We start from the raw sequence: 60,948 nt of genomic DNA on the forward strand, positions 1-60,948 counted from the left end.
CCCCGAGAGAATGTGTGTTCTATCGTGTGGCCCCCAAGTTCAAATGAAATGAAATGAAATGAAATGAAATGATCTGCATTTATATAGCGCTTTTCAAGTCAATGACTTCCCAAAGCGCTTTACATTGAGTTTGAGGCTTGCCCGTGTACGAATTAAATTTTGGCAAACAGTGGTTTCTAGTGGCCAGTTTTAGATTACTGCTGAAGGTTAACCCAAAACAGGGGTCTCAAACTCAACTGAATCAGGGTCCAGCCGGACTGATGATGGGCCAAATTGGGTTTTCTATACGAGAAAAGCTCTCATAAAAACGTTTCACTCTTCTCAAATATTTTTTTATAAAATGTTATACACAAAATCAGATCTAAAAATGAAAATAAAAAAGCATTGAGAATTAATAAGATAATCAATGAATCAATCAATCAATCAGTAACAAATGATTACGTATTTTACATGGATTCAAACACAGGAAAGAGACAGTGTGTATTGTTTCCCGCTTTAAAGTGTAGCGTAACAGAAAATGAGTACTAAAAACACAAGGAAGAATACAAACTTCAGCGACTCAAAGTGACCAGAAAAGTGAAAAGAAAACAAGAGGGGAAAAAATAAAAGGGAAAAGAAAAAAGCCCTGTAAAAAGGAAAAAAGGAAAGAAACAATAAATAAAGAGAGAGGGGGATAAAAGAAAACAAAAGGTAAATGAAGATTGGAAAGTTGGAAAAATTGGAGTGAAATAAACAGAGGGAGCAAAATAAATCAAAAAGAAAAGATGAAGTGGGAAAGCGAAAATAATCCAAGAAAAAAGATAGACAAGAAGAAGAAGGAATATATAATATATATATATATATATATATATATATATATATATATATATATATATATATATATAATATATATATATAACCTCTAGGAGGAGCTGATCAATAAACTACACACTGCCCCTTTAACTTTCATATTAAAGCTACTAGAGCCCTATTGACACCATAGTTACTCTAAGCATAAGTCAAGCCAAATGATTTCCTCTCAATAATATGTTGTATTAAAACCCACTAGTCCAAAAAACACAAAAATATGATCGAAACAAAACGCTTGAAATATCATTACAAAAAATGTTGCTTAATTTATCTAAGTTTAACTCGGATTAATCCATATATTTTTAAGAAATCATTTTGATTGCTTCTCATTCGAAGTACAGTGTGACTGACTGCAGGCGTTTTATTATGTACTATGACTTAATGAAGCTATAAAAGGCAATTATATCAAACTGCCTCTTAAGTCATTTAGTCATGAATTGAAAAAACTTGAATAAACAGCAAGTATTTTTCCACGATAATAGTCTCACATTCTTATTGTTCAGTTAAAAAAACTGATAGTGAATGAATAACAAAATACAAAACAACTACCAGTAATTAAACTAAAATCCAAGGTGAGTAAAAAGACACTGTGGGAAATAATCGGGCCCTTTAAAACCAAACTAAAGAAAGGGAAATTCAAGAATAAACAGCCTGATACAAAGGCATTAAAGGTGTTTTCACCTTTGAATTCACATCTGAGGGAGTGCCGTCGTGTTTGCCTTGTCAGGTTTCCAGTAAAGTGATAACGTACAAGTTCATTGCATGTCACATACAATACGGGAAGGAATATTTACATTTTCAAGCGGTTGGCCTGGAGAGGGGTGGGCGCCACCAGGCTGTACTGGCCTGAGATATCCATCCATCCATCCATCCATTATCTGCACCGCTTATCCTCAGTAGGGTCACAGGAGTGCTGGAGCCCATCCCAGGTATCTTCGGGCAGTGGGCAGGGGACACCCTGAACTGGTTGCCTGCCAGTCACAGGGCACACAGGGACGGACAATTCGCTCGCTCATTCACACCTCGGGACAATTTGGACCGGTCAATTAACCTGACATGCATGTTTTTGGAATGTGGGAGGAAACCGGAGTGCCCGAAAAAAACCCACGCAAGCACGGGGAAGTACACACAGTAGGTTTGATCTCATGACCTCAGAACTGTACCGCAAACGCACTAACCACTGCACCGCCGTGCTGGCCTAAGACATACCACAGGAAATGATGCCCCCTACAACCATAATGGTTAAGAGATCCAACCAACCAACTAGCCAACCAGCCGACCAATCAACCAAACAAATACAATTACGATTTCAAAATTGTGTCGAAAAGTTTTTTTGTTGACGTGTTATCTAAATAAAACAAATAAAATGCAAAAACCCGCCTTGAATCTTTAAACTTCAAGGGAGTGTCCCACTAGATCAGCTGTGTCAAAGTCATTTTTACCTTGGGCTACAATCAGCGGCTGTCCTCAATGGGCCTCATGTAACTTATAATTAAAGTATAAGTAGTTGTTTTTTCCTGCTTGGCACTGCTGCCTGTCACATCTCCTCAGGTGCCTATATGTCAGCTGCAGGAACCACCAATTATCAACCTTTCGGTTTCATTCATCACTAGAATGTTTCCTGGTGGCGGAGCAGTGACAGGGACGTCTCCGTGCCAAACCCTGCAGCTGATAAATGTTCCCTCCCCTGCGGCTGTTTTCATGGTTTCGGTGTTTTTCACCAGTTCCTTTCCTTCCTCCTCTGCCAAAGCCAGAAGCTGCTTTTCTCAGCCTCTCTGCCAGGTCTTTTTTGCCCTTTTCAATTTCTCTCCTGTCACTCCTGCATCTTTCAGGAGGCGTGTGGTTAACTGCCCCATGGAGCCTCGGGAGCAGACCTCTACCAGATAGATTGCCGCTTTCTATCCAGTTTACCGGCACTCGGCAGCCAGCTCAGAGTACTTGGCTTTCCTGCGCACAAAGGCAGCCTCAATTTCCCCTTCTGATGGCATTGTGGGTTTGATGAGGCGCAACATTCTTCTTGACCACACCACAATGTCCCCCCTCTTTGCTCACAGGGTCCGGCCGGGCACAGCCCGAAGGGATGACGTGGGTCCCTCTTTCCATGTGCTCACCGCCTGTGGGAAGGGCCAAATGTGTCGGGTGCGTAGAGAGCTGGGTAGCAGCCAAAGGAGGGGTCCTTGGCGCGCTGATCGAGTTGGTGTGGGAGGTTGAGAAGTCCTGACTAGATATAGTAAAACTCACCTCCACACGCAGCTTGGGCTCTGGAAAACCTGGACGCCTCCCTCGGGAGTTGTACCGTGCATGTCCCACCGGCAGGAGGCCTCGGGGACAACCCAGGACACGCTGGAGAGACTATGTCTCTAAGCTGGACCGGAAACGCCTCGGGATTCCGTCAGTTGAGCTGGAATAAGTGGCTGGGGATAGGGAGGTCTGGGCTTCCCTGTTAAGACTGCTGCCCCCACGATCCAACCCCAGATAAGCGGAAAATAATGGGTGGAAGGATGTATTACAGTACTACTATCGATGACTACACAAGAGTTGTGTAATGCCAGCTGTCTGAAACAAGTAGTCATGTATTTCTAAAATTTCTGAAGCATAATGATATAAGTTACTAATTTTTTTTTTTAAAAAAAGGGAAACATAATAATACTTCAAATGATCAAAATTATCCCTTGAAGATTACAATGGTATCTTTTTATGGTGTACTGTACTGTCTGCAATGGGGAAATTCAGAAGTGTTTTTTTGACTGATGACTGATTTCTTTGTGAATGAATTGCATTAATGTAAGTGAGGGTTTGATCCTTGCCAATAATAATCATAGTGTCAGCGTGAATTCTTGTCTGTTGTTGATTACTAGGGTTGCTAGTCATACTAATCTTCACTTGCTTTTCAATATGTGTCCTAATTGTAAACCAAAAATTTCTCACCCCTTCACAAATATCTGCCCTGCATGCGCAATGTTCCGAAATGTAGGTTTCTCGTCTGAGCGCCGCCCCGACTGTCGGAAAGCTGCACGACACAATACGGAGACATCTAGAGGTCCGATAATACACACTTGCATTTTGAATGCAATTCAAGGTCTCGAACGGGGGACCTTATAACAGTGATATCAATAAAAGAAGAATAGAACAAACAAGCAATTAATACAAAAATTATATTAAAAAAGCTGTCATGATTACTGATGTGAGTCACCTGTGCAAACTCCTTTGGCGCCAACTGCCTCGGACGCTGATTGGCTCCCTGTTCCTATTTAAACCTACTCCTTTCTGTCACCTGTTGTCAGTCCGTCTGCGAACCTCAGTTTACTCTAGGCAAGCTTTTCGACCCTGACTCACTCCTGTTTTGGCTCCCGTCTGTTTCCCGGCTTTGAACCGTTTTTTGATCTTGACCACGTCTACTCTCCTCTCCTGGCTTTCGACTCGTTGCTGATCCCGACCACGTTTTGTGCTCTCCTGTCCCGGCTACTGACCCGTTTTTTTCCGTTCCCCACACCGCCATCGCTCGCCACGGAAGTGCCCCTTCCGCGTTCAGAGCGACCTGCTTCCCGCGATCACTGGATTGTGTGTGCAATCCTTTCCTTTCTTCCCAATAAAACTGAGTGAAATATAACGCAAGTGGGTCCTGTCTCTGTTCTGGTTCTGACAAAAAGAAAAAAAAGGGGGTGTGTTTGGGGCAGTGGGGGTTATGTGAGGCAGTTTAATATGGATCCGCAAGTCCGAAGAGGTGGGTTTGAGTCCGGATCGGAAGAATTAAAATGTCTTTAGTTTGGTGTAAGATTCATATAGCAGTTTTAACTTTAACTTTGCTATTTTTGTTCGCGTTTTTTCAGTCTCGGAATAACAAAAAATGAAAATTTGTATGAAGAATAGGAAAAAAAAAATCACAATATAAATGAATGTACAAGAAAAAAATGACACAAGTCTTGACAGGGAAAAAAGAACACATTTTATTTTCAAACTAACACCTGCTATTTACACTTTACATTTCATTTACGGGCAATTACAAATATAAAACGTTTACATTTATACAAAATTTGAATATAAGGCCCAAGCGTCAGTCCCTAAAAGCCAGTCATAAACGGTGAGTCATTCTTAAAGAGAATGTCTTACAATTTTTATAACCGCATCTTCAGAAACAGGATCTGCTTGTTTTCAAAACTCCATTCTTCCACTTTGTAAAATTTGTGTGTTCAAAAGTCTCACAGCAGGTAGTTTGTTGTTTTTGGCATAATCCTTCAAATAACAAAACGATTGTGCAACACGAGGTGGAGTTCAAACAGGGACGTAGCATTATTTTCTTGAGTTACCGGTATTCATGATTTCTCAGGAAATATTGTCATGAGAATGAATACATGTGGCTACAAATGCTATTATTTAAATACATTTCGGCATCTGGATCTAAACTCCTTGCTGCATATATGGGTAGGGAGAAGGATATTGCATTAAAAATGAGCATGGAGATATTAAATATTAGGTGTGGTCATTGCAATGATTAAAAAATCCTTAGTCAGCATAAGTAGCTTATAACGTACATGCATTTTACCAATGTGTACTGTAAAATAGACTTCTGCTTCAGGCTTTTCCCTATAGGCTCATGATTATGCATTGCTGTAGTCGGCAACCACCGGAACGCGGACCCGTACCAGGGTGTGGCTTGTTTGGTTTCAGGCTGCACAGGAAAAAAAATTGCTGAATTATTGTTTTTTTTTTTACTGACTTATTTATTTTATTTTACTCTTTACCATTTTTGTACAATGTATTTTATGGAGGAAAAGAAATACAGAGATCCCTCGGTTTTCAGAACCATCTGTGAAAAATGAAAATCTGCTAAGTAGTTTCACACCAATTTTATTTTCACTTACCAACGGAGAATGAAAGAGAGAGAAAGTGAGAGAAAATTGAAACCCAGTCCGTATTATATATTAGTTGATGTTTTTTATTTTATTTTGCAGGGGGCGAGGTGGGTCAGCGTGCTCTGATCCGAGGCCTGTCGACCGAGAGTGACAGCGAGCGAGAAAACGAGAGAAAGAGCGAACCAAGGGGTTTGGCAAATCCATCACTTTGGCGGCGTTAGAAGGGGGAGGCAAACTCTTAGCAAGATGCAGAGGAAAACGGAGCAGGTGTCTGGTCACAATACAGTATGAACGACCCTATGATACGAATTGGCCAATCGGCATCAGAGATCTCATGTCAAGTTGGGCTGGGCGATCATAGTGAATCTCGACTGCGCCCGCTTCCCACTACCCCAACTAGCACAGTAGAGTCAGCATGGCGTGAGTGATTTCGCAAGAGTGGTGCAGTCGGTGGCGGAAGTATTCATTGAGTTGATTTTAATCTTTGTTTCTTTAAATTTAACGGCCAATAGGGTTGAACCTTGACTGCCTGAAACATTTCTCAATGGGGCGGGAAGCATACATTGTTTTTCTTTTATTCTTTTTTTCTTTATGAAACTTTTTTTTCTGCGAAGGAGTGAACCAGCGATAACTGAAGCGTAACATAGCGAGGGATCTCTGTTTTAGAAAACAGTGAATTTTTTAAAATCAGATTTTCTTTAGGAAAACAAGAAGTGGCCCCACCTCACTCTGACCGTAGCTCTGGCGGCCCCCAGGAAAATTGAGTTTGAGACCCCTGCTCTATAGAGGACCATGATATGTGAAAAGAATGCAAATTTTTCGATTTTTAAGTTTTTAAAAAAATAACACACGCTCGTGTTTTTTGCCTGAATGAAGTTTTTCTTACTACTAGGATGCACTAAATAATACAAATTGTCCCTTTAAAAGCACTTAAAAAATTACAAGAACATACCGTAATCATCTAATGCAGGGGTGTCCCACCAGGTCCTCAAGAGCTGCATATCCTGCATGTTTTTGGGGTTTCTCTGCTCAAATACAGGTGAGTTCAATCACCTGGGTCATTATCAAGTTTGCTAGCAAGCTTATAATATGCATCACCAGAGTTGGAGAAGAAAAACCTCCAAAACATAAAGGACATGTGGCTCATGAGGACCGGGTTGGCCACCCCTGATCTAATGCAAAAGAAAACAAGCTTGAAATAAAAAGGTGATCATCAATATCAGGAATATAAAAAAAATAAACACTGTTAAGAGCAATAACACATTCATATTTTAAAGCTAAATTATGAAACCCACCAGTGGGTTGAGATTCCATGATGTTCTGGCTTTTAGGGTCATCTGCTTATATTTGGATATGTTCTTTTTAAATCTTAAACGTTCATCTATAAGCAAAGCATCAACACAAATCACGACACATTCTCACATCAGTCAACTTATAAAAATGCATTTTAGTTAATATCTCAGTTCTCAAATGAATTTTTTTTGGGGTGGGTATTTGTCTACCAAATGACCAGTTCAAAACGGACGTCAGACGAATGTGTGTAACTGAGGAAAACTTGCCCATATTTAATTGCATTTATCGGCACGGTCTTTGTAGATTAATGCACTCAATCCCGGCCCGTTTCAAGTCTTGGATGTTTTTATCCGTCTATGGGCTCCTCCCTTTAAATCAGGGGTCTCCTACGTGGTGCCCTCTGAGGACGACTGAGGTGCCCGCGGACCTGTTCTGAAAAAGGCTCACCAATGCTGGGTCATACAGTTTCTTTCTGAAGTACTTGAAAAGGTTGTGGCACAGCAGCTGAATGATTTTATATCAGGGAATAATCTTTTTGAATCTATGCAATCAGGATTCAGGGCTAATCACTCTACTGAGACAGCCCTGATTAAGGTAACCAATGATCATCTACTGGCAATGGACTGCGGCACTTCATGACTCTTACTGATGCTGGACCTGAGTGCTGCCTTTGACACTGTGGACCATTATATCTTACTAGAAGGGCTGGAAAACATGGATTGGTCTCTCAGGAACCGTCCTCTTATGGTTCAGATCCTACCTCTCAGATAGGACGCACTGTGTTAAATATGGGGAAATGACATCTGAGCCCTTTAGTGTTACCTGTGGTGTTCTTTGAGACTCCTTGTGATGAAGGGCTATACAAATAAACATGACTTGACTTGACATTGTCTAGTAAAAGTTTTTTTTGTAGTTTACTGAGTCTATTTAACCCTATATCAAGCAATTATCCTGGTAATACGATAATAACAACATAGTATTAACATGATAAATTGTCATTTGCCCTAATTAGTAACAAAAAGTAGCTCTCAGATTGAAAAAGGTTGGAGACCTCTGCTTTAAACGGTGGGCTCATTTCTTGGTGGAAAATATTGATTAGATAGCGCTCCGTTGTCCCATTACAGTGGACTTTAAACTGAAGGTTTCATCATAGGCTAGGTCATTTCTGAATGTGCTCATATAGGATCATTCACAGAGGGATAACAGATATTAAAGCTTGTGAAAATATATCAGTTTAACACCATTCGTATTACATTGCTCAAAACCAAATTAAACATTGAGGTAATCTCAGCAATTAACTCTCATAAAAGTTAAATACAATCCTTTTGAATTAGAAAAAAATACAGCAGTTATATAAATACACACTCGTGTTTGAGTACCTTTTCTGTACTTGTGCATGTGAAAATAACGCATTAGCCTTTTCTTAGAGACTTTAAAATGATGTAATTTTACAGTGCCGGTACTGTGATTTAAGGGTAACATGGCTCAAAGATCATCATTGGGTACATGAAATTAAAGGGACACTGTGTAGTATGTGACCAATAGAAGTCGAGGTATTGTGTTGTGCAACTGAAAACAGGGAATATTACAAACTATGGAGACTCAGATTGACCAAACCGCACCCGTTTTCTTATTTGTTTTTGGGGGGCCAGGCTTTTACAAGGTTTTGTTTTTTTGGGGGGGTACGCTTAGCAGCAAGATGGAAGACAATCATGTCAGCTCCCTCTAAATGAGCCTCAAGTCATGTCAAATACAAATTTCTCGACCTATGAATATCCTATTAAAAGTCGCATGCGCAAATTTAACTTTCTTTTTGTACAAGCCGCACTGGATTTTAAGCCGCCGGGTTAAACAGCTATACAAAATGATATTCTTCACATCACGATTAAGACACTTTGTCAATCTTACAATCCTAATTCACTGGAGCAACAGTCAATATAAATTCTAAATATAAATTATAATATAAATTCTTCATTCTGAAAACAATACTCGATGTACTGTACTGACTAAAATTTGGCCTGTAGACACGCAGAGCTATGGGACTGATCTCAAGCTCTCCCATCCTTGGCGCACATGACAAAGTGTTTGAGAGGAGACGCAAGTATTGCTACAAATACATAAATGCTTGGAATCTCTCTAATAAGTAGTGTTGGGTGATTGAATATTTTAGTGTAGCAGCCGTGGAATAATTATTGGGTATATATTCCTTATCGCGCTAAAAACTGTGAGATTGTATTAGGTTGTTATCAGTCCGATAACTGGTGGCCCAAAATTTATCGTGTACCCCTTCTTAGTTAGTAATTAGTGTCGGCATGTATATTGATTTATTATTTATTAGTGGCAATACTTGGTCTCCTCTCTATCACTTTGTCATGTGTGCAAGGGATGGGAGAGCTTAAGATCAGTTGCATCGCTCTGGATGTCTTACAGGCTCTTGATGATTATACCATGATACAATTGTATCGTAAGCCACGGTGTTTAAAATTTAAAAAATAAAAACTAGTGACCTGTAGTCTAAAATTTCCAATATTTTTGAAAAAATGCACGTTTTTGCTCGTAATTCAAATCAATATTGTCGAATAACGAATGAATGATGTTATTTCTAACCACTATAAAGTACAACACAATACACAGTGTTCCTTTAATAGACAGCATAAAGGTGGTCATTCAAAAATAAGTTTAATTTAGTGTTTATAGTTACCTGCACAGCATCCCACTGGGATGGCATATTTACTATTTTGGTGAGTTTGGAAAAATACCTCTAAAAATATCCCCTACCCAGGTTGATGGCCAGTGAGGGTATCTTATTCATCTCCAAATACAAGTATGGCATTTTTCCTTGGCACTTTGATGTTGATCAGCCCGGTCGATGTACTAGTGACCTGCTCCAGCATTGGAGCTTCCCGTGGTCCAGTCGATGATTATGAAGCTCAAGCTCATTATCATGAAGGAGACACCCAAAGCGGCAAAGCAGGCAGCCTAAAAACCAAAGTCAGGGAAATGGCGTCAGAATCCTTCAAACAGGAGGAGTAGTTTGCATTTAATCAGTCACGTTCGATAACACTTTGTTTCATACGCAAGTCTTGAGTACCATAAATTACGGACTACAGACTACACCTAATGAAAATTTAGTGACAAAACTCAATTTTGTCATTGTACGAGCCGCACCAGATTTTAAATCGCAGGCTTAAACAGCCATAAAAATGAACTGATTAACGTCCATGTCTTAAGTTTTAAACCCAGTTTTCAGCTGCGTCTTTTTCCATTCTCTCTTTGATGTACATATACAATGCAGAATATATGTACATATTTTATTTGATTTTATTAAATCCTGTTTTAAAATTATTTTGTAAGCTCTGTACACTGGGTTGCAAATTAAATTGTATTATCATTTTGTGTTCATGAATATAATGACACTCTCTAATCTTGAATCTTAATTTGCCACAGTTCTGTTTTTGGATCATGTGACCATTCAAGATGTGGATTTCAAAGATGAGCACATATTTACTACTGCACCAAAAGAAAATGCAAAAAAGGGCTACGTTGCATAAAATGTGAGCCTTATATTCCTAGACAATAACGCCAGGGCAACAGTTCTGCGTAGAACACTGCCAGTTTCCAACAGAGACGTGTCTTTTTGTGTTTTTGTCTTTTATGGTTGCTGCGGAGAAGCACCAGAGTACATTCCCTTGTTATCGTTCCTTGAGGAATAAAGGAAACTCCAGAGACCTGACATTGATGCCATTGATACGGAAAGAGAAGTGTAGCGTAACTTCCACTGCTGATCAAACAGTGATAATTTGATACAAACTTCCCATTTTGCTCCTATTCTGTATAATATGAATAATGTTGCCAAAACCATCGATTACTGGTAATTTATCTTGAAGAGCATCAGAAATGTTTCCAAATGTGACAGCAGTGTTTTGTTTTTTGTGCGTTGTGGAAAAGAGCAGCCCACCGTTTTCCTCAGTGTACTAGAAAAAAAGGTGTACCGTATTTAAAGCGGCAGTGTTTAAAATGTAGCGAGAAAGTAGTAGTCCAGAACTTTAAGTCATACATAGAAAACATAGAAATAGCATTAACACATAAAATCACCTGGCAGCACGGCGGCGCAGTGGTTAGCGCTTGTGCGGCACAGTTCATGTCATGGGAACCTGTCGTGGGTTCAAATCCAGCTCCAGACTTTCTATGCGGAGTTTGTATGTTCTCCCCGTGCTTGCGTGGGTTTCCGGGCACTCCGGTTTCCTCCCACATTCCAAAAACATGCATTTCAGGTGAATTGGCCGGTCCAGATTGTCCCTAGGTGTGAATGAGCGAATGAGTTGTCTGTCCCCGTGTGCCCTGCGATTGGCTGGCTACCAGTTCAGGGTGTCCCCTGCCCACTGCCCGAAGATGGCTGGGATGGGCTCCAGCCCCCCCGCGACCCTAATGAGGATAAGCGGTACGGCTAATGAGATGAGATGAGATAAAATCACCTGTATAGATATAAAAATCCATTAGTGCTACCGGCTTCCATCAGATGCATCGATACCCTTGAAAAAATTGGTATCGGCGCTGATACCAAAATCTCGTATCGGTTCTCACCCATGGCTACGTTTAATTGGCTCACCAGGATCTTGGGAACGGAGTTCATTGGTTCGCTTTCTTTGGGAACGATGCGAATGTAGAAGACGGCCGGGAAGATGAAAATAAGGCAAGGGGCAGACGTGGCACCTGCAACCAGGGAGGATAAACAATTAGTTTTTTTGTGACACCTGAAATAACAAAAGTGCTACTTATGAAACATTGTCAGTGTTTTTTTTTAAACTTTATAACCCCGGCGGGCCGTCCGATAAGCAAATACGTGTCCGTACAATGTCACCAGTCACTAAAATAACAAATCCCACATATTATTGGAAAGCTGAAACTCTTGGGATTCATCCATTAATTTCAAAATTTACTCATCCAGGAGAACATCACGATCAGTCTGAAACAAGACACCCAAACACTATAAAGCCGTGATAGCTCAACAATAACGGCCACATAATGTCCATTTACAAGTAAACAGACACGTACAATTCTTTCCAATATGGCCGTTAGCCTCAGGCCTTTTGATTGACACCACTCTCGGCCAATAGCAGGCCTTTTCTCATGGTACGGAGCCCGCATTAGCCCATAAGGGCCTGTATTGATGGAACAAACATCGCCTCCTTTGGCATTTCAGCCAGTAGTAACCCATAAAATGAGGATTAAGACATGGTTAGCCAATGCCACCCTTTTACGGCTGAGAACCATGATCTCGGACTGGAAGGTGCTGATCTTCATCCCGGCCGCTTCAATCTCGGCTGCAAATCGCTCCAGTGAGAGCCCTAGTTCACGGCTTAAGGAAGCCAACAGCACCACATCTTCTGCAAATAGCAGAGATGCAATGGTGAGGCTTCCAAACCAGACCTCTACCCGCCAAGGTTGGCCAAGAACTTTTCTCCATAAAAGTTATGAACAGAATAGGTGCAAAGGGCAGCTCTGGCGGAGTCCAACCCTCATTGAAAACAAATCTGGTAATACAGGGGCCGCACAGGCCTGATAAGACTTTGTGTTATTGTTGCTGTTCTTATATCATAACTGCTATTATAATAGTATAACAATTGTTATATAATTGGTGTGTTTAATAGGTAAGATGAAGTGGTAGGGAATTTATGCATTTGCTTCTGACTACCCCTTTTCGAACATATTATGTAATATATTGGTTTTTGAGTTATTGTTTTTGTTCTGTTTTTTTATTTTAATGTTCGAATAAAGTTTTCATTCATTCATTCATAAGACTGTACAATACTCCAACCCTCAAAGGGCTTCACGAGGAACACTGTCGAATGCCGTCCACAAAAAACATGTAGACTGGATAGGCAAACTTCCATGCACCCTTAAGGATCCTACAGAGTGTGTAGAGCTGGACCACTGTTGCATTGCCCAGACGAGAACCACACTGCTGCTCTTGGATCCGGAATTCAACTTCCTGATGGACCCTCCTCTCCTGTACTCCTGAATAGACCTTACCAGGAAGGCTGAGAAATGTGATTCTCCTGTAGTATGAACACAATCCCCGATCCCCCTTCTTGAAAAGGGGGACCACCACCCCAGTCTGCCAGTCCAGAGGTATGTTGAAGAGGCGTGTCAACCATGACGCGCTCACAACATCCAGAGCCTTAATGAACTCCTGGCAGATCTCATCCACCCTTGGGGCCTTGCCACCGAGGAGCTTTTAACAACCTCTTTGACCTCAACCCCAGAGATATGAGAGCCCACCTCAGTCTCATAACAAAAAAAAACTTCTTAAAATAAAATATTTATATAAAAGTTAAAATTTAAAATTAAACTGTGACTACTGTTAAACAAACAAAAATTACATCAGTTGGATAAGTTTAAGCAGCTTAATTCTTATAATATGTATAGATATAACTGGATAATCACATCAATCAATTATTTTGGGATTTAAGTGTTAAGATCCAGCATGAACAAGCTGTCAGACCATTTCTTTCCATGTATATTTTCCTGATTGCACTTGTTTCCTGACCTCTTGATGCCTGTCCTTGACCAACTGTGAACATCCTTTAACTTTAAGTTTGTCAGGATTGTGTTTTTTGTTTGGAATTATCTCTACACCTAACATTTGTGAAGCACTTTTTGTTATCTCCCTTTGCCCCCTAATAAACTAGACCCTCAACGTTGTGTCTGCACCTGTGTTGTAAAAAATAAAAGAAAGCTTATTAACTTGCTATTTCTTGACCAGCCTTTGTAAAATAATTATTTATATAATTTTAAATGTATATATTGCAACATTGTGTTTTTAACCAGCTTCTCTACTTCAATACCACCGACACATGTTTTTGGGTGATCTTTGTTTAAGCCCCTCGCACGTTGGTCACGTTATCGGTGGCTTTAAAAACGTCCTTGGCGGCGAGTAAACGGAAATACTTTCAACTTTCACCCCGAGCCAAAGAACCATGACCTCAATTCTGTGGAAATGCCGGCAAAGTGATGTTGACTCTCTTCTGACTTTTTTTTTTACCGTTTTTTCTGGGTCAACACTCGCTGGTCACGTTTTTAGGTGTTTTTTATGTAGAAGTACTGAAAAGGTGGTGCCGTGTCAAAAAAGACGGGTAAACACAGATTCTAAACAGTCGGAATATGTAATTCATAATACTTATTTTGTCAATACATCTGTATATCTCATCTCATCTCATCTCATTAGCTGCACCGCTTATCCTCAGTAGGGTCGAGGGGCATCTGTATATCATTTTGGCTAATATACAGAGAAGTATTTATTCATTGATCCAGTTATTTTAGTGCTTATAATCTGTGTCATTGTGGAGCTATTTTGCGTCACGTACCGAATCCTGTTTCAAGAACTGGTCACATATTACATCCATTATCTGCAGCACTTATCCTTAGTAAGGTGGCGGGGGTTCAGCCCATCCCAACCATCTTCGGGCAGTGGGCAGGGGACACCCTGAACTGGTTGCCAGCCAGTCGCAGGGCACGCAGAGCCGGACAACCCACTTGCTCATTCACACCTAGGGACAATTTGGACCGGCCAATTAACCTAACAGGGAGAACAAGCAAACTCCACACGGGAAGGCTGCAGTAGCTGGACTTGAACCCTGAAGGTCCGCACCATGGGGCTGCGTGCTAACCACCCACTTATTTCATCCCAACGTTCAAAAAAAAAAAAACAGTTTAAATCAGTTTGGTATTATATTTGTTTTCTTTGAAGTAAATTTGGCCTGCTTTTGCCAAAATCAAAATTAATGGCTGCTGATGGTGCATGAATATTGCCAGCTTCTTTTATTTGATTTTCATGTTATAGAGAGTTTTATTAAAATGAATCTTTTTTTATCCGTTTCACATTTCAGATTACTGACAGGGGCGGCAGTAGCTCAGGAGGTAGAGCGATCCTTTTAGGATTAAGGGATCCCAGTTCGAATCCCGGCTTGTCCGTGTTACATGCCGAAGTGTCCTTGGGTAAGACACTGAACCCCCAATACCCCCAATAAGCAGGTTAGCGCCTTACATGGCTGCACAGATTACGGCCGCTATTGGGAAATGTGAAGCACAATGTAAAGCGCTTTGGGAAGTCATTGACTTGAAAAGGGCTATATAAATGCAGATCATTTCATTTCATTTCATTTCAAATACTGGTTCATTTATCTTCTTGGATTATATATATTTTATTTTTTTTGGCAGGTTCAAATACTAAACTTGATTGTTCGACAAATAATGCAATACATCAATGATTATTATTACTGCAACTGATATTATTATTATTCTGATTATCATAGTCATTATTATAGTAGGTGTTGTTCTTCACAATCACATTATTTCATTAAAAGAAACAAAAAACATTCAAAATGTTTCAATGAAAACATGGGGAAAAGATAATTGTGGTAAAAACAAGAATGAAATATCTATCTATGAAAATATGGGAGGAAAAATATAACTGCAAAATCCAGGCAGGGTGCAAACTCAAATATATGCTGTGGTCACCACTAGATGGCAGACATGTTTTGTTTTTTCTTTTACTACACGAAGTCAACCTTTTTTGTTTTCATGGTAGTTTATTTAAAGGTTTAATGATCATGTTGCCTAAATTGACAGTACAAAGTGTTCTTGTTATTTGTGGCAACCATTGCTAAGGAGGTAATATAGGTTATTCACTTTGATCAACAAGTTTGCTGTTATCTGAGATATTACAATACTTTAACATGTTTTTTATACTATTTTTTTTTTCTGAAAAAAATAACAAAAAGCATTGGCTCAAGAGGTGAAGGGCTCATCTTGGGATCAAGGTCGCAGGTTCTATTCCTGGATCCTCTGTGTTATATGTTGAAGTGCCCTTGAGCAAGACACTAATGCCCCCGATAGCAGGTAGTTGCCTTGCATGGCTGACGCTGCTATCGGTGTGTGAGTGGGTGTGTGAATGGGTGTGTGAATGGGTAAGTGTAAATTATATCGTAAAACGCTTTGGGAGATCTTTATTGACTTTGAAAAGCGCTAAATAAATGCAGACCATTTACATTACATGTATGTTGTTTAATTCATTTATTAAGTCAAGTCAAGTCATATTTATTTGTATAGTCCTTAATCACAAAGAGTCTCAAAGGGCTGCACAGACTATAGCAAACCACAGACAATTATTACACCATCCCCTGCTCTAAACCTACCTGAGGGCAAGGAAAAATTCAAAAAACTTGAGGAAAATGAAGAAACCTTGAGAAGGGACCTCACATGAGGTAATCCCCCGCCAGGATGACCAGGCTGCAATGGTTGTTGCATTAACAAACAGTAAAATATAAAAGAATTAAAGTATAATGTAAAATAAGAAATAAAAAGAAAAGGATGATTTAATTATGTATTATGAATTACTTATTTTTGGGGAACATAATGCAAACACTCAAAATACAGGAAACATAAATTAAAATGTTTAAAAATCGACAAAAAGAAGATAAAATACGAAACAATTTTAACCTTTTTTATACTCAATAAATTCAAAGTCATCAGCAAAGCCCAGCACAACAATGACTTCCACCCTCTTTGTTCCTCTGGAATGGATGGAACGACGGCATCCTCTTTTGGACAGTTGCCAAACGCACCAATTTACCATGCACAATAATGAAATGTATGACATGAAGTTTTGAATGTCATTAAAACATCCAAGGCAATGTATTGAAAGAATAATGTTCTCACCGTACGTAATCATGTCTATTGGAGGGGCATTTTCAAGTACAGAACATTGGCTTTCCAACAAGTTTAGCAACTTCAAACACCGTCATCTAATCCTGGTGGTCTCAGATATGTAAGACCATGCCCATAGAGGCATGATCTGGTAGAGCGTCACTGGTCCACAAAATAATTTTTGGCTGAGCCTTGCTGTTTTTCTCCTACCTGGCTGACTCGTTGACTTGTTAAAAAACTATTTTGACAAATCAAAAGAGAAAAATAGTGTCTCGAAAGAAACTGGATCTCTGTTGGTGGGTAGCTGGTTCCCACTTCGAAGGGACGGTTCACAGAGCCGTTTCATTCGCGAAGGACACGAGTAGATTGCTGTACCACTAATTAGACTTTTCTTTTAGCGCATAAGTAGATACTGTCTTTGTAATCGCTATCCAACCATATGGTTGGCACTATTTTGTGTGGTGACCTAATCCCAAAAGATGTGACTCAACAACATTGGAGAAAATTACAGCGTTGGCGTTCTGCAGCCAGAGTAACGCACCACTTTTGACCGTCAGTAGCAATAATGGCGTTGTAAGAAAAAGTAATTCATTAGATCAACCCGTTACTGAAAATATAACGGCGTAAGTCCCGACACTGACGGTAACTAATTACTGTTTTTCACTAACACGCCCAACAATGGTAGTTTATGAGTTGCAAGTAGTGCTGCGGTGCTTCAATAGTAACGCTAAAATGGCATACTCACCGATGATTCCAAAGATGCCCAGAATATTGGGAGCAAAAATGACGAGCAAGTTGATGAAACTGAGCAGTATCAGGGCGATGGCGATGTGACGCAGCCAGCTGAACGCTTTGGTAGGGAACAACATCTGCTGGATGGCTCTACGCACCTGTGTACACATACATACACATACACGGGGGCAACAAAATCTAGATGACCTTCCTGGGTAGTATCCAAGTGCGAGAAGTGTAAACTTACCGGGAAAAGCACGATGGGGACGGTGAGTGTGACTGCGGTGAGGACGGCAACACGCACGCACAAAATTAACGTGTCGTAGGGATCAATACGGCTGTAAGTGTGAAGCAATTCTGGCTCCACGTTACCTGCAAGTGTCAAATTCAGAGCAGCAGTCAATATTTTTAATAGATGAATACAATCAGCATATCGCAATGGCATGCTTCTGTTCATGAACTGTATCGCTTGTTTAAGGAAAAATGTCTATTCTTTTCCACAGTGCCAAACATTGAATTAAAAATAACTGAGCACCTGCTGACCGTGGTCCTATGTACAATTAGACGTAAGTCGAGCAAGTCGTAAGTAGGATGTTACCTGTATTCAAAACCAAGCCGGGAAGATCAGGTCCAGGGCCGTTGCTAGCCATTTGGGTGCCATAAGCACAAATGCTTTATGGCCAGTGCGCCATATGAGCCGATAAAAAATAATTTGAACCTAGGAGAGTGCGCCCTTTAGAACTGCGCCAAATGGGTGTGGAAATACAGTACAATAGCTTTAACTACCGGCGAGCGACGCATGAGCTTCATCTTGTTTCTTTTTGTTTTTTCTTTTCTCCGCTCCGAACACTTGTTGCCGTTCCAAGGCCATGTTCGCACAGGCGTTTACCAATTGTGAATGAGGCATAATCAAACATACCACTGGTAGGGGAGGGGGGCACCATGAGATTGGAGATAGCCCGGGGCACAAAGCAGATTCACCCCATTTCTAAAGAAATTTTGTTTATGCTGTTTTTGTATTGTTTAGCCATATTAGCACATATTATTAACACTTTTAACACTTTAGACTTTTTTTTCAAGGACCATAATTTCGTTTGGTGCCCTCCTGGGCCCTTGATGCCCTACGCAGTGCGCGTTATGTGCGTTTGCGGGGCTACGGCGCTGATCAGATCCATTGTTTTGATCACAAAATCCATTAACCTGAATTAGCTAAAAAGATCACATTCGTTTTATTTTAAGTTTAAACTTTAGTCAAAATAAGGTGAGAGGACATCAATGGGGTTTGAACTTGGAAGGAGGACCGGGATGAGAGCTCTCAGATAAGAAAATTCCATCTCTTCCTTAATCTCAAGTCAAGTCACATTTATTTGTAAAGCCCTTTCTTGTATAACCCTATTCCCGTTCCAAAACAAATGACGGAAAAAACAAAAAGTTCATGTAATAATAGTACCTTTAATGGTCAATAAGCTGAATTTTGAATGAAGTTTAGAAACACTTCGCTTCAGCCACTTCTGGCATTTTAACAGAATTAACATGCACAGACATGTAAATGATCTGCACTTTTCAGGTCAATGAAGACCTCGCAAAGTGCTTTCCAATGTGCCTCACATTTACCTGTTCATCCACACACTCAAACACCGATAGCGGTGTCAACCTGCTTATCCGGGGCATTAGGGATTCATTGTCTTGGGGACATTTTCGACATATAACATGGAGGAGCTGGGAATCGAACATGCGACCTCTCGATCCCAAGACGAGCGCTTTACCTCCTGAGCTACTGTATTTTTATTAAAACAATAGTTTGTTGCTGACACAATTTTCTGCCATTTTGCTGCTATAGATACTCAAAAACTTGCAGAAATAACAGGAAAAATTATCATTTTTGGCCACTTCTTCTACATTAGTTATTATAGCTTCTAATTATTCTCCTTAGTGCTTTTTAGCACTCATTTTTGGTTGCCCTAGACAATACAGTGGTCAAATAATACAATTTACTTTCATTTCAGCAATTACAATTGAGAAGGGTTTTTGTGACAATGTGTATATCAAAACATGAAACGAATATTTCAGTTTAGAATAATCTGAATTGAAAATAATATTGAGGAAAAAAAAATATATATATATATATATATATATATATATATATATATATATATATATATATATATATTTTGGTTGAAACGAAATTGCAATGAAATGAAAAAGTTCAAATAGTGAGATATATGTATTTCGAAACAACTCACATTATGGACTTTTAACAGAAAAACCTCACCCACTCAACCCAAACAATCAACACATCACTATAGGTGGAAAATCTAAATCTTCCGTAGTAGTTGGTATCCGAAAACTCCAGATGAATTACACAAAAAGGCACAACTCAAAATTATTCAAGTTCACAAAAGAAAATTTGTTTCGGTTAGCTTACACAGTGCTGTTTAAAATAGGTACATAGCCAGTAGGTACAGTCGATTCTCAGAAAACAAACAAGACCTAGCATTCATAAAAGGCAAATAGTTTAAAGGGGTGTCGCAGTGTGGCAACCAATCTCTGAGTTCATCAATTTTGGGGAAGAAAAGAAACAAAAACAGGTGTGAATCCGGTGTGAAACAGGTGGCGCCTATTTAAGGATGATGAAGCCAGCATAGGTTTAACATGCATTTGAGGAAAATGGGTCGTTCGAGACACTGCTACGAGAAAACGGAGTTATTTGATTAAAAAGTCTATCAGAGAGGGAAGAACCTATAATGAGGTGCAAAACATTGTTTGCTGTTCAACTAAAATTATCTCCAAAGCCTTGAAATAGGTAGAAATAACAGAGACACGTAGAACAAAACCGAAGACCACTATTAAAATGGAGCAAAGAATAACCAGAATGGCAAAGGATCAGCCAATGATCAGCTCCGGACGATCAAACACAGACTGGAGTTACATGTAAGTGCTGAAACAGTTAAAAGACGTCTGTGTGCAGCATTTTTTTATTTTTAAGAATCCCACACAAAGTGCCTCTTTTAAAAGAAAGGCATGCGCAGAAGAGGTTACAATTCGCCAAAGAACATATCAACTCGCCTAAAGAAAAATGGGGGAACATTTCGTGTACTGATGATAGTAAAAGTGTCCTTTTTGGGTCCAGGGGCCACAGACCATGTGTGAGAAGACCACCAAACTCTAATTTTAAAAACTTAGTACACATTGAAGACAGTGAAGCATGGTGGCGCAAGTATCATGGTCCGGGCATGTTTCCCCTACCCTGGTGTTGGGTCCATTTATCGCATACCAGTGATCATGGATCAGTTTGTTTATATCAAGATACTTGAAGAAGTTATGTTGACTTATGCTGAAGAGGACATGACCTTGAAATGGGTGTTTCAACAAGACAATGACCACAAACACGCCAGTAGACGAGCAAAGTCTTGGTTCCAAACCAATAAAATTAATGTTATGGAGCGGCCAGCCGAATCGCCAGACCTCAATCCAATCGAGAACTTGAGAATGTAAATGAATTGTGGAATGATGTTAATTATGGAGCGAAATAACAACCAAAAGGTGCCACCAGTTGGTTGACTCTAAGCCACACAGACATGAAGCAGTTGTAAAAATTGTCATGCAACTAAATATTATCCATCTATCCATCTACCTTGGTCACATCCCTCAAGAGGAGTGACCGACAGCAAGACACACACATACAATAACAAAGAAAATAAAAGGGAAATAAATAGTAAAAAAAACACACACAATTTTTTTGGACCATGGCCAACCCAATTGCCCAAACATCCAAACAAGTTAGGCACCTCGGCACCCAAATAGTCATGCTTTCGTCCCTCCAGATGAAATGGGACACCAGAAAGCGGCCAACTAAATACTAAGATTTCTAAATCCTACTTTTTTATGTGAAATACACAATAATTTTGAGTTTGTGCAGTCAACAGCTGACACTTCTATTTTTTTAACACACTTCTTTGAACTATTTGCCCAATTGCATGCAATGAATGATTGGTCTTGTTTGTTTTCTAAGGATTTACTGCACCTACGGGTAACTTGTTTAGCATTTCACAATAAAAAAATCTACTAAAACCTGAGATATTCTGGTAAGTCACATTGTACTGGTATTATTTTGAACAGCACTGTAAATACTGAAAAATGTTTTGAAGAAAATTAAAGAAGTACTGATTGCACATTAGCTGTAATACGAACCTGCGTTTGTAAGAATGAATGGGAGAATTGGGAATGTTTTTTTTATTACTGTATGATAGCCATCTACTATTAAGGAGTGTAATTGACCCTCGGATTTTTTTTTCTTTTTTTAGCATTATTTTGCCAAGGCAAAGCCCTGCGTCCCACTAAAAACGGGTTCGTGACCCAAAAAACACCAATTGAGAAACACTGGTCGACAGTACCTTCACTGTATAGAAATCAAATACAAGCACTCACCATAAAATGTCAAGTAGCCAAAGAGAGCTGCCAGAAAGTACATGGTGTACATGACAAAGATGGAGATGTTGGACACCTTTTGCATCTTCTTTTTATTGGGGCTATATTTTGGAAAGGAAACGCACGCCTAATACATTTTGAAGTCAAATATGAACAAAAGTTTCAGAGATAAACAACTCACTTGCGAAGCTCAGTGTAAATGGGGAGGACCTCGGGGTGGCAAACGAAGGCAAAAGCCAAGATGGGGATGGTGTAAGCAGTCTGCGGAGAAATGATCAAATTAATTGAGAAGTCTATATCGGGAATCTATGGCATAGATGGCCCTTCTCATGAGTGCATTTGGCATGGATACAAATTTTAAATCACGCAAATTTTCTGTATGTGCATACGTACATATGCATACATAGGGAACATATAGGGTACATTTTTAACTACAGTTTACAGTCAAGGTGTCACACCAACAGACCCTGTTTTGGATGTAAATCACTAAATAATCATTTGTATCGAATATCATCAAATAATCCATGTCCCGTTTTAAAACACTTGGTTATAAAAAAAAACACGGAAAAAAACTGTAAACACCCAGAGCAATTTGATTGGATGAGTGGTAGGGATGGGCGAAGCTATGAACACAACGTACTCCCTTTTCCTACTCACTCAGCGCTGTCTGCGCCATAGGTAATTAAGTCGGTATCTGAGATTTGTGACATTTTTACAGAAGAACTTTGCTCGCACCTTGAAACCATTATTTATGAAAAAAATGACAGTCAAAATGAGCTTTAACATTCTTAAAAAACTGCAAGGGGGAAACAAATTTTAAGTGGTTTATCTGTATGGGACACGCATTATTATTATTTCATGGATGTTATCAAATCATCAAACATCACACACTGAAATAAAATGCGCTGAATAATAAGCTTCTCTTTGGAGAGTGGGTTACGGATTTTTGTTGAATTTTGTCTTAAAATATATGGTATGGCTCTCTCCACCCCCCAACAACATCAAAATATCTTGCTTTTATGGCTCTTTGAGTCAAAATGGTTACTAACCCTTGGTCTATATTGTCATTGATAACAACTCTGGACACTGTAAGCAATGAGATTAGACATGGCACTCTGGGATAAACACGTACTAAAGGCTTAAAATAGAAAGATAATATAAAAAATATAGCTGGGTAAATTGACAAAAAAATTTGCAACTGACGGACCGTGCGCGTGGTTCAAATTGGTGTTGTAACGAACAGATTCCCTATTCCCTAATTGGTCTGCTCCCGTCCTCCCAAAAGCATCCAAGTGAACCGTGAATAGCTAAAAAAAACAAATCTCCCTGATAATAAAAAACACGTTCAAATAATAATTAAATGTAAAAAAATACAGTTACAAGATTTTAATAAGATTGTATTAATGAAATAAAATGTGAGTTTATTATGAGCACTTACAATGGAGGGAGTTACGAATGAGTGTGTGTGGTGCGGAGGAAGGGAGGGGCCGTATTCAAGGAGGAGCCATGAAGATTGCTTACCTGACCACTTATGTTTTCCCCGAATTTTCTGTTCTCGTCCGTCCCATTTAAGCTTTAATCCGCATCGTCTTGGTCGCAAGTAACAAACGACAACACCGTCGTAGATTGCTAATATCGTCGTGCTATTCTACATAGACTGTCTTGCTGTGAGTAAACGGGTGCCGTGTTGTGTTTGTAAGGTTTATTGGCGCTTAATAAGGAAAATTTGCAATAATTGATAAGGGGAGCGAAAGGTGGAGGTTGACAGGTATGAGATGAAGAAACTGTGTATGATACGTAAGCAATTACTGTACACTTAAAATTAAAGTCACTGTATCTTCAAGAGGACGTACACACAGAAAACATTTTTATAGCATCTTTTTCTTTTTTGCCTGTAGTAGTTTTCATGTGCAATTGGATGAGCTGATGGCAGTAAGCAGTCCTGTTCGGTGAGCGGTCTCTATTGGTAGCCTCTGGGACTGCTCGTGAGCAGGAATTCTTGTGTTTAAAGGTGCTCATATAAAGAGGTACCACTATAGTATCAAAAGCGTGGATGGGGACTTACCTGTGAGTTCATAGTGACCATGCGCGGCGTGCAAAGGGCTTCGTCCTCTTCGTGAGTCGAGAGGTGATGGCCGCCATGGCTTGAAACGTTCATGCTCGTGGTATGGTTGAGTGAGTTATACTCTACGAACGGGCACGAAATTTGGAACTTCTTATAGATGACCTATCGAGGGTATGGAATGGAAAGCTGTGAGGTTCAAAGAACATTTTTTGCAGTTTAACGGTTGGTGGGGAAAAATAATGATTTTGGTGGGCAAATACAGACGCTCCCTTACTTACGACCATTCGACTTATGAAAAACGGTACATACGAACATGTTTAAAAGGATGGCGAAAAATATCCGGACATTGCTGTAAATTAGATTTTGTATTTTGTGCACCTTTTTCCGAGTACAGGACATTACTGTCGTGCTTCTTTCTGCCGCTATCGCCGTATGAGGTCACCGAGAATCCACCCGGAAGAAAACAAATCTGCTTCCTCTTCCTAGTTTGTGTGTAAACATTCTATACTGTATCTCCAGCGTGCTGAGAACTTTTGCAGTTGAAAAAAGGTCGGAACGCTTTTTTTTTCAGCCACTCTCTACCACGGAGGAGGACCTCTTGAAGCTCATCTTCCAAAAGTAAGTTAAACTTAACTTTATTTATTTTTATACAGCATATTATTTTTGAAATCTTTATTTTTTAGTACAAAACAATACCGGTTACTTATATAAGCCTTTAACATACTTATATACACCTTAAACATACAAAATATAGCACTGAAGCAACTTACGAACAAATTCAACTTACGAACAATCGTCTCAATCGTAAGTCGGGCAGCGTCTGTAGTGTATATTTTCAAGTTATCTCTTAACATTGGTGATTGCTCAATATTAGTGGGGACAAGTTTCCCCTACATCCATGCCAAACCTACGCCCTTGATTCAAATCCATGTTTATTGTAACTGCACATTATACAGTATATGTTTTAGAAAATTTTGCAGGCTTTCAGTAAAGTTTATAATTTTAGGGATAGAATTGCAGGTATATCGCCATTGTCGGAGTGAACAATTACTTTTTGTTTAATACAAATAATTTAGCACAGGGTTGGGCACATATGGCCCGTGAGGCGTTTTGATCCGGCTTGCTCAACGAAAATGCTATGTATGATACTGACATAAATATGTTTTACAGATTTCTTGTCCCAGTGGTTCTAAAATGAAAATCTCTAAAACTGCTTTAAAATAGCCATATACTGAAGAAGTTTGGACCCAAATTATAAAAAAAAAAACATGTACCTAAACAACTATAATTATTTAATTGTCTAGATAATAAAGATCAATATAGCGGTACTTGTAAAATAATTAGAAATTTCACATTTTGAGACCATTTACTGTACTCTACTGTCAAGCAGCGCTCTTATGCAAGACATATGTACAATATGTTTGTATTTGCTACAATTTTCTTTTTCGACTCGATCGTTGCTGGCACTGTTTTCCACTTTTCTTTTCCCTAAACATTAATAACTTTCTTGGGATCCATTATTATGGGCAGACAGAAAGAAATAAAACCAAAAAAATCACATTAAAATGAGATGTGGTCCATCTAAAACTCAATTGGAACGGCACCGATTGACTGAACAAGAACGAGATCGAGTCGGGCATTTTAGCCATCTATTTATTGCTTCTTCTTGGCATTATTCTGCCAAGGCCAAGGACTAACTTTTGGGTCCAGACTCACCCGTTTATAAACACTGCCTGAACCAATTATTAATAAAAAGGTGTTGTTATTGCTTTGGCTCCTTTCTTATCTTCAGCGTCCCTTTGTGTCTATGCGCAAAAACCATCTGTTTCATGAACTCTTGACCAACATTCAAGTAACTGGTCAAGATAATTATTACATTCCATGCAATAAAAAAACACTTCTGAAGTAGACGTAGTTTTTCGATGCCAATGGTCAAATTTAGTGATTAAAAATGGAGGTACTATAGTACTTCATTTATAAATAAATAGATTTATTCTTAAAAGTCAAGTGTGTCAAAACCAATTAGATGAAATTTTACCTTTACAAACATATATACAATGAAAAAGAATTAGCGCGTGTGAATACGAACCACTAAGATTTGATCGGGGTTAAATAATGCAGGGTTTTTTTTTTCACATCATGATGCTGTAATTGTGTATTTTATCCTACTGGCATCCAGTAATAATCATAATACTACAAATGATTTAATGTTTGTTTTTTGTTAAACACAAAGGGGGTAAATAATAACTTTATTCTTTTTTTTAATGTTGGAAAAAGGATGCCAGTTGGTTATTTGGACTATTATACCTCACTGTTGTTTTGACTGTTATACCATGTTTACATCCTTTTAACTATCAGCCAATTATGTTGCTGTTTTTTTATACACCCTTAGTTTAGGCGGATCTGCTTTTGTGACCTGGGCGATTTCATAACAGAAAGGACTCAGGCCTTTCGAAAAGGTTGGAATTTCTTCTCGGAGGTTTGGGTTTTCTCTTCTCATTGCAAGTTCAAAATCCATTGATGTCTTCTCTCCTTGTCTAGGATTAATAAACATATCACTTACATTATTTATTTTGACATATACAAGAAGTTAAAAACATCAATCTTTTTTTTAACCTCCTATGACAAATGTTTAACCCTGTGCAGCCCGCGAGTCAAAACGTTTAACGTGTGCTGGATTTAATTCACATTTTGAAAAGTATTTTACATTTAGTGAATTGATTTAAATCAAGTAGTATCACATTACACCACCGGCACCATAATTTAGACCTGATATCACAGTTGAGCCAAGATTTTTCTTTAAGTTTTCGGATATACTCTTACTACTTACCGCTGTGAGGAAAAAGACCATGCAGCTGAGAGAAAATCCACTGGTATAACCGAGGTACCCTGAATAAAGAGCGAAAGGAGGATATTAATATATAACAGTATTTATAAATATATCCTTCGTTTAAATTAGAATAAAATGAAAATTACATGAAAAACAGCAACACAAAAACTAAAAAATGTAAAAGGATGTGGTCATAGTTGAAATCCTTTCTAATTTGATAGCACAGGACCAAACATGACACAGATAAAAAAAAAATCAATGAACAAATAAAAACACTCTGCACTCAAATAAATTAAATTTTAGCAGTTTTTATATTTGTTTTATGCTGCAGACAATGGCAGTATGAAATGCGTCATGATATGTTCTTCAAATGAGAAGACCGTCTCAAGTGTTATTATTTATCTATTGGTTGATAATTCAGTCCATTTCAGAATCCACGGGTGTAATGGAAGGATTACAACCATTTGATAGTTTCAAGGAATAATAATTCATACCTTAACTTATTCCACACTGCAACTTTATAAAGTCATATCCGTTCTAACTTTAAATTAAACAAGACGGAATATCGAATGTAATCTCACCAAGCTGCTTCATTAGGGCAAGAGGCAGGATGACACTGGCGGAGACCATGATGACCAGGTAGTTGCCGTTCAAGTACCAAAGACTATTCAAGACAGGAAAAAAATAATAATCATACTTTGATCTTTATTATGAATGTACCATATTTTCTGGACTAAGAAGCACACCTAAAACTCCAAATCATAACCCGGTGCGCCTTATAAACTTCGTAACATGGTGGATAAGAAATGATTACAGTATCTATAGATGTATGTTACTACATGTGGTATTCAATTGATAATTATTGCTGGCCCAAATATAAATGCATTGTATGCAACGGGCTGAAGGAGTGAGGGCCCAAACACTTGGTACAGATGACATACGAAAAGCCATTTGAGCTTATTAGAGGTGAGATCGGGCCTTAAAACAAAACAACCCGACCTGGCCTGTGGGTATTTAACCCTGACCCAGCCCGAGCTGGACCAATTAACTTGATTTCTGAGATGGAGTCCGAAGCAAACCAATATTATCATATTTTATTTGTGAAAAAAAGAGGTGATTTTGGCTGACTCCGTCCCCCCTGCCGCACGCCCGCTTCTCTTGGTCTGACGTCGATGCTGCCGAGCACCCCGACGCAGGCTGAACTGCGCAAAATGAGTACGGAATCCATAACACAGATCCTCCACACAGAAAAAAAAACAAAGAACAATGTCAGGGGGATAATGTCAGGGGCTTAAGATCTTACCTCTACATCTTATCATTATCACACTATTTTAACTCACGGTGCCAGAAACACTGACTTGCATCGTACATTCTGATGGTTTTTAAATATCTCTCCACTTCTTCATTTGTGCCTCAATAATGTTGCAAATCCGAAAATAGAAAGTATTATAAAAGCCATTTTTTGTATGTATACATATTAAACCGAGAGGTTATTGATACTTAAGTAGGATAGTGAAAAGACTCTTTTACCTATCAGAATGCATCATCTAAATTAGTGTTTCTAGCACCGGGAATAAAAATAGCGTGATAAGATAAGCTCTAATGCCTTTTCATATCTCATCTGTACAACTGATAGTATAGTAGTCGTGTTTGATTCCTGTTGCAAACGATGTTTTGCAACCGTTTACGATTTTAATCAGTGATACTTATCAACTGATTAATCATTGTATGCCGTAAGTGTGTACAGAGCCAATGGTTATATACAAACACTCATACTGTAATCTCAATTTCATACTCTTTATACTACGGTGTACCTCGTTTATAAAAAACATATGACAAAAGACTATTTTCAGGGGTGCGCCTTATAACCCGTAGCACCTTATAGTGCGTAAAATACTGTAATATCCCCTAATCTGCAACTGCAATGATTCGTTTGATTTCCCACAAGTGGAACTTCAAGTTAGTCGTGCAGTGTTTGCTTGTGTAGCCTCGCTGAAATAGAATCTCACATAGCTGAGGGTTTACTGTGAGAGCGCTTGCAGCTGCACTGAAGGAACCTGCTTAGACCGACGTCTGCAATCTACTGTACGTAACGTGTAAAACACGCACGGCTGTAATCTTATATCCAATGTTGGCATTGCCTCACTTTCACCCCTGTTGCACTTTTGCCTTTTGCTAAATGCGGACGCCATGTGTACACCCTCTCTGTGTTTAACAAGCACTCCATTGATAACATTCAGGGAAGTTAACACCTACAGGATATACTGTATGTACCGTACTCTTTCAATGTTGGTTGACTTCAATGGTCTTCTCATTTCAGCCATAGAAGATGATGGAAGCAAACAATTTTCTTTCTAGTACGTGTTCATGATTAGGGATGTTTAGGGGACTGTAATTAGGGGGGTAGGCGATAAATTGGTATCAATCCGATCCAAGTCAATACAGCATGGTATTGATCCAGACTGATTCGATACAGACTGTCGTTGCTTGGAAAAGACATGATTAAATGATTGAAACCCGAACCGGTTGCCAGCCAGTTGTAGGGTAGAGAGACGAACTTAAAAGCAATAATGTCACAAAAATACAGATACTGCATAACAATGGGCGGAATTAGCTCAGGAGGTAGAGCGCTTGTCTTGGGATCAAGAGCAAGATTGCAGGTTTGATTCCTGGCACATCCGTGTTATATGTCGAAGTGTCACTGAATCCCTAATGCCCCCGATAGCAGGTAGTTTCTGTACATTGCATGGCCGACGCTGCTATCGGTTAGTTAGTGTGTAAAAGGGAAAAGTGTGAAGCACATTGTAAAGCGCTTTGGGGTGTCTTCATTCACTTGAAAAGCGGTATTTAAATGCAGACCATTTTACATTTACAATGTCAACAAGACAATTGAAATACCATCCATTGCACAGTGTCCTTAAAATAATGCCAGTAGTGCAAATAAAGTGTCAAATACTTACAGATACAATAACAAAATGTAATATAACAATGTAAACAAGACAACTAAAATATATTCCATTGCAGAGAATTTAAAAGAAATAAGGTCACTAGTAGTGCAAATAAAGAGTAAACACAACTGGATCAAATTTGAAAGATTGTCCATTATCTGCACCCCTCATCCTCAGTAGGGTTGCAGGGGTGCTGGAGCCCATCCCGGGCAGTGGGCAAGGGACACCCTGAACTGGTTACTTAACTTACTCGCTCATTCACATCTCGGGACAATTCGGACTGGCCAATTAACCTGACATGCATTTTTTTGGAATGTGGGAGGAAACCGGAGTGCCTGGAGGAAACCCACGAAATAAGAACGCGGAGAACATGCAAACTCCACACAGGAGGATTTGATCCCATGACCTCATAACTGTGCCAACGACGCGCAAACCACTCACCCGCCGTGCCGCCATTTGAAAGATTAATGTATATATAACCATACTACCCACCACCAACACTATTTTAGCGATAGTTAAAATGGGAAGACAGTAACGATCCCGAAACAATGGTACCAATCTGATCCAAGTACTCGCCGAGTATCAATAATTGGTTTGATCTGCTCCTAAATAGTATTATTGAAACTGAACACAGGTATCAGTTTGAAGTACTAGTAGTGTTTTTTCGAATGTTTTTTGTTCCAAATTTTGCCACTTCAGGGGCATTTGTTATTGGAGGTGACATAGTTGGCACTGAATCATTTCAGTCCGTCACGGCTGACCTAAATTTGGGTTGCAATGACCCCCGATATTTTCTAATTGTTTTGACATCGTCCTAAAACAGTTTACAGTCAGCAATTTACGGCCCATTGAGGCTGGCGACTAATGGTGCGTTTAATGGAACGAAGGGAAAAATCATTACGAAACTCACCTGGCACGCCAAAGAAAAACAAATAGCATCTCAAGGGAGCAATGACGGGAAAGTGTAAACATCCGTGGCGATCAAGTGCGTGTTTCTTTTGCGCGTCGGTAAATCCTACAATTACCGTTTGTCATATTTCACAACCTCTCGGTAGGTTATTGTAGGACAAATTTTACAGGACATCAAATTTTAGCCAAGTTCAAGTACTTCATATTTTCTGCCGTCACTACTTAACTTTTCTCCTTAACTTTTGTCTTTGATTGGTCTTGGATAAGCGTAAAAAATATACTCCGTTATATCTATGGCAATGCATTGCTTCTTTTAGAAATGTTGAATACTCCGGTTTTGTCCAGACCAATACGGATAGTCCCTGATGCTGTTACCAATGCCAATTACCTTGTTTTAATACATTGCAAAAATGAACTGGCTAAAAATGAGAAATGTATACTTGTTTTGAGAGGCCTAGAAATAAAATGAAGTGAAACATATCTACCAATGTACCAAAACAAGTATGACGACGAGATTTGCAGCTGAAACATAATATATTGACCATGACTCAGAGACTTTGTCATGGTCTCCTTGGCGACCGGTCTGCCCCGCCCCCTGGGCACCAGCTGAAGCAGTTCAACTAATCGCGTGTCTGCTATTTAAGGCTGGATTGTGGGCTTTGCGGGTGCTGGCTCATTATATATATACACATTCTCCGGTCTGTTATGCCTTGTCCTGTTTTAGTTTTAAACATTGTCCGTTCTGTTATGCCTTGTCCTGTTTAGTTGAGTTGGAAGAAACAACTGTTTGTTTTGTCATGTCCCAGAGTTTTGGACAACTTTTATTTTGGTGAATAAAAGTTTTGGATCGTTACGCAATTGAGTTCTCCCTTCCTGCCTCCGTTCCGGTCCGATCACTCCTTCCACTCCACCACGCCTCGTGACAGACTTGTGAACAAAAACAATCTTTCTATCTTTCTACCCTGGTCATATCCCTCGAAAGGGGTGACCGAGAGCACGACAAACACATACAAAAACAAAGAAAATTAAAAAAGGGAAAAAGTAGCAATAATTACACACAAGATTTTTTGGACCATGGCCAACCCATATGCCCAAACAGCCAAACAAGTTAAGCACCTCAGTACCCAAACTGGTCATGCTTTTGTTCCTCCAGATGAAACAGAACACGAGAAAGTGGCCATGTCACTCGGGTCAGGGTGACACAACACACTATTCAGTTCAACAGCAGGGCCCGACAGCTTTCCCTTGTTTACCCCTGCCGCATCATACAGGTGCCCTGCCCATCCCTTAGAACGCATCTAAACATCCCACTATCCTTTTACAAGACCTCTTCACTCATTCATATCACCAACAAGAGCTCTAGCTTCCACTAACAAGAACTGAAGAATGAAAATTCTTAAAACTCAATTAATAATCTTTCAAATTTTACTACATTATTCTCAGGGTTTAGATGGATGGATTTTTAGTGTAGGCTACTTGATACGTAAAATTTCCCCGAAAACAATGAGCAATTATACCAAAAATAAAGAAACTACTCATATTAACCCCTTACCTCCCTCCCACCATTTTTCCTCACATATAACATCAACTGATTGTGTTAAATAAACTAACCGTAATTATCTTTCCCGCCCTACTGTCACAACATACATTTTATTTCACAAAACACAGTAAAATACATGTAAAAAAAAAGTTAAAGTTATTTTTAACATGTGTTTTGTTGCCAATATCAAGAAAACCTGGTTTGAAAATAAGGTACTGTATTATTACGGTTAACTGGTATCAACACTCGCTAATAGATGTATGATTTGTGAGCACTCTGGAGGAGTACAGGTGTTTTATGATTAAACATGGTCTGTCTTTTGTGACGAGAGTGAAACAAGGGTGTATAAACATTGCCATATTTTATATTTCTGTGTGTGTGCAGAAATTTTCCATCATTGACTGACTTTTAAGAGTTGACGGTAAACTTTTAAGGCCGTTTGTCATTTTGACTGGTTCAAAATTGGGCACAGCAGCAGTACGTCCCTAAGAATACTTAAGTGCTTAAAGAGAGAGAGAGAGGTACAGAGATGAAGAAAAACAATAACAGATGGGTAACAACTATTTAAAAAAGCAGCGAGAGAGAAGCCCAGCCTGACCCAAACATAATGATTGGCATTTTTGTGCCAAGTCGGGCTCGGACTGCAGAACTTACTTCTGCTTGCTAATGAATATGGAAAGTAGGATGCGTAAATTTCTAAGAAGTGTAAAATGATGGGTATCTTACATTACAAATTCAGTTTCCAATGTAGATCATTTTATTGAAAGTTTTAAAATACGTGTTTCAATCGTTGTAATCCATTTTGTTAAGAAACTCTCGGATAAGTGAAGAAAACCGTTTTCAAGGGATTGCATGATCACACCGTTGTTATTGAATGTAAACAACATTTTATGTGAGGTTACTCTCTCAAAATACTAACAAAATACTTATTAACAGTTTGTTTCTGTATCCAACTGCAACATGACACTTGATTTGGGGTCAGAGGACTCAAGTACATATTTCAAGTTCAATTTCTCCTTGTGCGGCCAATCACATAAAAATCCACTTAACCTCTCGTGGTGCGTTCGCTCCTTGTACTGCTATGAATACATTTGATATCGCAGTATCTTAATTACTTTTTAAGTGGACGCCAGATTTAGTTCGTCAGACGCAAGTCGTCGCCATCTATTTTAAGAAGAGGGTGCTGCGTTTAAAAACAACAACACCAACAAAACAAGACTCCCTGGTTACTCATTCCATGCTTGCAGCTTGATATGATGTATTATGAAGCGGTAGGATGCACATGTGATAGGCATGCATCTTGCATGAGGGGGCGGGCCAAGGAAAAATGTCCTTACACTGGGAAAGAGGACCACCTGTTGGTGTCACTTGTTTGCATGAAACACATACATTGATTTTGAGCTGTAGTGAACACGACACAAAGACAACAAAGCACACAAAATACTTTGGCATTGTCAAATTGTGATGGTTTAGCTGTGAGGTGAGGTCAACAGCAGCTCTGGTGTGCTCAATATTTTCAATGAAGGCAAAATGTGATTCAAAGACTGGGGCTCTCCTGTCCCATTAAAGCATGGGTGTCTAATGTGGTAAGAACACCTGAACACCCGTGGATAGCTACTGAACAAAAGCTCACCACCAGTGAGTCCTTGTGATTTTTCAAATTTGATTTCTGACTGACATGAGGTTTTAGTGGTTGTCTTACCCTTTAATAATTACAGTTGGGTAATAACAGAGTAAAAACAGTAATAAAATAAGTTTTTTGGGGGAAATCTCTATCAAAATGGTAGCCCTTACACTAATCAGTTACAAAACAGCTCTCAGCTTAAAAAAAGTTGGCAACCCCTGCGTTACAGTGTGTTACCAGGTGCTTTAAATCCATTAAAAATAAGTGTAGTAGGGGAAATTATATACAGACGCTCCCTTACTTAGGACCATTCGACTTACGTAAAAGAATAGATGTCGGGATGTCGAAATTTATTCGGACATTGCTGTGAGATAGATTTCGTATGGTGCACCTTTTTACGAGTAGAGGACAGTACTGTAGTGCTTCTTTCCGTTGCTACCGGCGTGTGGCGCTATAAGAGGTCACCCAGCATCCACCCGGAAGAAAAAAAAATCCGCTTTTTCTTTCTAGTTAGTGTGTTAACATTCTATACTGTCTGTGTCTATTCTATCTCCGGCGCGCTAAAAACTTTGACATTTTTATTGTTTAATATCTCGTGCATCCATTCAATATGGTCGGCGTAAAGTGTAAAGAAGAGGCGAGCTTATTCTTTTGAAATGAAAGGTGAATAAGAAAGCTTGATGTGGTTGAGAAAATGGTCGGAACGCTTATTTTCTGCCACTTTTTTACCACGGAGGAGGAAGCCGCCTTACTCTTAAAGCGCATCTTCCAAAAGTAAGTTAAACTCAACGTTGTATATTTTCATTGAGTATGTTATTTTTTTAAATGTTTATATTTTAGTACAAAACAATACAGGTTACTTATACAAGACTTAAACATACTTATATAAACCTTAAACATACAAAATATAGCACTGAAGCAATATATGAACAAAATCAACTTACGAGCGTTCGTCCGGAACCTATTTCGTTCGTAAGTAGGGCAGCGTCTGTATTTTATGCTTCCGACAATAGGAAAAATATAGGGATGTTCGACACTGAGACAACTCTTGAGTGACTGATGCAGATAACAAAATAATAACAACATTTAATACATAATTTTTCAACACAAAAAGTGTCTTCAACTAACAAATAAAGACTATACCATACTCACCAACACAACCTATCTACACGTTAGACTTCCTCTTTTCCTTTTTGAAAAACGCCCACAGATTTTGCTGAAAGTTTGCCACTTTGGGTTTTAAACAAGCAAGCTTGATCGTTTATTAACATTCTAGAGACGCATTGTGTTCTTTGCGCATGGAATGGATGATAAAACCTACCGCTTTTAACGTCTAAAGGTTGGTATGTATACCATCTTGTGCCTGTGATCTGGTATACAACCAACCACCAGTCATGGGTAAAAACAACCAATAAGAGACAAAGTCTTTGGCTCAGCATTGGTCACCTGCAGAGGTAAGATCTTAAGCCTTGCCCGAACAGAAATTTGGGTCTGTGTTGGGCCTAAAATGTCAATCATTACGTTCAGGTTTGGGCAAGGCTTCTCTCTCACTGACTTTATTTTTTTAATTAAACCCATCATTGATTTTTAATTGGTTGGGCTCGGGCTGGGTCGGGCATTTAATGCCCGCATTCCTGGGTTATATCGGGCTGGGTTTTTTTGGGCCCAATCCTACCTCCTGTGACTTAAGACAATACTTATAACCTCAGTCCTGTAATCAATAAAATGTAAAGCCATCTTCTGACTGTCACTCTTCCTATTCTATGAAACTGTTGCTTTAAGATCTGAAGGAGGTGTCTTGCCCTGAGGTATGTGCCGGTCGACCTTTCTGAACAGACTGTTTGTTTTCACCCTGATACTATAAGGTCTGTTGCAAATCATCTTTGGCATGACCGAGGGTTGATGACACGTCCACACCAATCATCCTGCAGCTATTCGGACAAGCCCCCATCTTGATTGCTCAATCAGAAGCTTGCGTTTTCATCACACCCCTCCAAAACCAGCTGCTAAATCCTTGACCTGGCATGTCGCAAAGTCACGAGTCAAGCGCTATTATTGCGGTTACTCACTCTGAGTTGGGGTCAGCCTTCAAGAAGGCTTGGATGACCAGAGGTAACTCTGATTTCACAATGTACAGGTAGCTGGACATGGCTGCAATAGAAGAAAATACAGATAAACGCACGATTCGGCTCCAATCATGGCATAGTTTACACAATTCACCCACTCACCTCCGATGTTTTGCAGAGTGATAGCAATGCCGGCCGCCATCTTCCCAGGGGTGCCGAAGGCTCTGAAGCCCAACTGCTCGTAAGCACGGATTCCTGAAAACGCAAAACCCTCACTTGTTACCAAGGACCCATCTCGTGAGCCATTCTTGCCACAAGTCTTGAAAAATAACCTTCTCGGACTACATGCTTAAGTTGCTATTAACAGCATTCTCCAAAGAATGTTTGAATAACGGCTCAAATGGTTTATTGGTGATTTCATTGATTTTTACAATAGACAAGCACTCCGGTGCGCAAGCTATTTGAGTCGCAGGCCGCATTGGGTTAGAAAATTTGGCAAAAGGGCCAAGAGGAAAAAGATTATTCATCTGAGAATCTTTGTGATTAAGGGCTATACAAATAAACATGACTTGACTTCTTGACTAGTGACTATATGCATTAAAGAAACATACATGCAGACATTTACAAGTATCTGTTATATTTCCTTCTCAGTCTAAAATGGAAACCATTTAGTCAAATTGGTTTATTCAAATGCTCAGAATGTTGTTGTCCAGATGTAACTACCTACAGTGAACCCAATGAATTGAAAGATACATCAAATAGATACAAGCAATTTTCTACCCAATATGAATTCTGTTTTACCCAAGCTTTTACAGTGTTGTCTTTTTTATTCCTGAAATAAAAATTCTTTACATTGGTCAGGGGATATTTCATTAGAAAGGTTCATAACTATTGGACAAGCACATTCTTACCGACAACGCCGGAGGATTTGAGGAGCAGATGAATAGAATATGATGACAAAGCAGCTACGGCAGTCAGAAGAAATCTGCAACATGATTCAATTCATTTATACATTCATCCATTTTCTGTTCGATTTATTAATAAAATAATGAGAAGGTCTAAGACCGATATTTTTGATGAGGACAATCTACTTTTGTTTGGCGTAAGGAGGACTTGTGTAGTTACTTTGGAAAACTGTCCCTGTACTAGTTTTGTAAATGTTCTACTTTACATAAACTCAATCAGTATGCTCTTAGCGTGCAGGGATTTTGGCTAGTATAGACGATTATGTTTAAAAATGAAGATTGTTTAAATTGACGACATCTGTTTTGAAATCACCCAAAAAATGATATAAGGTTAAGCGCCAAACTGCGGTATTAGCTACTGATCCTAAGGGCGCAGACAATTGTTTTCACAAGTTCTCAAGAGTAGAACATTCATTGTCACTTACGCTATGTTCTATGTCATAATAATGTTATTGTTATACTTGATTGTGACAATTATGGAAGGAGCTAGTGTAAAATTAACAGTTGGTTTAGAGCCTTGTGGCAGATGGGCAAACAATTCTTGCTAGGGACAAAGTCTCTAAAACGCCACTTGATTAACTCCAATTTTTTTTAAATGTATAGTTCCTTGAGCAGTTAAAAATTATTACGAAAGTAACTGCTAGCACCAGTCTAACCCTTATAACATAGTTTGTGAGATATGGGTCAAAACCTTTGCAAAGACTAATGTCAACTATTTTGACATAAATAATTAATGTACATTATGCAAATGTTAAGGGGTTGTCACTAATGGCATTTTGGGTTGTTAGGTGGTGTGACAAGAGGAATTTTTCTTGTTTTCATTTTATGTTTTTATACAGTACTGAGTTGCATTTTATAGAAAACGTATCTACCATGTGCTAAAGAAATACAAAAGTATTCAATCATTTCAATATTTGAGGCAGACATCTCCAAACTAAAACATTACAGCATATTCTGTGTGAATCTCCAGCATGGCATCACTAATGCCTTAAAACATAAAGAGGGTAAAACACATTTATATACAGACGCTCCCCCGCTTAAGAATATTCGTCTCACGAAAAATGGTAGGTACGAACATTTTTTGGGGATGTGAAAAATACTTGGACATTGCTGTAAGTTAGATTTTGGATTGTGCACCTGTTTCCGAGTAGAGGACAGTATCGTAGTGCTTCGGCGTGTGGCGGTGTGAGAGCTCACCCAGCCAAAGAAGAAATCCGCCTTCCTCTTTCTAGTTCGTGTGCAAACATATTATATTGTATCCCCACCGTGCTAAGAACATTGCTATTTGTATTGTTTCATATCTCGTGCATCCATTAAATATGGTTGGTGTAAAATGAAATGAAAGTGGAATATGAAAGCTTGATGCGGTGGAGAAAATGGTTGGATCGCGTTTTTTCGGCCACTTTCTACCACAGAGGAGTAAGTCGCTTAACTCTTGAAGCTCATCTTCCAAAAGTAAGTTAAACTTAACTTTATTTATCTTTATAGAGCATATTATTTTATGAAATGTTTATTTTTTAGTACAAAACAATACAAGTTACTTATACAAGCTTTATACATATTTAAAAAACCTTAAACATAAAAAAATATAGCACAAACAAATTCAACTTACAAACGATCATTCAGAACCTCGTTCGTACGTAGGGCACCATCTGTATTTGACAATTTTCTTGCACTCGGAATAAGCAGTTCATGTTCACATATTAAAATGCCATAATGATGCCATTCAAAAAACAGATATAGAATTACAGCGAACAGAGGCTCACTAAAACTGACAGCCAACACCTCAAAAGAGATTCACATCTCAAAATAAAGCCACCTATATGTACAGTCTCTAGACTCCAGGAAGGCCACAGCCCAAAATAGCCCAACCTGCAATCCTAATGTGGGATCTGGATTTGCTCATTCATGTCCTCTTAGTATATGCAGAGCGCAGCTGTCAGACACGGCCTTGTGTAGCCGCTTGCCAGAGTGTCTGCTCTCCTCTTTCGTTGGAATAGATTAAGATTGTGATGTCCTTCTAAACTGGGTTAGCGCTGAACCTGATGACCTTGACAAAGCTGTAAATTTTCCTCTTCTCACTTTGGATGTGTAATAATCAACCTGTATGTCTTTGCAACCTCAATGTTTGGACTCAGAAATCCAGGCATAATTCAAGTTGATTGAAGGAACATAATAAGATCTACGCTAGGCAATTATCGGTCATTCAAATACTGTGATGAATTTGTCATTTCAAAAATCGTCGATTTGAGTCCAGCTTGTCACTAGGGCGAAATGGTGTGTCCTGAAGTCAGACCATTTGAAAACCACTCATCTAAACGATTCACCCGGATTACACCAAAAATCTGAATTCTGATCTCTCAGTCAAAAATTTAGGTGTCATATTTGACACCGATCTGTCCCTTCAAACACACGTGAAGAACATTACTAGAACAGCTTTCTTCCATCTTGGTAACATTGCTAAAATTCGCCCTATGCTGTCTCAGTCAGATGCGGAGATTATAATTCATGCATTTGTTACTTTCCGTCTCGATTACTGTAATGCACGACTCTCCGGTCTCCCGAAGTCCAAAATCAAGAGCCTTCAGCTGGTACAAAATGCTGCAGCGAGGCTTTTAACTTAGACAAGAAAGTTTGATCACATTACCCTGATTTTAGCTGTGGTGAACATTGTTTTGGTTTTCAAGTGGAGGGGGTCAAGATAAGTTCCAGCTTTTTCCTGTCTGCCCTTTTTTTCTTAAGTTATGTCAATTGTCTACCAAAGCTATTGGTTTTTAAATTATTCTAACCTTGTATGACCAGTGGGGAAAAAATAAAAATGTCAATCAATCAACCAATCAATCAGCGAGACTTCTAACTAAGACAAGAAAGTTTGATCACATTACCCCGATTTTAGCTAACCTGCATTGGCTCCTTAGCTTAAGATGCGATTTCAAGGTTCTGTTGGTAGTACACAAAATCCGGCAAGGATTTGCTCCCTCATATCTTTCAGATTAAATTTCCCCCCATGTTCTGGTCCGGAGCCTTCGCTCTGAAAATGCTGGTCTACTAGTGATCTCAAGAGCCAAGAAGAGATCCGCAGGTTCGAGAGCGTTCTCCATCTGGGCCCTGGTGCTGTGGAATGCTCTTCCTCCTGAGATTCGATCTGCAACCTCAGTGGAAATGTTTAAATCCAAGCTTCTACTTCACTTCTACTCTATAGCATATGAATAACCTATATTTTATGTTGATAATATGTGTATTATTTGCCCTTATGTAGATTTTAGATGAGGGGATGTCATAATGGTCTGTGGTTTCCAATAGCCTTTGATCTTTGCAGCCCTTTGAGACTTCTTGTGATTAAGGGCTATACAAATAAACATGACTTGACTTGACTTGATCTAAGTTGAACTATTACCTGCATGTAGTCACAAATCCATTGTGAAATACCAATCGTAGCATGTGAAAACGTCACCCACCCAGGGATACAAAGAACACTTAAGTCTTGGGAAAACGGACAGATGTGGGTGCACCCTCTGACCAAATAGGAATGGAGAACAGTGAGTCCACTGGTTTATTATGAGAAATTGCATTTTTGTCAATATGTGGGATTCTACAGCCTTGAGAGCTATTCGATAATAAAGCTCTTGTTGTACTGCGATTAAAAAAAACTGTCGGCTTAATCTTCCCATGCTTCAAAAATATGGAAAAAGACAGAATTTCGATGGTAATACTCACAAGAAGAGGAGGATGCCAGTGTTGGCCATGGCGTAAGCCAATCCCAGGATTCCACTTCCCATAATAGCGTTACCCAGGTTAAAGACGGACATACCAAAGGATGTTTTCCCTTCAAACTGATGCGAAAAACAAAGATGTAAAGACAAAAAAAATACAGGAAAGCACATTGTCAGTTATTTTACTCACATCTGTGAATCGAACTGGTTTCTTTCCATCGGTACTGGGCAAAAATTCCTCATTTTCTGTCCCTCCGTCTGGGTCATCAAACCTAATGTAAGACAAACGTGCGAATTACTCTAGTCATGTTGAACACTTGTTGTACTACTTGTTCAAATCAGGGGTGCCCAAACGTTGTCCTCTGAGGGTCTTTAATAAACTGAGAGATCTGAATTCAATATTTTTGCTTGAAGTGTATTATAACAAGTGTACCAAAATCTGTTACTCAATGGACGGCATCTAAATCCAATCCCTAACTTCAGAAACTAAACAAGTAGAATCATATATTAGTCATATATTAATGTATTTATTTTATTAATTAGTTGAGAAAAGAGGTAAGAAAGGGCAGAAAAAAATCCAGCCCAAACCTAACCAATTAAGCAAAGCAAACCTGAAATCTCATATTTTGTTTGTGAGGACTCGGGAGCAGGAGAGGTGATTTTTTTTTTAAATAACAAATTAATGTGTGTCTTTTGTAACGAAATCCAAGTTAAACAAGAATGTAAAAACATTTGCATCTTTTATATTTCTGTGTCTGCAGAAGTTCCATTCAACTGTAAATTTACCATCATTTACGGATTTTTTGAGGGTTGGCGTCTGCCTTTAAGAGCGAGAGAGAGGCTGAGAGACAATGAAGAACAATGACGGGTGGATAATTTAAAAAAGGGCAGTAAAGAACAAGAAGAAGATTGACATTGTAGGCCCGACTCGGCCTGAAATTCGGGACGGGATTGGACTCGAGCTTGGGCTTAAGATCTTGCCTGTAGTTAGGAATCATTGATGTGGTACAGTTAAAATTTTAATACAAAACGCCAAAAATATTTTGCTTGTGAAAATTATCAACATACAACATAGAAATTATAATTGTAAATAGTTAATCTGCATAGTTGAAAATGATGGACAGCACTGCTAAAATCACCATTTTTCAGTCACAAATACAATTTTTATTATTTGATTTTGTCACGGTTGCCAAGGCGCCCATTGGCCCCGCCCGTGTGGCGCCGGCTGCGGCTCATTAACAGATTGGCTTTCCGTCTTTTTAAGCTCATTGCGCGCTCTCTTACTTTGTCAGTCTGTCAACGAACCTGTGCCCCACAAGACGTGGGTTCTGACCCGGTTCTGTTTTCCTGTTGGTATTTCCCGTCCGGTATTGTTCCTGTTTATTTTTGTCATGTTTAATATCAGTTTCCAGTTTCGTTCCAGTCTATTTTTGTCTTGTTTATTATTTTCTCCGGTTTTCATTCCGGCAATTGGAATCGATCTTGTCGGTCTCTGGCTTCCTGTCTTTCCTTGCCAGACCACTGACTAACGTGCATGACTCCCCAATTCCTGTAAAATAAAAGGCTTTTGTGAGAACACCACGCGTTTGGGTCCTGATCCTGTTCTGGTTCTTGACAGATTTGGGGTACAGAAATGAAACTTAACTGTCTGTTCTTAACTCTTTGGTCATAGTTTGGACACCACCGGTTCTGAACATACAATTCATTCAATTCTTAAAGTTCGAACCATCCATACCTGACAGTTTGAGTGCCATCTCTGTGCAAGGATCCACCCATTGAGGCAATCAAATAAACATGCAATAATAAAAACAAAACAAAAAAGCAACAAGCATTAAGTCGACACTCGTCCGAATGGTTACAGAGCTCCTACGCGACGTAGTATACGTGCAGGGTTGCGCAGGCCGTGCTTGCGGGCCCCGAAAAATACTCACTGATCGTCTTCGAGCGACATCTTCATTGGAACATCTACATCGTCCCCGATGTTGTGGCTTTTTCCGTTGGACAAGATGTTCATCTCCGATTCAGCTTGTTCCATCTTGGATGTTGTTGCAAACACTCTCTGGACTGTTGGGCGTCTTCAATAAGGCAACACATGCACACAAACAAAAAACAAAAATGTTTCTGGTCAAAGAAAGTCCTTTTGAGTTTTAAAAGAACACGTTATCCTACATTGATTATAGGTCAGGTCATGTCATGTTTATTGGTATAGCCTGTAAGGGAAATTATGATTTAAATGTGCCTTTTATACTATATCCTATACTCTTATACCCAATATATACTTTTACTTTTTGTCATGATTGCTAACTCTTGTCACCTGGAGCAATCATGTGGGCGCCTTCTGATTGGCTGACGCTTCGTTCTTTAGCGCGCTGCGCCCAGACCTCTCTGTCAGAGTATTACGATTGTAACTCTCCTGATTGCCCGTTTCGTCTAGAACTCTGTTTACCTGTTTCTGCCTGCCTCCGAACCGACCTGCTTCCGTCCCACGCTACGATCTTCTCTCCATCCCCGGTAAACCCGACCTGCTTGTCTTCCGCCCTCCGATTGGCCACCCGATCCGAAGCCTTCTTTCCGGCTCCGCTGCTGACGTCTGACAGCCATTACGTCTCTCGCAAGGCCTGAACGCTATCTTAAATAAAGAACTGTAACGAATGCTCTGAGGTTTCCTGGTCTGTTCTGGTCTCACGACACTTTTATATCTTTAAAAGTGTATATATTTCTATAGTGTCAGGACCAGAACGGAGACAGGACCCACTTGTGTCACGTTTCACTCCGTTTTATTGGGAAGAAAGGAAAGGATAGCACACACGACCCGGTGATCGCTGGTCGCTCTGAACACGGAAGTGGCACTTCAGTGGTGAGCGATGGCGGTGTCGGGAACGGAAAAAACAGGTCAGTAGCCGGGACAGGAGAGAAAAAACGTGGTCGGGATCAGCAACGAGGCGAAAGGCAGGAAAGGAGAAGAGACGTGGTCAAGGTAAAAAAAAAACGGGTCGAAGCCGGGAAACAGACGGGAGCAAAAACAGGAGTGAATCAGGGTCGAAAAGCTTGCCTAGGGTAATCTGAGGTTCGCAGACCGACTGACAACAGGGGGCAGATAGGAGTGGGTTTGAATAGGGACAGAGAGCCAATCGGTAATCATGGCATATAGTATACTCAAAAAGTGTGTAGTTACGTTTTTGAGTTTGTTTCAGGGATAAGGGCCTTCAAGGTCAGAAGAATAAATTCTATGGCACCAAGGGATGTGTCTCTAATTAAAAAGCTACAACTTGGAGGCCACTGGTAAGCTCCCTGTTATCAAAAAATGAACCACTATGGTGCACAGAACTCCTTTTGCTAACCCATCACATAAAGCTATAACTTGAAGGAGACTGGCAATTTTCTCAAGACTCCTATCCATTTTTAAAAAATTCACTGTTGTGATGTATCACATGAATCATTCTGCTTTTGGCAAAGGAATTTGTTAAAAAAGGTACGACCTTTAAGTATATTGTTATGTTAGCTTACCTCCTAGTGGACGTGTTTATTGTTAGGTTAGAGTGCCCTTTAGTGGCCAGCAGTGTATATCACACCATGTAACCGGGAAATTGTCCAATCAGAATGCTCCTACGTGCACGTGGTTTATTCTATCCTCCAATCAAAATCCATTTAACAGTATAAGAAGGGCGCTCACGCTCCAGTCATATGCATGCCAATCTAAGAGTGCTTTTACCTTTGTACAAAATTACATACTCTTGTTGCAATTTTTGTTAGCATGTCTCAGCTTAGCTAACATTGTATCTTTGGAGTTAGCAAGCTAACAGGACTTTTATGTACTTTGTTTTTAGTACGGCCACCGTATAAAGGTAATGGTTAAAGCCATCCTTTGAATGAACAGCAAGAAATACTTTGAAGTGAGGACAGCACAGTAACCATTTTTGAATCAATTAATTAATATTAGTAGTGAAACCAGATGTCATAATGTTTATTTTTTGCGTTGTGAATAAATATCTTAATTTAAATGTATAGATTTATTCTTTATGCAAAACTAACTCATACAGTAGTTTTAATTCCAGGCGCCTTACAGTCCAGTGCGCCTTATGCATGAAAAATATTTCGCAAAAGACTATTTTTTTGGTGTGCTCAAAAAGTGTTCACAAAGTTGTTCGTATCATTGCTTAGCTCTTTATGTTAAAAAAAATATGGTTATTAACATGCTAATATTTACAAATGTAGCTTAGCTTCTTTACTCCAATGAATAGGCAAGTTCAATACAAAATGAACAAATTGCGTACTGTAACCTTCACTGTAAGCGACTGCACTCTATTTAGCAGGACCTTTCGCAACTTCATCTCCTCTCTGTTGGGTAACATAAAAATGTGTCCTCTAGCCAGAATATTGCAGTCGGGCCATAGGCAAACAAATCACGCCGTCAGAGGTCAAGGCCTGTTTGAGGGGTTTTTTTGGTGTTTGCTCTCATGTTTTGCGTACAGACGGCAAATTTTCAGAGGGGGCTTTTAAATAACTGGCAACCGGAGGTGGGGCGGCTGACCAAAACCTTTACTCAAGTAAAAGTACTGTCACTTCAGAATGATAGAAATAAAACATAGTGATCTAAATAATCACCTGAGTAAAAAAGTCCTTGAAAATCTAAAACTACTCAGGTACTAAATATCTGACGCAAAGTCTTATTTATTGTTTTTATAAAACAAATATTCAATCAGATTATGGTCTGCATTTCTGTAGCGCTTTTCAAGTCAATGAAGACCTCCCAAAGCGCTTTACAATGTGCTTCACACTTACCCATTCACACACACTCACACAGCGATAGCAGGGTCAGCCATGCTACCTGCTTATCGGGGGCATGAGGGACTCAGTGTCTTGCCCAAGGACACTTCGACCGGGAATCGAACCTGTGACCTCTTGATCCCAAGACGAGCGCTCTACCTCCTGAGCTAATATGCACAGTCCATTCAATCAACAATAAATGGCAAGACTTTATAATAGTAAGTCTGTTGGGTAGGGTTACTTTAACTGGATTACAGTGGGACCTCGCTACTTCGCAGCTCGACGTTCGGGGCTTCAGAGCTTCGCGGTCTGTAATGTTTTTTTTTTTGTTTTTTTTGAAGGGGCGTCGCTGCTTCGCAGATTTTCACTTTTTGCGGGTGTTTTCGGCGGAACGTCAGTGGATGCGGGATAAGGCGGCCGGCTGGATGGGGCGGGGGAGGGGGGGTTCGGCGGAGGTCTCTCCCGGGCTGCGCGACGGAGCTAGTTCAGCAGACACAGCTTCACCCGGTGCAGATAATAAGATGAGATGAGATTTTTTTTTTTTTTTGAAGGGGCGTCGCTACTTCGCAGATTTTCACTTTTAGCGGGTGGTTTTGGTCGCCATTAACCGGGTCTAAAAAATAATAATTAAAAAACAAAAATATATATATATATTTTTTTTTCTTTTCGAAGGGTCGTCGCAACTTCGCAGATTTTCACTTTAAGCGGGTGGTTTTGGTCGCCCTCAACCGGGTCTAAAAAGAAATAATGAAATTTTTATTTTTTATTTTATTTTTTTTGGAAGGTGCGTCGCTACATCGCAGATTTTCACTTTTAGCAGGTGGTTTTGGTCACCATTAACCGGGTCTAAAAAATAATAATTAAAAAACAAAAAAACAATTTTTTTTTTTTTTTTTTTTTGGAAGGGTCGTCACAACTTCGCAGATTTTCACTTTTTGCGGGTGGTTTTGTTCCCCATTAACTGGGTCTAAATAACAATAATAAAAAAAATAAAAAGAATAAAAAAAATTTTTTTTTTTTTTTTTTTGAAGGTGCACCGCTACTTCGCGGATTTTCACTTATCGCGGGTGGTTTTGGTCCCCATTAACCGCGATAACCGAGGTCTTACTGAACTTTCAATTACTTTTGGATTACTCCAATACCAAATATGCTAATAAAAGACAAAATAAACTAAATATGAATAAAATTATGACTCACAACACGTGGTAAGCTTTCTCTCCTGGCTTTGATCTCTTTGATCTCCGGCAAAACTAACATAAAATGCGACAGAAACAAAATGAAAATAAATCCAAACAGCTTGCCAACATCATTTTTGCCGTTCCATGTATTCTGTTACTCCGCAAGCCTGCACAAAATTTATTAATTGTATTCATATTTAGTTTCTTTTGTCTTTTATTAGCATATTTGGTAATGGAGTAATCCAAAAGTAATTGAAAGTAATCAAGTTAAAGTAACCCTACCCAACCCTGGTACTGAGACAGTTAGGGTGAACCCGCTAAGTCAAATCGAAATAAAAATAAGGAGAACTCTGACAAAATAATGGCGCCTTAGCAGAGACAGACAGACGCCTAATTACAGTACGTGGATGGGATTTAAGTAACGGCTGCTTGCAGACTAATGTAGTGTCGTAATAGTACACATTTTTTTTCTTTAGAAATCTATTTAAGTAAAAGTAAAAAGTATAGTGATTTTAAAAATGCTCCTAGAAGTAAAAAATATCCCAAATCCTACTCAAGTACACGGAGTAAAAGAAACTTGTTACTACCTCCGTTTGCTGGCACACCTTGGAGAAAAAAACAGCTCTGTATTTACCTGTTTCTGCAATGAGGACCACTTATAACTCCTGAAAATTTTACAACACAGTCTCGGGTCGGACTCTATGAAAGTGGGATCATAACACATACACATATGACATTAAATGCTATCTTATCGATAAAAGATGATCTAGAGAGCTATGTCGCAGACGTGTGGGCATTAGGAGTGATTTGCCCTCCCCGTCATGCTTAGAAAATCTTCATGAATATTAAACCCAGTTCAATATTCAAAGTGGAAAATCTTAGTGTGCACTGTGCAACAACCAAACCTGGATTGCGACATTAAACACCGCGTGGGCCAAAAAAAAAGGTAACCAGATGCGACATTCGCTTGAGCCATGCTAAAAACAAAAACAAATAAGAACAATATCCAAGAACAGCAAGTTCCATAAATTAGGTGCCGATACCAGCTTTACTTTGAAGGGACACTGTGTAACGTTGGAACTGTATTGTGGAATGCAACCGACTCTGAGTGCGACAAAGTAACAATAAGAGTACGGAAACTCAAAGTGACCTGACTGCACAATAATTTTTCACATTTTATCGGTAGTTACCAGTAGTAACACAGTTATGACTGTTTTTTTCCTGTTACAAAACGATAATTATCGCCACTGAATAATGCTCTTACATAACGGCGTTATTTTTTTTTTCAGTAACAGGGTGATAAAACCAATTATTTTTTTCCGCCGTTACAACACCGTTATTGTTACTAATGGTCAAAACACGTGCGTTACTTTGAATAAAGCAGTTTCCCGCTTCGAGTTGTTTACGTCACGTTTTTTCAGATGACGTCAACATTCAAACTACCATATAGTTAGATAGCGAATACGAATACAATATTTACTGATATGACGTATCCTGCAACTGACTCGCTCCTGAAAGAAACTGTTCTATGAGCCGGCTCTTGGAAGAGAGAGACCACCAATCAAGAACCTTCAAAATGCTATTTTCCTCTTGTGATTGGTCAAAACTCTATTTTTCAGGAATTTGTTGAGTATAAAAAAAGGTAAAAAATGCTTTGTATTTAATCATTTTCTTTTGGGATTTATACATATTTTAAATCAATCGTCAATCAGTCAGTCTATGAATCAATCAATTTAACAATTAATCAGTCAATCAATAAATCAACCAATCAATCAGTTAATCAATCAATCAATCAATAGATATAAGAAAAGGGGTGGTATTTATTAAGTTTTCTTTGTCCACATCCCTTTCAGGCATTCTGTTATGCATCGAAGCGATATTTACATGTGTACACAAAGAATGTAACTGCCCGAAATAAATAAATAAATAAGTGAAATGTATTCATGATTTTTTTGTAAAATTTATGAAAATTAATCATTCTACTAGTATCTAAAAATGCATGATTATATAATAGTTTATAAATTTGTCCTTATTATTTGAATCATATTGGGTTTTTTTATGATTTGCGTTAATTACCAATAAGAGGTGCTGAATGATACTCGAAACACGAAAATCACAATCAACTGAGATAGGGTCCCCTTTCAAACGTGCCGATTGACTGAAGAGGAAGAAGAGATTGGGCAGAGCATTATTGCCATCTACTGTTAAGGAGTGTAAGCTTAATTTGCGAAGGCAAAAGCCTGTGACCCCATGAAAACGGGTCCCACTTTTAGGCCTCGACTCACTAGTTGAGAAACAATGCTTTAAAAGGTGTATCTCATCTCATCTCATTAGCTGCACCGCTTATCCTCAGTAGGGTCGCGGGGGTGCTGGAGCCCATCCCAGCAATCATCGGGCAGTGGGCGGGGGACACCCTGAACTAGGTGCCAGCCAATCGCAGGGCACACAGGGACAGACAACTCGCTCGTTCATTCACACTTAGGGACAATTTGGACCGGCCAATCCACCTGAAATACATGTTTTGGAATGTGGGAGGAAACATTAGTGCCCGGAGGAAACCCATTCAAGCACGGGGAGAACATACAAACTCCGCACAGTAAGTCCGGTAGCCTGATTTGAACCCACACAGACCTTAGAACTGTGCCGCACACGCGCTAACCACTGCGCCGCCGTGCTGCCCTAAAAGGTGTATAGTTTGGCAAATATTGCAAACACATATTTTAAATATGATAAAAATATACTCATGTTAGAAAAAGAATGACCATTCCAAGAAAAATTGTATGTTCAGGTGGCAGATATATATAATTATAATACTATTTATGATAATAATAAAAGAAAGGTAAATAAATTAAAGAATATTAAAAACACTGTTATCTCAAAGTGTTATACTATTTTTTTCCTCAATATTTGCAGCTTCACATTACAAAAAGTCCAGTGAAAAAAACATTCAGAAAATACAAGGTAAAAAAAGAAAGAAAAATATATATTTTTAATTTTAAGTACTAAAATGAATTTCTGACAGAAATTGTGTTGCTGTACAGCAATAATAAATCCCATTTATTTATAAGCAATTCTGTCACATCATTCAGTAAAGTCAATTGTAATATACATTTAAAACATGACAGTAAAGAATATATAAATCGCCTTCCGCTGCATTGCTATGAATTTCGAAATCTTAGACAATTAATAGGGAACTTTGAATGTCCCCTATCACTCTAAAATGTCCCAGCTATCGGTTTGACGAGGGGGTCGGGGACAAGGAGGTTCATGTGTCCGCTGCGGAACAAGAACAGGCACGAGGTTCACTTTCGAGCGCCTGGCACACTCTCTACCACGTGCCAAGTACAGTGTTTCACTTTAGGGCAGAAAGAAATCCATAGAAGGGGACACCAAAGAGCTGCTCACGGGCACCGAGTAACAAAGACCGGCCTGAGGACCTGTTAACAAATAACTCGGCTTTAATCGGTAATAATTCAGTGTTGGCCCTAAGCAGAGGTGGGTAGAGTAGCCTCAAATTTGACACAAGGTACTGTTACTTTAGAATAATATTACTCAAGCAGAAGTAAAAGTAGTCATCCGAATACTTACTTGACTAAAAGTAAAAACGTACTTGATGATAAAATGACTCAATCACTGAGTAACTGTCGTATTTATTGATTTTTTTAAACAACCAATCCGATCATCAAATTATCGAAGAGCATCCATTCAACAGAGAAAAACATTTAATTTAGAAGTAGAATAAAATAATAAGTGTTTTAACAAACAGTAAAATGAAAATAGTATAAATCAACTAATAATTTAAAGCACATGTAGCACCAAGTAGCACATTTAAAGCCCGAATACTGCAAGCAAATGAAAATGAAATTTGCATTCAGAGTTCCCTGACCGCACACGGGTTTGTTTGCTCTACTGTATCTCCAGCACGCTAAGAACTTTGACATTTTTATTCGTTAATATCTCGTGCATCCATTCAAGATGGTTGATGTAAAGTGCAAAGAAGAGGTGAGCTTTTCATTTTGAAATGAAAGTGGAATAAGAAAGCTCAATGGGGTTGAGAAAATAGTCGGAACACTTTGTTTCGGACACTTTTTACTATGGAGGAGAACCTCTTAAAGTGCATCTTCCAAAAGTAAGTTAGACTCAACTTTATTCATCTTTATAGAGCATATAATTTTATGATTTTTTTATTTTTTTAGTACAACAAGCTAGCCCATGAATTCGAACAAAGGAGACATTGCATATTGTGGCTAGTTTTTGGCACCCTTTTTAAGGGGAACATGCTTTTGATGTGAGGGCCAGGGGTGCTCTTCCTTTTCTGTGTTTTCATAGCCGGTATTGCTAAGCGACATTATCGATCTGTTTCATTCGTAAACAGTTTTTACTCCCCGCAGAAGTTGAATATGGTTATGTGATGAGACTGCTACGTTTGATTGGTTAAACGTGGTAGAGCCTGGCTGATGTCTCCGTCATAATACTGACGCTGCCCTATTTACGAACGAATTCCGGACGATCGTTCGTAAGTTGAATTTGTTCATAGGTTTCTTCAGTGCTATATTTTTGTATGTTTAAAGTTTATTTAAATATGTTTAGGCTTTTATAAATAACCTGTATGGTTTTGGACTAAAAAATAAACATTTCATACAATAATATGCTCTATAAAGTTAAATAAAGTTGAGTTTAACTTACTTTTAGGAGATGCGCTTCAAGAGGTCCTCCTTCGTGGTAAAAAAGTAAAAAAGCGTTCCGAAACGCCTCACTTTTTTTTTACACTTTACACCAACCATATTGAACGGATGCACGAGATATTAAACAATAAAAATGTCAAAGTTCTTAGCGCGCTGGAGATACAGTATAGAATGTTTAAACAAGAACTAGGAGGAGGAAGCCGATTTATTCTTTGACATGGATGCTGGGTGACCTCTCACAGTGCCACGCAATGTCCAGATATTTTTCAACATCTTGAACAAAATGTTTGTACCTACTGTTTTTCGTAACTCGAATGTTCGTAGTAGGGGAGCGTCTGTTTATGACCTTTAGTGGAGACGGACAGACGCGTACTTATTTGGAGAAGATTTAATAGATAACTAAGTAACGACTTCAATGTTGCCTGATGTAGCGCAGTAAAAGTATCATTTTTTTCTTCAAAAATTTACTCAAGTAAAGGAAAAGTATAAGGATTTTAAAGCACTCCTAGAAGTGCAAAATCTCCCAAAACGTACTCAAGACAACTTAACAAAGATTTTACAAAGTCCGTGGGAGAAAAGCTTGTCTGTGATTAAGTATAGTAGTTAATTTGTTTTCTGGTGGAGACTTATATATTAGTTCTGATCATAACATTGGCTGGTCAATCGAGCGTGTGTGTTTGTGATTGAGAGAGAGCATCAAAAGCACACTAAAGTAGAAGGCTGAGCGATTAGCTGTTACCATAACATGTTTGTCAATCTGCCTCTAAAACAGGAGTGTCTACGCTTCAATTCGCGAGCTCCGTTGAAATTAATTTAAGTCATGTTGGTTGTATTGACATTTGGATTAATTTATTGTGGAAAAAGTTTACGTTATGTACCTTAATACGTGCTTTTCCTAAGCCAAATTTTGATTCCTGCACTGATTAGTTACTTGTGTTGAACTTCTAATTTAGTGACTGTAAAAGGTTCTAGAGCAGGGGTCGGGAACCTATGGCTCGCGAGCCATATATGGCTCTTTCTACGAGTATCTGTGGCTCAGAGACAGATTTGATTGCATGCAAAATTTCTCCATCTTGTCCTTGATTCCTCTATCCTATTAAGTTACACGCAAAGCCAAACCGAAACTTAATGACAAATGATTACTTCGCAGTATATATATGGCACGTTTTTCACTACAATTTACAGTCAAGGTGTCACACAAAAAAATGGGGAAAAAAAACTCGTTTTAGCTGTACAACGCTAAAGAATCCTTTATATAAAAGTTCACTATGTAATCTGTGTTCAGTGTTCAGATACCTTATGATGAATCCACAGAACTGTAAATACGCCAAAACACCGGAAGAGAACTTAGTCATTTGATTGGGTGAGTGGGAGGGATGGGTGAAGCTTTACACATCTTGAAAAACCCAAACGTTTTGAAAGACATTGATGAGAAAACACAAAATCATGAAAATATTATTCAACCGAAAACAAAAACAACAACAATTGCGTTTACTATTGCTAGCGACACGGAGCCCATCTGACTGTTGCGAAGACAGTTATTCTTTTTTTGACGTCTTGGAAACTGTTGACCCGACGGGAATGGTATGTGCTTACGATTTTGTTGCCAAGGTCACCTTGCCTCACCTGCATGAGAAAAGACTGTGGGAGAGCTCAACAAGCTTTGGTGGGATGAGATATACACCAGCCAATCCTGGCACGTTGCCAATTCATCTTTTGGTCAGATTTTGGAACAAAACTGCTGTTTAACAAGTCAAGTCATGTTTATTTGTGTCACCCTTAATCAAAAGGAGTCTCAAAGAGCTGCACAGATCACAAATTATTGCAAACTACAGACTAGTATTACACCATCCCCTGATCTCTAACCGACATGAGGGCAAGGAAAAACTCAAAAACCTTAGCAAGAGGAAAATGAAGAAACTTTGAGAAGGGACTGCTCATGAGGTTCTATCTATCTATCTATCTACCTTGGTCATATCCATCAAGAGGGGTGACCGAAAGCAAGACACACACATACAATAACAAAAAAAATAAAAGGGAAATAAATAGCATAAAAAAACACACAAACATTTTTGGACCAAGGCCAACCCAATTGCCCAAACACCCAAACAAAGTTAGTCACCTCGGCACTCAAGTTGGTCATGCTTTCGTCCCTCCAGATGAAACGGGACACCAGAAAGCGGCCATGTCACTCGGGTCAGGGTGACACAACACACTCTTTTGTTCAACAGCAGGGCCCGACAGCTTTCACTGGTTTACCCCTGCCGCATCATACAGGTGCCCAGCCCATCCTTTAGAACGCGTCCACAATCCCACTATCCTTTCACAACACCTCTCCACTCCTTTCTATCACCAACAACTCAGATTCAGATCTACTTTATTGTCATTCTAGTACACGTGTATACAGAACGAAATGTCGATACAGTTTCCTTGAATGTACAGATATAAATAAAATGTTGTATTGAGTTGGAGTATTGAAGTCATGAGGTAATCAAAGAAAAAGTCATTTGTTTTGGGGCGGGGGAATTTGCTATGGTTTCCTAAGAAAAATATATGTATTTGTATCGTATCTATATTAATTGTTTTCTTCTTTTACTATACAGGGTGTCCCAAAATGTATACAGACACTCCCCTACTTACGACCATTCGACTTACAAAACATTTTTTCTGGATTAGCGCTAAATACTTGGACATTGCTGGGGCGGTAAAAGCGGTAAAGCACTTGTTTTGGGATCAAGAGGTTGCAGGTTTGATTCCCGGCTCCTCCGAGTTATGTCGAAGTGTCCTTGGGCAAAACGCTGAATCCCTATTGCCCCCGATGAGCAGGTAGTTGCCTTGCATGGCTGACGGTTAGTTACTGTGTGTAAAATGGAAAGTGTGAAGAGCTTTGGGAGGTCTTCATAGACTTAAAAAGCGCTATATAAATGCAGAACATTTACATCGACATCTGTAAGTTAGATTTTGTTTTGTGTGCACCTTTTTCCGAGTACAGGACATTACTGTAGTGCTTCTTTCCGCCGCTACCTGCGTGTGGCGCTGTGAGAGGTCACCAAGCATTTACCCCGAAGAAGAAATCTGGCATCATATTCCTAGTTCGTGTGTAAACATTCTATACTGTATCTCCAGCGTGCTAAGAACTTTGACGTATTTATTGTTTAATATCTCGTGCATCCATTCAAGATCGTTGGTGTTAAGTGTAAGGAAGGAGCGAGCCGTTTCTTTTGAAATAGACAGTGGAATTAGAAAGCTTAATGCGGTTGAGAAAATGGTCGGATCGCTTTTTTTTTGGTCCACTTTTAAACACAGAGGAGGAAGTTGTCTAATTGTTGAAGCTCATCTTCCAGGAGTAAGTTAAACTTAACTTTATTTATCTTTATAGAGCACATTATTTTATGAATTGTTTATTTTTTAGTACAAAAGAATACGGGTTACTTATACAAGCCTTAAGCATACTTATACAAACCTTAAACATACAAAATCTAGCCCTGAAGCAACTTACGAACAAATTTAAAACAGCCAATGCACATTTTCCTTCTATTTCATTTGGTTTTTGGAGTAAGAATGGCGGATACAAGGCTTACATCCATTACAAAGCATCATCTCCAAACAGAAGAGCAGCTTCAGCGACAGACTACTGTCACAGTCTTGTTCCACGGACAGACTGGGGGGATAATTTCTTCCTCATGCCATGAGGCTCTTTTACTCCACGTGGGGGAGTAAAAGCCCACATTAAACCCCACCCCCACATTTTCATATTACCCTATCTTTATTACAGTGTGTATTTCCCCTAGCACTATTTAAATACTCTATATCAACACGTTATAATAGGTATTTTTGTATATCTTTTATTTTATTATTTTATTTTTCAACACAAGGATACTGCTGGAAGTGTGAATTTCCCTACGGGGACGAATAAATACAAATCTTACAGTTTTAAAAAATAAATTGTTCTGAAAACATTCTGGAAATCTGAAAATAGAGCTGAAATGCAAAGAATTCCACACACAAATGCTCCAACATGTCTTTGCACTCCAGCTTTATTCTCACATCTCAAGAATGTTTTTAGAATGTTTTTAGCGTAAGCCCATTAACGGTCATTATTTTTTCAAAGTAAAACCTGAAAAAGATAAATGTTTATTGGCTGTTTTAAGTCAGAGTGTGTATGCTTCTTTTTTCTAAAGTGCAAGTTTTTATGTTTTTATCAGTAGAGAAAATATGTATTCATCTTTTTAACTAAAGCTTTAATTCTATGAAGCTTAATTAATACAGATGTTATCTCAAATTACATTCTTATTTTCTTTAAGTGCTATCTACAAAGTTAGAAAGATGTTACAAAGAATATGTTTCACTCGCATACCCCTAAAAAACAATATTCATACAGTAAAAACGAAAGTTTTGTTGGCAAAGAATTAGCTCACTTAATGTTGTTGTCATGATTACCGATGTGAATCACCTATGCCCGCTCCTTTGGCGCCAACTGCCTCGGACTCTGATTGGCTCCCTGTCCCTATTCAAACCCACTCCTATCTGTCCCCTTTTGTCAGTCCGCCTGCGAATCTCTGTTTTTACACGGTAAGCCCTTTTTCGACCCTGACTCACGCCTGTCCCATTTTTTGCTCCTGTTTGTCTCCCGCTACGACCTGTTTTGATCTCGAGCACGTCTCCTCTCCCGTCCCGAATTACGATCCGTTTTTTTATTTCAACCACGTTTGCTCTCCCGTCCCGGCTTTCGACTCGTTTCTGACACCGACAACGTCTTACTCTCCCAGTCCCGGCTACCGACTAGTTTTCCGCCCCTGACACCGCCATTGCACGCTACGGAAGATCCACTTCCCTGTTTGGATCTCAAGCCGAGTACGAGAGATCATTGACGCAGCCCTTCCTTCCTTGTTCCTTCAATAAAACTTGTGGTAAACTTTATGCGAGTGGGTCCTGTTTCTGTTCTGGTCCTGACAGTTGTATTCAATTCTCAATGTTTAAGGCTCCAGACAGTTAAATGTCCAGGTCAAGGCTGTAGGTTTCATCTTGGAACTGGTGGGGATATAGTGCATCTTTTTAAGTGGTCACATAATAATGGTGGAAAGAAAACAATGGTTACTCGATATTAGAGGGGACACTTAAAACCCGTACTTGGTCCTGGTAAAAATTTAAGGAAAAAAAGGAAACAAAAAGAAAAAAAAAGTAGAATAATGGAAATAATCTGAAATGTAAAATGAGAAACGTAACTTGATAAAAACAGTCAAAGAAAAATCAATCTTAAGAAATTGGATAAAACTCATAAAACAATGAATACAATGATTTCCCATTGCAACAGCATTTTTTTCACAGTGTACATTTCCACTTAGCCCTTGCTCCACAAAAACAAAACAATCGGGAGCAAATATTGTCCATGTCCATCCAAAGTCCATTATCGGTAGCCTCTTCCTAAAAGAGATCAGTGAAAGTAGTTCAACCGCCGTACCTGTTTACACTTGCAGTAACGACCAATCCATAAACGGATATCCTCACACGACTTCTTATTGTACTGTCAAGAAAGGAAACACCTAGATACAGTACGTATGTTTTCTGAGTTTTTGTCATCCGAAGGAAGAACAATGAAAGCTTCAGCCTACCGTAGGCAAAGATAAAATAAAAGATTTTCAATTTTATTAAAGTAAACGAAAAAATACATTTCAACTGAGCTATGAGAAAAAGTCTGTTTGTTTTTGTGGCATGGAAATTGATAAATATCCTAAAACAAATCGTAAAAAAATAGCATGTACAGAAAAATGTAGTCAGCTATTTGCACATTGGAAAAGGACACCTGAGACGAGAGTGGCCCAACATTTGAATAAGTTGTGCTTTTTTGACCATTATATATATATGGCTGTGTGAGAGCTCACCCATCATCATCAACCCCGAAGAAGAAATCCGGCTTCCTCTTCCTAGTTTGTGTGTAAACATACTATACTGTATCTCCAGCGTGCTAAGAACATTGACATTTTTATTGTTTAATATCTTGTACATTCCTTCAATATGGTTGGTGTAAAGTGTAAAGAAGAAGACAGCCTTTTCTTTTAAAATGAAAGTGGAACAAGAGAGCTTGATACGGTTGAGAAAACGGTTAGATTGTTTTTTTTTTGCCTATTTCTACCACGGGGGAGGAAGTCGCCTAACTCTTGAAGCTCATCTTCTAAAAGTAAGTTAAAATTCACTTTATTTATCTTTAATGAGCATATTATTTGATGAAATATTTATTTTTAAGTACAAAACAATACAGGTTACTTATAGAAGACTTAAACATACATTCCATACAAAATATAGCACTGAAACAACTTACGAACAAATTCAACTTACGAACGATCTCATTCGTAAGTAGGGCAGCGTCTGTATTTAATTGTATAGTTTTTGTAAAAAAAAATGTTTCTACTTCACAGATTTTACCTATCACGGCTTCCTTTTGGAACATAAGTCAACTATCTATCTATCTATCTATCTAGATATTAAATTTCCTAGAAAGTAACAATTTTCAGAAACGGTCTGTGGCCCACTCAGGTATTTCTAGGGTGCCCGCAAGCACCATGTTGGAAAAAGTCCGCTTGAGCTGGTATTCTCATTCAGAGTTCCCTGACCGCACACGGGTTTGTTTGCTCTACTGTATCTCCAGCGCGCTAAGAACTTTGACATTTTTATTCGTTAATATCTTGGGCATCCATTCAAGATGGTTGATGTAAAGTGTAAAGAAGAGGCGAGCTTTTCATTTTGAAATGAAAGTGGAATAAGAAAGCTCAATGCGGTTGAGAAAATAGTCGGAACACTTTTTTTCGGACACTTTTAATTATGGAGAACCTCTTAAAGCGCATTTTCCAAAAGTAAGTTAAACTCAACTTTATTCATCTTTATAGAGCATACAGTTTTATGATTTTTTTATTTTTTTAGTACAAAATACAATACAGGTTACTTATACAAGCCTTAAACGTACAACCTTAATAATATAAAATATAGCACTGAAGCAGCTTACGAACAAATTCAACTTACGAAGTATCGTCCGAAAGTAGGGCAGCGTCTATACAGAAAAATGTAGCTAGCTATTTGCACATTAACTATGGGAAAGGACACCTGAAATAAGAGTGGCCTGTGGGCTCTAGAGAAGGCTCTCGTTTGCCTAAGAGTGGGTATTGGTTAAAAAAAATTATATTGAATATGAACATACACAGTACTTTGCTTTGTGAAATATTTTTCTTAGGCCTACAAAAAGAGGTTTGGTATTTAGTTTTACTGTATAATAGAGTATTTCATTGTAAAAAAAAAATGTTTCGACTTCACAGATTTTACCCATCACGGCTTCTTTTTGGAACATAACCCCTGCGGTCATCATATTGAAAGATATTGATCATGTCAATGATTCATCGTTCCAGTCAGAAATTCAATTTCCCAGAAAGTCACTATGTCCCATCACTGGTAAGCTCATGTCAGAAACGGTCTGTGGGCTACTCAGGTATTTTTAGGGGGCTACCTGGTGCCCGCAAGCTCCACGTTGGTAACCCCTGGCCTAAATCTTTTCTGGTTATTTTTAAATGTTATTTATTTATTTTTTATGTAAAGAGAGCTACATCACACTTATTTTAACTTCACGTGTATGATTATATATTTACGGAAAATGCGGGTCGGATGTGTTGACATTTTGTTCTGTATGCACGTGTAGAGTAATGACAAAGACAGACAGACAGACAGACAGACAGACAGACAGACAGACAGACAGACAGATAGATAGATAGATAGATAGATAGATAGATAGATAGATAGATAGATAGATAGATAGATAGATAGATAGATAGATAGATAGATAGATAGATAGATCAGGGATGTAAAACTCATATTAACTTGGCGGCCACACGGACTAGTAGATTAGAGAGAAAGAAAAAAGTAGAGAAAGAAATAAAAGTGGGAGAGAAAAGTAGAGGGTGGAAAGAGAGAAAGAGAAGAGAGAGAGAGGAAAGAAAAAAAGGAAGGGAAAGCAAGAGAAGGTTAAAAAGACAGAGAGAGAGAAAGAGACAATATCATATATATTGCTAGATAATATTTTGTTGTGAGATACTGAGTTGCTCAACATGAATGAGGTTTATTATAAAAAAGGTTCAAAAATGAAGTGGCTTCGACGTTCACTGTAGAAGAAAAAAATACATGCAAATACAAATAAGTAGAATAATACATTTTCTTGTTCAAATTATGAATTCGTTTTCTGCATTAAATTATTGTTGGTAATATACTCATGAAAGGGATAACCACAAACCTTTCGTTTTTCATTTTCTCCTTTTATACTTCCATTTTTTCTCAACTTCTTTATACAGCATAAGAATTTGTAATTTAATGCATTAAAGCAAGTGAGCCGTTTGAGACCCGGCTCTTTAATGAGTCGAGCCAAAAAAGCCGGTTCTCTAAAATGAGACACTTCATTTCACAACATCAAACCGCTCGCTTTGTTTGCAATGGAAAAAAAACATACCGAGATAGAGGCTACCGCGGCGAACTCGTTTGAATTTATTGATTTGCCGTTTGGCGATAGTCGGTGTGTACGGGATTGTACCCATAATTGACAAATTTGCGTTTTTCCGTACAGATTTTCTTGTACGTCGTACACGTCTTAAAATGCATAATAAACGTACTTTGTACGACAAAAATGTACAGGTTGACAGGTATGCATTATCCTCCTTGGAATCGTGGTATAGTGTTGTTCAACTGGTGTGCCGAACCAAATTGCCCGTTTTTATGATCGCAAAAAAAAAAAAACATGCCATTCCTAAGTGTCTTTTTTTGTCCCAGTGAATAGCTGAGTAACTAACATCCATATTACCCGGTGGCAGATTGGTATTTATTTCGGTTTATAAAGCGCACTTTCAAAGTACTGGCCAATATGGGGGTTTTAGGTGCGCCTTATAGTCCGGAGCACACGGAACACGTAGATGTACTGGCTTAAAACCAGTCTACGAAGGAACAAGGGGGGGAAAAGTTGACTGTACTGTATATGCAACAAAAGATAGAGCGCAATCTGTCACTGAGACCACATGGTCGTGACATGTGGACTCATTGGCGCTATCGAAATACGTCAAAACACGCGCTTTTATTTGATTATTGTTGCTTCTAGTTACTGAACCAATGCATACATGTTGCGGATTGATAAATCTCCAAATATTCATTGAGTTTCGATTCATGCGCTAATGCTTTTAATGGATTGGCACATGCGCTTGGACAATACGGACTCAACGGGACGGGAATAATAGAATGAAATAAGATATAAAATTGTGTCTTACCAAAAAGTGGTTCCGCTGGAGAAACTACCAGGATTATTTCCCCAACTGAAAATGAAACGGTCGTTGTCCTTGTTGTCTACTAAGTTTTGCAGCCACTCTGAGGATCGCTGGCTTCGATAAGAGCTTGGTGAGAAATGGTCGTCATTGTGAAGCACGTTGCAGTCCAAACAGTTGGGGGTTGGAGGAGATCCGCCTCCAATGGTGGCTTTCTCCAACCCCCTCGATTGCACACAGAAAAATCCCACCCACCCACTCATTGTTGCGCACTCCTCTCACTTCCTCGCGCGCCTCGAGTGGATATCGGAAAAGCCTTTACGCACGGAGAAGGAAGCTCGTGCGTAAATCAGCACGCTGGCCATTCAGCGTCACGGTTAAAAAACTCGCCGTTTTGACCGTGACGTCATCGCCACCTCCTTGCTTAGTGTTAAAATCATGGCTGTGGGCGCAGCCAGTGGCGGTTCTACACTAAATGACTCCCCTGGGCGAGGCCACCTACAAGCGCCCC

The 60,948-nt window shown here is 39.0% G+C and overlaps 1 protein-coding gene across 1 annotated transcript; it reads right to left on the reverse strand.

Moving 5' to 3' along the window:
* Window positions 1–4,772: 4,772 nt before the first annotated feature.
* On the reverse strand, window positions 4,773–60,674 carry LOC148363998 (sodium-coupled neutral amino acid transporter 3-like). Its single transcript, XM_088338129.1, has 17 exons — window positions 60,444–60,674; window positions 42,455–42,598; window positions 42,259–42,279; window positions 40,714–40,795; window positions 40,528–40,643; window positions 36,757–36,830; window positions 36,008–36,100; window positions 35,849–35,930; window positions 27,340–27,422; window positions 26,759–26,817; window positions 23,929–24,090; window positions 22,045–22,124; window positions 21,864–21,964; window positions 17,683–17,807; window positions 17,449–17,593; window positions 11,605–11,708; window positions 4,773–9,974 (listed from the first exon to the last, which is right to left on the reverse strand). The coding sequence occupies exons 2-17, from the start codon at window positions 42,556–42,558 to the stop codon at window positions 9,870–9,872; spliced, it is 1,536 nt and encodes a 511-aa protein (XP_088194255.1). The 5' UTR covers window positions 42,559–42,598; window positions 60,444–60,674; the 3' UTR covers window positions 4,773–9,869.
* Between the last annotated feature and the right edge of the window lie 274 nt (window positions 60,675–60,948).

Source organism: Urocampus carinirostris, chromosome 6 (assembly GCF_059441175.1).
Source record: "Urocampus carinirostris isolate Australia breed hairy pipefish chromosome 6, RoL_Ucar_1.0, whole genome shotgun sequence".
Classification (NCBI taxonomy): Eukaryota; Metazoa; Chordata; class Actinopteri; order Syngnathiformes; family Syngnathidae; genus Urocampus; species Urocampus carinirostris.

What these genes read in the sequence shown, in the direction of transcription:
- LOC148363998 (XM_088338129.1), bottom strand. Translation starts at nt 42,558, where the DNA reads ATGGAACAAGCTGAATCGGAGATGAACATCTTGTCCAACGGAAAAAGC. An exon ending in ATGTCGCTCGAAGACGATCA is followed by an intron (nt 42,280 to 42,454) that starts GTGAGTATTTTT and finishes ATCCTTGCACAG; the next exon opens with AGATGGCACTCAAACTGTCA. An exon ending in CACTCTGCAAAACATCGGAG is followed by an intron (nt 35,931 to 36,007) that starts GTGAGTGGGTGA and finishes CTTCTATTGCAG; the next exon opens with CCATGTCCAGCTACCTGTAC.